Genomic DNA, 72089 nt, shown 5'->3' with positions numbered 1-72089 from the left:
GGAGCATTAATCCTACTTTTCTTGTGAATTAAAAAAATCAAACAAAACTCATGATTCCCTGAACCACATCTGATCTATTCAATCACAGTGTGCATTGGAAAGAAGACATCCTCCATTATATGGAATTCATCTGCACTGGAAGAGGCAGTTTATATAGCATAGTTTATACAGTTTTAGGAATCTCTCCATCAGGAGGTAAATTGCATGACTTTCTCTCATAGAAAGAGATATCTTTAGGAGTCTGAAGATCCAGATCAACTACTGTCCTGGGTTCAGCAGTAGTTAGTTCCTCCGGGAGCGGGGAAGGGGAGAGCCTGGGGGGCGCAGGGGGGGTGCCTCGATTGCTCTCAGCCTGGCACCACTCACTGGGAGTGAGTGAACAAGCTGTCTGGCTGGGTTTAAAACAAGACAACTACAAACATAGAAGATAAATGTTATAAATATTTTAAGCACATTTGAAAAAAAAAACAAAAAACAAAAAAAAATAACAATATCCCTCCCCCCCCCAAAAAAAACCAACCCAAACCAATAACAACCAAAACAAAAAAAAACAGCAAAATTAAGGCATAGCATTTGCCCAGAAAATGTGATGGAAAATTCTGCTACTAAATTGCTCATATGCTAACCCCAACCAGGCGTTTATAGATTTACTCCACTGAAGTTTCTCTAAATGTTTATCATTGGCCTTAAAATCTCAGCCCTGTTTTTCCTGGATGATTATTGAAATGTGAGATCGTTCACAGATATTTTCTCTTTCTGCCTTATAGCAAACAGACTGTGCCTTTGACCCAAATTATTCTCCTCTTTCTTACCTTACAGAAAAAGAAAAAAAAGGAAAAAAAATTGGCCTTCATATTAATAATAATAAAAAAGGGGGAATAGTTTTAAAGTGTTTGTAAACTGTGCAGCTGTTACAAATGATGTCAAAACATCTTGAAGAGTCTAAAACAAGTTTATATTCATTGAATTTTTCAGACTAAATAGGAAAAATATGTAAAAAAGTTTTGAGAGAAAAGTCATTCTTTCATATTTTATTTTCTCCAGTTTCTACTTATGAACTCTCCATACAAATTTAGCACTTTTTTTCCAGGAAAAGAATATAGAGAATGACTTTTCAGTCTTGTTTTATCCATTATTAAAGAACACAGTAAGAATGTTAACTTTCTAAGAATACCTACTTCTCTTTGACTGTAGTTCAACCCTAACAGTGTGTCAGGATCCACATGATTTCAGTCAGTATAAAGAGATAAGGAAGTACCGCTCAGGTAGCCTTACAATGCATCTTTCTACTCTGAATATTCTCTATTTCCCTTGGACTTTATAGCCAAAATAAATGGTCCTTTAATGGCTACAAAAGAGAACTAGATCAAGGCAATCATATTTATTTTTATCCACTACCAAACAGACCTGAATTCAGGCTTGGAAACGATGGGTTAATTCTTTTCACTTAATGAGATCTCAGACTCAATTTAGCAAAATAATCAAAAGGATACTTTTAAAGTACTTAAAATATTTCACTGGATTATTCTAATACAGAATAATGCCCCTCCCCTGTTTATTTTATGATATAAAGGATGTCAAAGCAGCCAAAGATTATACATACTTTATAGCATTAGAAGTACAGATGCTACCTCACTGGTGTTCAGATCTCCAGTTAATTTTTATTTTTTTTTACAGCAGCTGATGAAGTTGGCAATGATGTGAAGCAAATAAACAAGAACAAAAAAATATCACTAAAAATTCAGTCACTAACTAGCCAGCACACTGTAGCTACTTCTCTTCTATGCGGGAAAAGTCACTTGGCCCTTCCAGCAGTACATTGCAAAGTTTACAGACTTTGCCTGTAAACATCTCACGTGCTGAACCATATAATTTGCCCTGTCTTTTATGCACTGCATTGTGGAAGACAATGGGTCTTTCCTATGCCTATTGCTTCTGCTGTACTAAAGGACGTAAGTGGTTTTATTATACCATAAACATTGCCTGAATCTAATGATCTAATCTCACTCTTTTAGATTTGGCATCCCAGTGAGAAGTGTTGAGCTCCTGTGGATTTTATCTTTCTTCAGCTGTCTGAGTGGAGTCCCACATTTTTTCAGGAGCGCTTGACTTGTTTTGATTGCAGTTCTCATTTAATGGATATCATGTAACAAATCCTACAAATCTCAGCACCCGCTGGCCCAAAGTCATGCCAACATCACTGTGAAAACCTCCAAGCATCATCTCATAAAATAGTTCCTCATCACACTCTGCAGCTGTTGGCAGGGAGCCAAATGTAGCCTTAATTCTTCAGTTTCTACTCAAAATTAATTATTGCAATTCTATTTCCCTCTTGTACTTAGAGCAGATGCCACTGAATGGAGGTTCACAAGTTCCTGCTTATCCTGTACTACCCCAATATTTACAGAGAGGTACACCCTACACACCCTGCTGCCTTAAGCAGCGTCTTTGTCAGCTGTACTATTTGCTTGCTAGGGAAAGCTTTGGTGTGACTGAATGATAAGGCACAACTGGACTCTGGATGTGCTTTTGTCTGATTTTTCGTTGCTGTTCTGAAGCATCATTTTTATAACAAATAGAACATACCAGAAAACTTATTCTGTACCTGCATAATCAAAACATTTTGAAACAATTAGTCTTTTATTACAACCAAGTGATAATAACACACGGGAAGTGTTGGTGTACAGCTCTCAGGCAGTTTAAAGACTTGAGCCTTCAGTCATGCTCATGACCATCAAGACTCAGATACTACGAGTGCTATCACTGACGTGCTATTAAATGGCTTAAATGTCATTTCTTATTTCAGTAGCAAAACTCAGCAGAAAAAAAATGCAATCTATCAGTATTATAAATGAAACTCAATGCTTGCATAGGTTTACTTATGGTTGTTTGCTGTCCCAAACCCTTAAGCTGGTCTGGTTAAAATCTACTCAGTATATTTTCCTCCTCTCTTTCAACACACATTTAATTCCATTTTGACAGTACAGCAGAGAGATGAAGTTTGAATCATTAAAGAATTCTGAGTGGAAGGGGCAATTACAAAGCTGCATTCTCCATTCCTTCCTTTCATGATTTCTCCTTCAACCAAATGGACAAACATCCCCACTACTGGTAGCTTTCCTTCAGTTATTCTCCTAACTAAAATCTGCCACTTGTGAAATGATTTCACAACACCACTGCAACCCTACATCCTCTGCATTTCCTGGGGACTTCTCACCTGGGTTTCCAGAGCCAGCCCTAGGAGTCTCTGCGTAATCTTCCTGGTCAGATTCTGCCCCCCTGCCCCATACCAGCTAGGGCTCAAAAAGAGTTTTGAGAAACCTGTAGATAAGGGAAGCTGCCTTTAATACTCTGACCTTTCACACTAGCTGAAGGGCTACCCCTCAGATATTTATCTATAATTCAGATGCTGGTAAATTCCAGTCATCAGCCGCAGATTCAGGATTTCTTCTATTTACACGTTCAAACCTGTAACCAGTTCACTCAAGTATTTTCTAATGAAATGATACCAAAGTTCTGTGTTTTTTTCATTCAAGACTGCTATTCACAGGTAATGATACTGGCTACAACATCACTAGGATCTTTCTTTGTAATTTCAGCTGATGAAGTTCTGCATTCTCACAGTGTGACTTCAAGGCACAGTTCAGAAGTGACTGCTGTACTGTAAACTAGTTTGTGGTTCACCATGGAGACATAGATCCACAAGACAAAACTGTAAGCAAGTTGCAATACAGGCGTATTAAGAAAGCTCCATATCTGCTTAAATAGAAACAGTTGGATTCATTGTCTTAATACCAACATAAGGATTAAATTACCCACCTGCACTCAACCAGCTCTGAAGTGCTGGGTAGAGTAAATGGGTAAATAATCTTTTCCAATATTTCTGAGTTTCAAATTACAAGCTGATATTGCTACCACCTTTGTTCTGACAGCATCGCCTTGCTGAGATGTCCAGCACCGTAACCACACTGCCTAATAGGTTTCATCTTGAGAACAGCAATTGTAACAGGACTTTGTCTTCCATCTTCACTCAATGACACTTCCATAAATCTATTTATATTGTTCTCTCCTAGTCTGCTTTCTAACTTTAAAATTTATTTCCCCCAACTTATTTCACAAGGTTAAAGTGAGGACTCTTAACATGTACTGCCAGTACCTACCCCAGTTTACTCCAAACAGTACAAGACTTTTAGTTGCCCATTTCTATAGTCAGCCTCTTTTTTTTTGAAATCCATGGAAGAAATAACAGATGGATCAATTCTAAGAGAAGCCTATGTACTGAACTGCATGCTGGGGAAGCAGAAACAGTTCTGTACACAGCAGGATGACAAGAATTGGTCACAACCAAAACAGCCGTTTCAAAATTGAAGTCAGCACTAGGAATAACCATTATAGTAAGAAACAACCACACTGTGTTTCAAACAGGTAGGCAGTAGAACACTACTGCACTGTCTATTCCCATTCAGTGTCTCATCTAAGCCATACCCAAACCCCACACCTGTGGAGGTCCCAGGTAAGTTTAGGAACTCCCTGTGAACTGGAGCACGTCCTTTTACCAGAGGACCCTCTTGCTGCACTTGCTCTAAAGGGACAGGGTATCTGTCAACCTAACTGGACAAAAGGCAGCATTCAAGGAATGGAAAGCACAGGTCAACAAAGGACTGCAAATGACAGTTAAATTAGAAGGGGAATAACTAATTGAAGTGTGAAGGGAAGAGGCAAAGTGTTGGAGAGGCAAGTTAAGAGAGGAGATGAAAGGCGGCCCCATTTGTAGTCAAAAAGGAATAAATAAGGGGCAGGAGAAGACTTGGAGCAAACAGTACACAAGCACTGGGAAGGAAAAGTACTGAAGAAATACTCCTGACTCAGCAAGAGCCTGGCTTTGACTTCACCTGCAGTGCCTCCCAGTCACTGTGTAAAGGCAGCAATGGTGCTTCCAGTTTTCCAGTGCTTGCTTTTCAAGGAGCAGCTTGCAGGGAGAAGCAGTACGGGAAGGAGAGGGAAACATATATAAAAAATATACAGCAGTATATAATGTGGCAATAGTTTCAACCAAGGTAAGAAAATATGTAACATTATTTATTCTTTAAAATAAGAAGTAAGGAACATAACTTCATGAAAAGCATAACAAGCTTCCTATTTACTTGGCTATTATTGTTAACACATGTACCTTTTTAATGTAACCTTAGCTGCAGAAAGTCATACCCGTTGTTAATTTACAGAAACTAAGCAGAGGCTGTATAACAGGTTAATTTGGGTTTAAAATAAAAAGTCTCACTTAATCATATACTGCTGATTAAAGTGATTAAAACAAGCGTCTGGGACAAAGCCTAGCTTTTTCTGACAAATATTTCATGACTGGAGACAGCCCTTTGTAAACAGGGGTTATGCTTGTTCTAAGATCTGTCATCCAGTCATCTAGTGTCAGTAGGCTCCTGTGACACGTAAGAGGCACAAGGGCAACCTTTTGTGATTAATTTCAAAAACTCTATGTTGCAGTTGTCTGCCTTAAAAATGGCTCAATCCCAAGCTACTCACTGCCTAACTTTGCCATCTGGGACTGTAAATTTAAATTATCATAGAGTCCTAGAATGGTTTGGGTTGGAAGGAACCTTAAAGATCATCTATTTCCACTCCCCCTGCCATGGGCAGGGATGCCTCCCACTAGACCACGTTGCTCGAGGGCCCATCCAACATGACCTTGAATGCTGCCAGGGATAGGGCAGCCACAACTTCTCTGGGCAGTGTGTGCCAGTGCCTCACCACCCTCACAGTAAAGAATTTCTGCCTAATATCTGATCTATACCTACCCTCTGTCAGCTTAAAGCCATCTCCCCTTGTCTTATTAATATATGGCCCTCGTAAAAGTCCCTCTCCAGGTTTCTTGTAGGCCCACTTTAAGTACTGGAAGCTACTCCAAGGTCTCCCTGAAGCTTTCTCCTCTCCAGGCTGAATGAGCACATCTCTCTCTGCCTATCTTCACAGGAGACATGCTCCAGCCCCTGATCATCTTTCCGGCCCTCCTCTGGACTTGATCCAATAAGGCCATGTCCTTCATACGTTGGAGGCCCCAAAGGTGGATGCAGTACTCCAGGTGGGGTCTCACAAGAGCAGAGAGGGGTAATTACCTCCCTTGACCTTCTGGTAGCGCTCCTTTTGATGTAGCCTAGCGTACTGTTGGTTTTCTGAGCTGCAGATGCATATTGCTGGGTCCTGTTCAGTTTCTCAACTAACATGCCCCACGTCTTTCTCCCTAGGCTACTCTACCCATTCTCCAGGCCAAACCCAAGCACAGCTGGAATTGTAGCTGTACTTGGGATTGCCCCCGATTCGGGTGCAGGACCATGCCCTTGATCTTGTTGAACTTCATGATCACCTCCCAAACCCACCCATGTCCCTCTGGATGGCATCTCCTCCCTCTAGCATGTCAACTGCATCACACCTATTTCTTTTTTCATCTGGTTTTACATAGGACTTTACTTGTTACTCTGCTAAATGGAAAAATGTGTGAAGCATTTTGCGCACAGGGTGATTAAGAGTAATTAACCTAAATGTCACAGCATATAAAGCTAAACAAGAAAAAAAAAAAGTGATATGATAGTTTATACACCCATTGTTGGAAAAGGTGAAAGGCAATGAATCAGCTTTAATAGTGGTTTGCTGAACCCATTTCACCTGTTTCTTGTCATTTAATGAGAATTAGTATTATGTGAAATTGAGACAAGTTAACCCTAACCAAATCCTCTGCAATACTGAACTAAAGCTGAGTTCTCAAAGTAGAACGTTCTGGTTAACCCCTTGTTCGCCACTTTGGCCCAAATGGAAACTTTAATCATATTGTCAGATCTCTGTTGTTTTTTCTGTGAGATCCCATCTAACAGACCATTAGGGGAGTAATCATTCACACACATTCTAATGTGTCATGGGGACTTTACTTACTGTTAAACAAAAGGTACACCTCTAACACAATGATTCTGCTAACTTTGAAAGCCCAAGCACTGAAATGTAAAAACTACTGTCATATTTTGCTTTTTAACCTGAGAAAACAGACACAATTTCCTATCTTTCTTTAAGGAATGGAGCATGGAAGTGTTCTGTCCAAAATTAACTTCACACAAGTTTAGCACGAACTTCATTTCAGGGAAAGAGGGGCTGAATAATTCCAGTGAGGGAGAGAATTCTGAAGTATTTAGTGCCTTTCTTGTATTAATGGTAGAGACTGACATCAGGTGTCCTACATGGGTCTGTGCAATCTGCACAGTTCTCAGATGACTGCTGTATTCAGTGAGCAAAGTTAGGGATTCATGAGGAAGGCAGGTTTGCAAGGCAATGCTGTGAGTGACACTCACATAATGAGTACAATTACTTCAACAGCATCATTACAGCAGACTAAACTGTAAACCACAGAGCTGCAGTCAGTCACTATTATCCCAGAAGATGAAGCAAAACCAATTATCCTTATGCCTTTTAAAATATATTTAGATTATTAAATCCCCTTTGCTAATTCAGCTAATTATTTAACCCATGAGGAAGATTTTCTTCTATTCCTGGAGTACATCAGTGTTTCTTGTTCATTACAGTCCCTGTTACCAAAAAATAGTGCAAAAAAAAACAACCAACCAAAACCACCCCAACCAACCAACCATCACAACAAAAATAAAAAACCAACCAACCAACCAACAACAACAAAAACCCAAATCCCCACAGAGTTTACTTATAACAATGAAGAGATATCTGACAGAGCAGAACTCACAAATTAGCTAATCCTTCTTCTTCTGGGACTCAGCCCCTTTGGAGGGATAATATGGTCATACTGAAAATCCTTAACATTGGCTACAGTGTCGAGATTCATGTAGAGAGTTGTGTCATGGCTGAGGAGCATTAATAGTTCTATTAAAATATCTAGCTTCATGTAGTACAAAGCTCACTTTTAATAAAGAGATTCAGTAACTACCATAACAGATATTTCTTTAAAATTATAACCCTACCCAGATATCATAATGCTTAAATATGTGAAATTTCTATGGACCAGGGCATCTACATTCACAGCAATTATATCCATCCGCGTTTCGAAGTGAAGGAGAAAGCTGTAACTGAATGCAGCAGTGCTCAGCACCACTGATTACCATTAGTGAATAGAAATCCCTTACATACTTTCTGCATTCTGTATATCTGAATTGTATTTCCTCTACAAGTCATAATGGTGAGCATAACTAGATCTGCACACTGAAGTTGTTCCCTACCTCTCATCAGCTTTCCTGCCCTTTTCTGCATTTGCTTTCCACATATCCTTGTTCAAGGAGTGACCAGAACTACATATCGTATTCAATGTGCAAACAAAACCCAGATTTATAGATGGTATAAAGACATTTTCTACTTTGTTCTCCCTTTTCTCCCTAATAACTTTTTATGAATCTATTTGCCTTTTCACTGTGGCTGAGCACGCAGATGATACTTGCAGTGACCTTAAAGATCTCCCTTCTGAATGGAAATAGCTAATGTAAAACTTATCATGGGTTATGCATTAGAAGTTATTTTTTCCTGGGATCATTATTTTACATATATCAACTCTGAATTTCATCTGTTATTTTGTCTCCTAAATAAGGACTCCTCTTGTTCAGTACAGAAAAAAAGCCTGCAACTGTTCCTGAATAGCTTTACATAGGTCTATACTGACTTCTTCCCCCCCCCCCCCATTTTCATTTGTTTTTGATTTAACCTTTTAACTCAGTTATAAATGCAGTGAACAACATAATTTCCAGAATATATGTACCCATAGAGTGACTGTACCTCTTTTGTTAAAATGACCATTTGTCATGGGCTTCCCTCAACTTTTGTGTTTGGTTTGGTTTTGTTTTTTTTTAGATAAGACTTCATGAACAGTAACCAGAGAAGAAAAGAGGGGTGAAATAAATTAATTTCATGATGTCCATAGATTCACCTTGCTGGATTTAACTTTACTGCCTTACTATCTACCTGAAGCTACATAACAATTTATTAGGTTAATAATTCGGTATAAACAATTCCTGGGAATCAGAGTTAAGATGACCAGCTGCAAATACACCCGAGTGCTTTTAAACAAATAGATACCATGTTTCCTTCAGGAATTCATTAAATATTGGCCCATTATCACATTCTTAGGGTAAGCTTCTTGATCCTGATGTAATCATCACCATTCTTTACTATGTCAGATATTGACCTGAACTATCTCCTCATTAACCCCATTTTCGTTAAATATATAATCAGTATATGTTGTGATGACTTACCTGAAAACAGTATTGACTCTTTCAATCTTTTTGTCACTAGATTTCTTTATAATGCATACTTAGGTTTGTATTTGCCTTTGTTTTCCTTCTTACTTTATTATAGAGTCTCTGTAGTGTTGTTTTGGGTTTGCTGATTTTTTTTTTTGGTTGATTGCTTGCTTGCTTTTTTAAATTTTCTTTAGTTCTGGCCTTTCTGACTATCTCCCTGACAGCTTTTGCTAATCCTGAGTACTCTTAATTATGCATTCTTATTTGTACTGTTGCATGACTCTAATCCAGCTTTCATGTTTAGCACACCTCCACGACCACATGCACACGATGACTACTGTCCTGGTTTCAGCAGTAGCAGTCATTTTTCTCCTTCTTGGAAAAACTCCAGTTCTCCACCCTGCAACCCAGACAGACTGAACATAAGACATAGTATTAGTTTGACCCATGCATTTCACAGCAGACAGCAGAACATCTTGATTTCCACATTGGAGCTGACTTACTCTTTCTTAGTTAGGAGCATCAGCAGAAAGCTGACATACCAAAAGCAACTGACCACATCAACATTTCCTCTGAAAAGCATCTGGTATAGGCATATTGGTCTCTTACAGCAGTATCCTCTCTTTCCCTGTTTTTTGTGTTTTTTAAATGAACACTGATAATTTTTATATATTTTTTTTCCAGTAAAAACAGTATACTTTAAACATTGGGAAAAACATAGTATCAGCATGAAAGATGGAAAAGGTATTGCATTGGATTTAAAATAAAAGTGTGGAAATACAACTGGGACAGGGAAGGAATCTGAGGAGCTTCTTCAGCGCTATTTTTATGACACCTCATTACTTTCTCACTGTATATCATGCTATTCCTTACAAAGTGTTGACTGCAAATCTTATTATGAGGACCTGAAAACTTTCATTTTAAATAGAACAACAGGTAAACCTGCTTTTGAAATTGCATGGAGACACTAAGGATCTCCCAGTTACGATGAGGCTGTTGGGTGCTTGTGTGATCTGCTTTGGTATTAACAGTGACCCTTGTAATGGAAAAGTTTTACAGGGATACCATATGCAAGTTCATTAGTTATCGGTTGTTGTTTTTTTTTTGGGGGGTGGTGTTAAAAATAATTATACTTTACTATTTTCAGAGGTAAACCTCTTTTTTTTTTTTTTTTATAGGAAAAACAGATTGCAAACTCAGTCTTAATTATTTCCATTCTGTCAGACATTTGCCCATTTTTGGTATTTCATTCCAGGTCATGCTGATGCAAAATTCAGACATGCCAACTGTCCTGCATGAGAGCTGTCAGACAGATTAGCTCTACTGTACTGACAGAGCTGCTACTTTGTCAGGACTGGGAACCAGTGTGCTGAAAATGAAGCCTCAGCTGATGGGCCTATAGGAAAAAAGCAACTAACAATACATGGGGGTTTATCCTAATGAGTCTTGGTGTTTCAGACTGTGCTGACCAGGTGACATTCCCACTCTTTTTTCAAAGGAGAGGAACCAAGGTCTGGTAGCAGTATAAGTCTTCTGAATTATCTTCTGAGACCATCATTTATCCCCTCTTCTATTAAATAACAAACCTACACTTCACTTCCTTTTCTTCTTTCTTCTGATACTTATGAAGTCTCTTTTTGCTTGTTCAGTTGAAAATAATTTTGATCCTTTCTTTTTTCCAAATTCTCTCTCCCCTCGGAATTTAGACTATTCATTATAGCAGGCTTAATTACACATTGTTGTTTCACCTACTTTTTCTTAAATGTCCTTATGGTCACATGCTGACACAGTCAATGCTTTCTCTTACCTGAGCAGACATTTTATATATGTTATAGGATGCCCTCCAAGAATTCCTGCATTATGCCCTGTTGGATGCAGAGCAACTCAACTCTGTAGCTCTACCATAAAGCACAAGATCTTCTTAAAGTTCTTTAAATATGCCTTTAGAAAAGTAATTTTTTTCGGGACTGTTTTTCTATAAGCAAATGAAAAAAGTCACAGTTCAATGAGGCATGCTTTTTGGCTCTCACAGCTTCATTTTTCATTCTGGGTTACATTTCAACAGACTCTTAAATTCAGGCTAAGGAACTGCAACCCTTGTTTATCCTACTTCAAATCTGACTCAAAAAAATTCCAACAAAAAACAAAGAACCCTCAGAGGATATAGTTACAATGAGCCAGTTATATCTGATTGTTTATCAAACAGTATGCAGATACTATGACACAAAACATAGTCAAGGCCCATTGTTTTGAGAGACGCACCACCTGTAGAGCTTGTCATAGCACACCACTAATACCTCCTGTAGAATTCAGAAAGCAAAATAAACCCTTTTTACTAATAGTATTTGTATTCCTGTCCAAAAGTTATTTTAAACCATTAGCATTAATGCTTTGGAGCACTGAAAAAAGATCAAAGCAGAAATAGAAACTATAACTAATAAATAATCAAATTATGCTACCAACTGTATCCCTTTGCAAGTATTACTTGCCTTAAATATTGCATTGAGAAAACTTTCCCCAGAAAATATCAAGAATGTCATTTTATCACAGCAGGTATGCAACATTCTTGGATTAATAATGCTTTATAGCACAATTACTTAGATATAGTGTTTTTTCTGTTCAGACCATTGTTTCCATTTTGCTTAATGTAGGTATACTGTTACTAAAAGTTGTAAACAGTCTTTTAAGATGCTAGTGCTGCTGCTGTTATGAAACCTAAAGGGTTTCAGCATCAGATGGATTTTGCCAGGATAACCTCCTAGGCTATATGAATTGCTTTACATGGATTGCACTTTAAATCTCATTTGATTGCAAATGTTTCAGAAAAAAAGAAAAAGAGTGCTTTCTGGTTTAATCACAAACCACAACAAGTTAAGTGCACATAATAAGATTTGTCCACTTATCCAGTGTGAATAGCTAGAAAGAATTGTTGAGTTATGAGCTGGCAGCTTTAGAAGTGGTAAAGAAACAGAAAGGAAAAAATTACAGAAAATCATCCACACTTTTAATGTTCACCAGTTACTGTGAAAATAATAGCTTGTAGAGTTTCTGCTTAGCACCAGGGCATTTTGGTAAGTCTATTACTATTCTGTTTAAGGAGTTCTACCTTCCAGTTTTGCACGTTTAACTTACTCTTGTTAAAGAGCTGCCTGTTTTAAACGCAAGAGAAACACACAACTAAGAGTTCAGCATATACAGACTGAAATGTTCAGAAATTCTGTTATATTTTAACTGGAGATTTGTCACTGGTGGTCTGTGAATCAGGTTAAAAAAGGTATTATGTTAGAAGTCCAATCAGCCTCCTTGCTAAGCTTTCCAGTCTGCACTTGGCAGTCATGTGTGATGGTGGGAAGCGACAGAAGTATGATACAGTTTGTGTGGCAGATAAGAACTGGATATTCAACAGTGTTAACCACACCAGTAAGGGAAATGCAAAGCACATATATGAAGGTATAGCTCCTTGGAGCTTTCCACACACTGATGTTTCCAGATGCCATACTAGCTGGCCTGGTCCTACCAGGCCTTATTTGGATAAACAAGAAAAACAGCTGTTCTGGGTTTAGCAATAAAGGATGCTCATCCTTCCTGTAGTAGGCATGCTGTGGCTTTCTCTAGGAGCTTCAGTATGATTGATCACAAACAAATTTAGTGTAGATTTTAAGTGCTAACTGACCCCTCTTTAACTTCCATCTAAACTGAGTATTATTTCAAAATGAAATTGACCATAACCTTGGAAGATTATCATAAAGATTAACAAGGCAACCGTAAAAATCCTTAGACATGACTAATGATGACAAATCTTTATGTGGATCTACCCATCTTTTCAGACAGCCTACCGAATGAGAAGGCATCAGTTCTCTTACTGCCATAAGAAGTTATGCAGATACTCTGAGATCCTGCTTTGACTAATACTGAAAAATGTTGAGGCAGTTTGACAAAGTGATTCTACTAGAAGTATTCCTAATTTACATAACAAATGGAGTAATTTTTTTGTTCAGCAATTAAACATGATCAAACTACGTTGTTAACAATTGATACCTAGGGTTATTCCCTAATGCTCAATGCAGACATAAAAATTTGCAGAACCAATCCACTGCAACCAATGTCAAACAACTGTCATTGATGCTATTTGTAACCCATTTTTCAGACTGATCACTTGAGCTGTGTTATTGCTTCTGCTTCCTAACTGGCTTGGTGTAGTTCTCTAAAGAAAAAGACAGCATTAACAACATGCTGCAGACATTCAGACATTTTATTCCTTCCCCAAGCAGTCTCACAAGCACCTACTCTCACAGCTTTTAAAGACTTTCTGCTGCTGCGAGCATTCTTCGACATTCTTCCACACTTGAAATTTATGTATTTCTGTTCCTGGGTACCAAGTGAAAAAAAACAGGAACAAAGCTGAATAGAATTTGCTGGTATTATGCCAGTGAATTCCTAACTATATTTAATTGCAGAAGTCACCCAGTGCTATATGCTATACAGATTGCCTTGTCCCATCTCACTCCTGAAACTAAAAAATTTAAAGCCTTAACTACCTCAGATGAAACTCTGTGGAGTCTTGAAGAAAACATAGATATATAGGCCAAGTTCACATTGAGCAGAAAGTACACTACAAGGAAGAGTTAAAATACCTCTGAAACCCATGAAGTCCCATACATGCCCACATAATAAGGACCTGCACCACTCCAAGGCCTCGAACACAGGAAAATAATGCTCTCTACCCTTCTATCACCTTTTCATTTCTATCACAAGCCCACATAGATGCCCAGTATGCAGCAGACTCTGGAAGAGAGTTAACTCTTGCTACACCATCAGGTATTCTCTTGAATAATTTCCTTTAAGGCAGGTCCTTGTTCACCACAACAGCCTCAGTAATTAGGGCTGGATTTCCCATGTGTATATTTGTGTCAAATACCATTAGCTAATCTCATTCTTCTCTTCAATCCTATATCAAGAGCCAAAACCAGCCCAAAGGTAATGAACCACAGTTTATTGACAGTTCTGAAAGGCCATGCCACTGAATAAAGTGGTTAGTACATTCTGGAGACATTCAACAGCAGGTTTTAGTTCAGTGTAGCACAATATTAGATGATTATTCCCAAACGTGTTCACATTTTTCTATCCTGTTTTTCATAAACACAGCCCAGCATGATCACATATCTCTTCTCTCAGACTAAACTCATTCTCCTGCTAAGATGATTCTTTTATGAAGAACTGACTCTTTGAGTCAGGCTACCCTAATAAAACCCAAACCTGACTAAATAAAGTGCTGTTACTGGCACTTTTGGTACTCATGTCAACGGAATACAGAAGAAATGAACACACAATGAGGCAGAAGGAACATATTCCTGATGTAATAGTTTTAGTTCCCTCAAGACAGAAATGGGAGAAAGAAAGCACACACCCTATTCACAGGGCTGACACAAAATGAACACAATGGACTTCTTTGAAATTTATAAGGGTACTTGAGAATTAAATTTCCAATGTGCAAAAATAGTTGTTTATATTTGAATGCTGCAGACTCACTCAAAAGTTTGAACCGCCAGAGGTGTATCAGTTTATACCAACCAAACTCTATTCCAAATTTACAGATTAAGAGTGTTTGCTGATAGTTAACATTATCAGATAGTATCAATGAGCTCTGGAAGAGCACTCAAGAGGAGGACAGTTATTTCCATTCAAAAGAAGTCATAGAATTGTGAACAATGTTACTCATATACCTCAATGGGACCTTTACACTTAAGAGGAACTAAAACCAGAACCAAAACACCTGATAAGAACCAGAAATATTCATATATAAGCAAAGATCACAAAAAAAGTTAAATGTACCCCTTTTCTATATAATTTAATTATATACTGTCTGAATTCTTTGTAATATAGCTCTGATACTAGACGATCATTATGAAATTGTTACTAATATAAATCAGAAGTGAACACCTGGGCTTTACTTCATCTCTCAATTCTTTTTCTGACATAGTACTTGTGACTTTTCCATTATGTTGTGCTCACACATATCTATATGCAATAAAAGGGATAAATAATAAAGATTACTCAGTAGAGTAAAATTAATGTCAAATTACACCCAGAAAAAGTACAAGATAATGGCAGTTATAATAGATCATATTTAGGAAATGCAGCAGCGCATATGATGTACCTTTAGCAGCTTATAGTAAAACATCTTATTCTGTATCAAGATAAAGGCAATGTACTAATGACTATGACTAAATCCTGACAGCCAAATGATCTCTTCTCCTTGTAACATTTTGTGGTGTAATGAGTAATCAGAACAGCAGAGCAGTAATTATGTACATTCACTTACACTAAAAGCATTTCTAACTGACTGAAGTAGTAAAAAAAAAAAGTGATATAATTATTTTCCTTACATTTACATTGGACATGCAATTCCCATGTTTCCTTTCTGGAAACAGGAGTCGTAAGAGCTTTTATTTTTCATTAACTTAAGATGTTCTTTCTTACTTTTAATTAACATTTACTTGAGGGAAGACAGGCATTACATAACACCCCTCTCATGTATTTTTTAAGGAAGCCATGGAAGCATACAGAATGATGCAGGCTTTCATATAATCAAAATCTGATGTGGAGGAGCAACCAAGTGCCAGTACATGACTCCTACCTAGAAGCAGCCAAAGGCATTTGATTAAATTAAGCAAGACAAAGTGTGAGAACCCTTCATGTTGTTTTAACATATTCTCTCAAAATCTGTGGGAGGAGGAAAAGAAAAAAAAAAAATTCAAAGGTGGAACAGGAATTTGGACATTTATTCAAGCTGATAATGTTCTAAAGCTCTGATCAACAAGGTAATGGGCAGAAAAATATTCTTGAAGCATAGATAAATATTCAGCCTCCAGACTGATTGATCTTTCCAGGTCAATAAGTTCTTCTAGTGCTATTGATGTGCTGTTCTATTTATGACCACAAATCCCATTTTAAAGTCTGTTAAAAAAAGATAGTGTTTCAGTGTGAAGTAAGATGAAACTTTATATATGCAGGTAAATCTAAACCATGCTCAAAAATAAGAGAAGGCAGTTCATAAAGTTCTTTAAATTCCCTGCCTGAATGTTGGGTTTGTATATTTTTTTTTACCTTTTCTTTTTTTTTCTTTTTAGCAAATTTTTTTTTGGCCAGAATTCAGAAGTCTACCTGAGCAGTCTAACCTTCACTTGCCATCAGCAGACTACCAATCTTATTAAAAATATATATACCATATTCATATAGAAGACTTACAAATATACAGTAGTCCTTGGTACTAGTTTCTAAATTCCAATCATCAAAATCACAGCAGAATTCTAAACACTGAGTAAGGTGAACAGAGACATAATATCCTCTTTGAACTTAACTTCTTCCACTGGTTTTCTCTATCTATCTGCAGTGTGCTTCTCTGTCACATGGTTAATACAAGTTCTGTAATGGCTTGGGAAGACATTCTGGTATCATTCCAAAATGCAGTCTGCACTGCCCAGTATTGCCCCATATTACTTTATATCACTTGTTTCTCTTTCCATTCAGCATTCTCACTCCTGCAAGAATAATTCCCATCTTTTCTAATTATTGCTACTTATCTTACATCTTGCCTTACAAAAGATAGTGCTTCCATGAGCATTATAAATTTGGGAAGGTATGGTTTTTTCTTGGAATAAAGATAGTTTTTTTTCTATTTCAGTATATCCTTTTGTCAATAAATTTTCTGGTCTTCCAGTTCTTGAGGGAAGTGCTCATAAAAACCAAATGCCAGTATGCTAATTTTCATCAGAAGGGCATAGACCATGCACAGTAACATACAAAATTTATTAGTGATGTACATTTCAGTGTCTGTAATATTTTAATGTAATGAGACCTTATACAATCTGTGTATATATATAAGAATACAATTGCACATATTGCTCTATATTATTATTCTCTTCTGTCCTACAGAATTACATATATAATTTTTCTTTTTACAGAAATGATAATATATTCTGCAATAAGAAACAGCTCTGTGTCTGCACCAATTCTGGGACAACTTGACTGTGGTTCATTTTATATGGTTCCGCTTTTTCTTTCTTTACACTTGAAAAATCTCGTATCTGTTATGAAGGTTAAAAATGATGGTGGAAAAGATAAAGATGAGAGCCTTATCTGTAGCTTTCCATGGAAGAGCAGTTAATTATTCATTAAACAGTAAAACTCAAAGACGCTGTCAGGTTCCAATAGGAAAACTCATACTGGCCAGTAAGGATGCCTCCTTGTGTAAATATTCTTCAAAACCAAAGTTTTGGCAATTTCATCAAAACTATGCTCCTCTAATCAAGATAAGAAAGTGTTTTGTTTGGGTTTTTTTGATTGTTGTTAAACAGATGGGATCTTCTTATACGTAACATTTTCTACCACTACTACCCTACTGTACAATTAAAAAGTTATACAAATTGAAGACTAGTGACCCAAATTAATTAAACCCATTTCTCCAAAGCCAAAACACAAGTTTTATTGTTTTAATAAATTCAGATTACCTTACTTGAACTTCACCACCACACTTCCATATCTTAATGTGGGACATTGCTTAAAAAACAGACATTCAAGCACATTTCTGCATGTTTCAGGAGAACATGGAATGTTAATTAAGGTATAGCTAAAGCACTACTTAAATGATTTGATGAAATGAACCATCCATAGAATTAATTAGAGCCACCTTACTGATCTTTCCTCCATTAAATAAAGATTTTGACCCAAACAACTTACCTGCTAATTAAAGCAATCTCCTATATTTAGATTTCAATGTTATTAAAGTGAAGAGGATTGATAGTATTTTCCTTCATTATGATTAAGACATTTTTAATCTTTTCAAGAAACATAATCATTTGCAAACATTAAGAAGTGAAAAGGAAATTGAGAGATAGTGACAAGAAGGAGAGACAAATGGAAAAAGTACTGTGATCTGCATGGCACAAAGAGCTAAAGAAGATTTGATACTAATTATTAATGCTATATCCATAATCTACTTAGCTTCCCATCAGGGCAAGAAGCCAAACTAATTTGTTTTAATCTCTATTTCTGTACTTACCAAGGTGTTTACTATTTCTTCTGTGCTCCAAAATTAATAGTCTGTATTCCAGGAGAGATCCAAAAAAAGATAGAGGTTCCTATGCTATTGCAAACAGCAAAGGACCCAGGAGTACTTCCCAAAATGGTGTCTGAATCGTCAAAAGATACCTGTTGCCAAGGACATCTAATTTCCATTGGAAAACTTGGCCACACAAGCAAGGACAGAATATTGCCATGCTTCAAAAGGCCTCCAGTCAAAATGGTCAGGAGAGCAGGGCAAACAGTACTCCATGAACTGTATCTGACCACAACACAAGCATAGCTTTACTAAATCTTTCAAGGTCAAGGCATTTCCAAAGCTCTTAGAAAGGCAAAGCAGTCTAAGATAGAAGATAAAATAGGGTCTTAAGATTCGCCAGAGGCTGCCTAAGTTTTATTCCATGAACAGAGCAAAGACGGCAGAAAAGAAAGAATTTGCAGTTCTCTCTACTGTTTGTTTTGGGCAGAATTTTTTCAGCTCTTCCAATAAAGGTGAAGCAGACCAGCCTGGGGAAAAAAAAAAACAACCCACCCGCAAACCCCTAACAGATCATCAATCCAGCCAACTACACCAGTCAGCCAACTACTCCATTCAGCCTGCGGTGTCTTTTAATTCTGCAGGAGAGCACTTTGTAGTACTCTTACAAACTTTTCATGTCCTTCAATCATCATCCTTCCTTCTTTTGATTCACTGTGTCTTGCACTAATTAATTACATTAATTAAAAAGTGTTTTGAAAACTGATCCTGAGCTTGATCAATCCATTCAATAGTTCTTAACCACATCTGCACCTAACATGGGAATTTTCTAGTGTGTAGACTGTTGTTTTCATCATTTAAATGAGACCCTAACTGTAATCACAATGCACATATATAGCAATTAGTAGATTGGAGAATGTCATAGACAGAAATTTTAAGAAGACCCTCTCTTATATGTGAATGATAAAGAGGACTGATTCTCCATTCTTTTTTCTTTATCCCTCTCAAAATAGCAGTGTGCTTAAGTGATAGCCAGCAATAGGCAGAAAAATTGTCTGTATTCTTCAAAAATGTGATAAAGTGGAAAAAAATGAGTAAAAAAACATCCTAAAAGATAAACAGGAAATACTCATTGCTTTAAAAAAAAAAAAAATAAAAACCAGTGTGTCATCCTCCCTCTCCCCCTCCCCCCCGAGATTTGCTGATGTTTCTACAGTCTTAAAAAAAAAAATTTCCTTCTACAAATTGTCTTAATTTATAGCTTCACCATGTATGCACCACTTCAGTCAATCTGTGTCAACCATTCAGTTCACTGTACTGGCACTATGTATCCTTTCTTTTTTCTTTCACCCTCAGCTACAAAAATATACCCTGAAAAGGGACTGAAGATTCCCAGAGGAATGTCTTAGACCTCTCACTTGAGTTCAAACTTCTCCCAGATCAGCAATGTCAGGAAAAGTCCTTCTGCTAAAGGAGCTTCCATGACATAGGAAAGGACCCCATTATAAATGTCAAATGCAGCTGTCCAAGTGACAGTCCCAACAGAGGTGGTCAGGATGAAATTAATTGCCCTTTCATCACAGACGATACTCCTCCAGTTCAGTGTAGAAGTCTGTTAAGCAAACATATCTTAATGCTGCCAGGTGCAAACCTACTCTAAAAGAGAAACTCAGTCGTTTTTACCTCAAGATCTTGCAGCAGCACTAGGACACATTATTCAGTAGTTTGTTCTGCATGCACACACAATCTCCTGACTCTTGTTCAGCTGTCTGGTTAGTACATAAGGGCGGAAAAAAAGCTGTCAGCACTAGAGTCAAGCTAACACATTTCCTGAATGCTTTGAAACCCATGGCCTCATCATACTTTTGCAAGCATAGATGGTGTCCTGGCTCAGTGTAGGTGTCTGCTTACTTAACAGTAACAAAAGTTTCCTTCAGCGACTGTTGCGAAATATTACCATTCTGGAGCTCCTGCCTTCTTTTACAAGCCTTGTAATCATTGCTAGTAAGGCATTGTACTGGCCTGGAAACAGCAGGGAAGGAAAACCACAACTCTTAGCAGCACAAACCTGAGGATTTAGGAGACACTTGGAGAGCAGTAGTATTTCTGCAGGGAGATAAAGACACAAACATTCGTAAAGCACCATAAATCTGTACTTCTGATGGAAAACATGAATTAGAGGATCAGAATCGCATTTCTACTGACAGATGCCCAATGAACAATCAAAACATTTAATAGGAAGCATGAGCCTGATAGTCTATAGATCTTCTTGGGTGCATGTTGTGAGTAATAATTTATCCACTTAGTAGATACATGCTTTGTACTCCCACATACTTCACAGCATCCTCATGGCTATCAGAATCTTTAAATAAAAGAGTAAGTCTCCTGCACAAAATAACAACTACTTTCCCTCAGAGATAACAGTAAGCTCAGAAGCACCAAAGATTTTATTGCTGGTATTTTTCTGTTGGTGCTGTATAAGAATTACACAATGCATTTCTTATGAATGACAACATTTCTTTGTTCTTTTTTGTATTAATTTTTGTACTTAGTGCAATAGCTCCAAGGAACAGATGATTAATGCTAGGTTACTGAGAAGGACAGTTTACAGTATATAAGCCAACTTTGTAGTAGTAAGACTAGTCTCAAAAGGTGTTTATTGAAAATGGTATTTAATAATGCATATTCTTACCTGCTATCTCATCAGTTCCAACCAGGTTATAACTGGTATATCTCTCTTCCCCCCCTCCGCTTCTGGTCAACATTGCTCCATCACTAACATAGTCACTATCCTTATCAATGCTTTCAATGAAGCAGGTACAAACAGCTCTCTCACCTTCTGTTGTTTTTTCCTTTGTGTAATGCTCACATACCATGCGCAGTTAACAACTCATTACTGCAAACCTTTGTTGACAATTAGAATACAGGAAGGTTTGCAACAGTATTTTGTGTTACTTATCTGAACCACAAGAGCTAAGGCACTAAGTAGATGATCACAGGAAGAGGAAGCTGCCTTGATGCTTCCAGACTGAAGTTCAATACATCCCACTGTGACTCTGAAGGACATTTACTCTTGGGCTTGATCCTTTCATGGTTGCCTATTATAGATGGGTTTGCATCTTTCTCAGAAGTACCTAGCACCAAATGCAATCTTGCTTGCTCTGTCACCAGACTGCATATTCAATGTGTCATCCAAAATAAGTTTCCAGAATGTTCACCCTTTAGTTTTAAGAGGCATGCAAAAATATAAGAATTTAACAAAAATGTGATGTTTCTCTTAGATTGTCCCACTGTGTTACAACTTGGCAGTTCTAAGAAGAATTTGACAGAAAACAGAGATTCATCAAGGGATCCTGTGTTATGGCATCTAAGACCATGGTAGGGGGAGTACACCAGTTCTCCTCAAGCCAGCAGGGAGACTGTTGTGTATTTATTCACCACTGGCCTCGAAGGCAAGTGAAGCAAAGCAGAGATGGCTGATTCACTGTCACATTACCTAGCTCCAACTCATCCATAGTCACACCTTAGTCTGAGCTTTTATTTACCAAAACCAAGATAAGAGATTGGAAAGAAGTGCAATGCAGAGGTTCTCGTTTTTGTGCGGCCTCTGCTAATGTAGAGGAGCAAGGGAGTTGGAACTAGATGATCTTAAGGTCCTTTCCAACTATTCTATGATGTCAGAAGTAGGTTTAATTAGAAAAGTAAAATCTATGTAGGAGAAGCTGCAAAATTTAAGCACTGCAATTAAACAATATTCTACATACTTTCTGAAAACAATATAAGGGTTAACAAAAAAAATAAAAAAATGGAGAAAAACAACATTAAACCTGAAATTTTGCTGTGAATACTTAAAAAAATTAGCTGAATGGCTCCTACCTTTAAGACACCATATATACAGAAACTGAGATGGTCAATGCCTTTGGAGAAAAAGTATATTAGGGGATTAAAATTAACATCTCATTTTCCTTTTCCACTCTTTCTTTCCTCTGACAGATGCCCATCTGTGCCCAAGAGACCCTATCTTTGCCCTTAATTGAGCTGTGTCAGAGGCTGGTGTGCCCAGCAGCCCCTCTACCATATGTCTGGAGTGCCACTGCCTAGATGTCTTCTGCTACACACCCAATGCATGAAGATTTGATCCAGACATTGCACACACCAGCTGCAGAAAAGAATATCTCCTCTCCCCCACAGGCAAATTCACCAGACACACAGACCAATATAAGACAATTCAAAATTAGCAGAAAGGATGCTTATTTTTCAGAAAGAATTTGTGCAACAGGCATAACTAGTATCCAACTGTTTCAAAAAGAGAGGGTGTTGATGTAAAACTGACTTGCAAAACTGGTTAGCACAAAGCTACATTTTAAAACTTAGATATTAAAACTTAGATATGTTTCCATTTTGTATGGCTTGATACGATTTTTTACTATCACTGGAAGACTTTTTTTTTTTGCATAATGCTGCTAACACACTAGAGCCCATTCAGCTACATACTGCTCACAAGCAGACATGCAACATTTTCTTAAAGACTGTCTTCTAGCAGCTACTGAGTAAATGAGGGCTTCTTCCTTGTGTCGAAACTTCCTGGTAAATTTAGGTCATTCTCCTTTTTCACAGAAAGGGACTGAGGCTTTAGGAACAGAACAGTGAGTACAGCTAGCTAGAATACTATCCAGCCACGGAATAGTGATCCACTTTCAAAAAGTTTTTGAATGCCCACAATACTTACATCTGCTTCAGATTCATTGCTAGAGATCACAGTAATTCATAGCCTGCACTATAAGCTGGAACTCACCTTGCAGCACTCATTCTCAGTGTAAGCACACACAGCTCCACTCATACAAATTACTCAGCCCACAACCCAGGGCTGACATTGTTTTGCTGAAAATTAACATCGAAAGTGTTTGTCTTTGTTTAGGCACAGCAAAAATCAAACTTCCATAGTTAGCTAATGCACTAACAAGCCACAGTGATGAAGATTACAAAAGGCAGAAACAGTACTACTAAGCCAGATGCAAGGACTATGAATATAGGGGTTCCAAGAAATACAAAAAACTTAGAAAATCATACTGATCAAATAAATAGACTTTTTGTATAAACTTTTTTTAACTATGCCATGAAAGATATTGAGACATTGCACCAATTCTGCCTCTAACAATTTTCTTAGAAGGAGAGTCATGAAGGCAGCATTAATATTTTCTTTTTACAATAGGATATGCACCATTTAAATAATATTTCTGATTTTATACAATGCCCCATCACAACAGTGCTCTTATTTGATTAATAGAAAAATAGAGTGGAGAAATGACTTTTTCCTTCATTTCAATATTGTCTACATATTTAAATCCACATAATGTCAGGCACTTCCCACTGTATCTATTGAGCACCAAATATACACCAAAAATATCACATTCTAAGTTGAGAGTGATTCTGCAAATATCACTAGGGAATTTTTTTTCATAGCAATCCCACCGTGAAGCCTCATACATAACTTCTTTTAAATTATTTATACAAAACACTTTTAACTTTTAAAAGAAATAATAAAAAAGGAATATATTTATGACTTGACAGTCTAATGCTCGTTAGCAGCCAGTTATCCAGCTCAACATCTTCCTATTGTTAAGATTCAGGTGCCTCTGAACCTTATCACAAAATTAAAATAATCTGTTGTTTTTTTTTTAATACATGTCAGTGTTCAAGCAATTGCATATGCATCACTTATACTCCATTTCCACTGCATAATTAGAGTGCAATAAACCTGGATATTGCTTTGAAACAATAAACAATTACATGAAACACCTCCTACGTCTTTCTCACTGCGACCAGGTTTCAGAGGGAGAAGTTGGTGTCCACAAGGAAATCTCCAAATGCCTGACACAAGCTTTTAGATTACTTCTCTGCCCTTACCTAAAATAAAAAGCTGCCTCTATCAGTCACTTGGAGCTTCATTGCTCAGACTTTGACAAGATATTCAAATATGCTATTGAAATTAAATGTTTCATAATGAAACATTTTCTGGACATAACATTCCAGAAAAGAGATTAGTCACTTTAAGTTAAGACCATCAGTCTGAAGTGTTCTTGTGATAATTAATGAGCTGGATTGGGTTGTAGGAGTGATGCACAGCCATATGCCAGCTAGCCAAGGGGATAACTTAGGAAAATATTTGTACTAAGTTTTTGAAATGCCAGATTTTAAAGATAACCATAACAATGAGCACATATAGCCTCAGGCTCACATTATTTGTTTTGTTTCAGCAGATGCTATTGATGTGCATTCATAGCTGGTTGTAACATCTGTACTAGCTTGGAATTTTTATAAGCAGTTGTACTGCTCACTGACATGGCTACTTCAGCTGATGTGCAGGTTGCACTGCACAATTCAGTGACCACATTACTCAACATCATCCTCCACATACTGCCTGTGCTTTAATAGCAAAGACAGCTACTCAGTTGCATCATCTGCTATGACTGTGTGCCGCCTAAAAGACCACTGTTGTATGTTATATAGCATGTTTTTTAAAGGCAGAAAGCCCTCAGGCTGAGAGTTTGAACTAGCCGTGTCCCCTAACAGTTGCCTTCAGTCCAGAACTCCAATCTATCAGGCTCAGAACAGAGAATGGCAGGACAGAGAGGTAGTAAGTAAAGAGACACTAGGAGGGCAGAGATGAAGTTTAATGTGTGAACAAAATATGGAGAAATGCTCTTTTTCATCCCTTATCCTTCCTTGTGATCCTTAGTTTGACACTAAACATGAAAAGAAAAGGATTGAATGGAGCTAAATTTACCGTCAAAGGCACTAATCTGTCATCTAGTGCTGTCCCAAAGTCCACTGGGACATCAATATTTCACTGATCCTAAGAGAACGTAATAAAATGGAGACAGAGCAGATGGCATCACTGTCTCCATCACATTTTGTCAATCTTTAATCACTGTATGTTTTTCTTCTTTCAAGTGCCTACAAGGTAGTACCTTTCGTAATACTGTTGTAGACCTGTGACTAAAACTATAGACACAACAAATCTTTAGATACCTCACATGTTTGTACGGGTTTCCAATGTCTTGAAGTTTCTGATAAAGGCAATGAATTGTGCCTGTCTGTCTTTAGCAGTGAGAAGGCAGCTAAAAACAGAATTTTTAGACCCATTTCCACGTATCAGACCTTCCAAAATGGGAGGTGGAGTGCAGACTCACTGCAACAGCTTGAAAGAGCTACATACTCTAAAGCACAGAAAATATTTCAATTTTGCATTTTTCTACAGAGAAAGTCTTGCTAGAATGCAACATAAAATTCTGTGGCGTTACTTTTAATAAGAATGTGAAAAAACTGAAAAGATTTAGAAAGGAATAAAAAAGTCTATTTAGAAATTTTAATCAAAAATTCAAACAAGTTGTTTGTCTTAGAGATGTGGCTAAGGGACAATTTCGTCGTGATGCATAGGGACCTGCAGGCAGAGCAGAATGTGATGGCATAGAAAACTTTTCAATGTGGTAAGAAGAGAAAGAACAAGGCTGAAATTACTGAATCTGAAGCTAGGCATATTCACATACAAAATAAGATAGACATTTGTTACAATAAGAGGCAATTAATATCGTACCTGGGATTCGCATTAAGTTCAAGTTCAGGTAAATTGAAAGTTACGATTGGATAGGTTTAAACACAGTACTTTGTCTAATTCAAGCAAAAATGTTGGATTTAAAGCCAGCATGCAGGTGACCTCAGTGGATCACATTAAGACAGAAGGTCAGGCTAGATTAATTGCAGTAGTCGTTTTTGGCCTTAGTATATACAAATCTATTACTTATTTCCTACCTTATTCTAAGACAAGGTCAGAAAAGTTGGACTTAACTCTTTTATATTCAGTCACATTGTCGTATGTTTCTATGCTTTCCATGCCAAAAAAATGCAGTCATTTTCTTAAAAATCTGCTTTCAAACTGTACATACAAGCTAAATTACTCTGCTTGCTGTATGTGCTCATTCTAATTATCACTGTAGAACATGGTCCACACACACAAAAAAAATCCATGCATGACCTTTTGATATGAAAATAGATGAAGATAGGAAGAAAGTAACAAGTCTAGGAAAACTGCAGCATAATTCTGACCTAAAGAATTAAATGGTTTCATGCATCATGATCTGCCCACTTGTCATTCCAAAAGTATAAATTCAGAGATTAACTATTTATAAAAAGAAATTGGGAAAGACCATCGTAAATACATATACAGTGCAATTAATTACTCCTACCACTTTCAAGTGTGCATACACTCCAACATATATCTCATAAGGCTTTATTAATTTTAAATTGCATATTTTAAGCAGCCAGGTAGAAACACATGGAAGAAAAATCCACTTTGAGCTTCTGAATCCCAAATAACTATTTTGGAAGTTGTTGGAGTCTGGGTGACCATCCTTGGACACCACTGTTACAGATTTACTCTGTTTTTATACTCACTTGGCACTGGACATACTGGTTTCCTTTTGAGAAAAAGGACACTAAGTTAGCCAGACCTTTGGTTTGATGCTGTATATTCTTCTGTTCTTATGATCAAACATCTTAATAAACTAATTTATATAGGCATAGATATGTCTTACAGTGTTACTGCTTTTTCTTTCCTAAATTTTGCAACATTTTCTGCCACTATTTATGTCAAAAAGTTGTGCTGTTTTTTTTTGTTTGGTTTGTTTTTTTTCCCATGTTTCTTATAACCCATTTTTCCACTTATTTGGATAATTTTAGAGGGGCCATATAAAGACCTGCTAAAATATATACATATATACCTATGAGGAAGAAGCATATATCAAGATAAGAACAAACAAGGCTAAAATTAAAAAAAAAAAAAAAAAAAAAAAAGGCCAAAATAACTGAGAGACACAGCTTTTTTGAGACATGGACACATAAAGGAGTTTATCTTAATATTCTTTTTTGTAGTGAAGACTTAGGAGGTTTTGGCATTAAGAAAATATCTTCTAAAATGGGTGAATAATGGAATATATCCACTGATTTTTACTCTGGACTGTGTCTACAGATTTGCATCATAATTTCAGAAAAGACTGTAAAAGGAATATCAACCATGATTTTATATTTTCATTTTCAACTGACTACCATCACTGCTCGTGTTTTGAACACAACAGAAAATGAAATTAGTATCCACTCACGCTAAATTGCAGTCTTTCCATTGTCTTTATGGACAGTCATAGCCTCTAGGTTTGTAACAACAAACCTCTACTTCAAGTCAGTACTGTCCAAAACCAGGTGAAAAATACCAACATGACAAAAGGTGCAGACTTATTTGATTACTCATTTTTAGGTTAAAAGTATTGAAGAGTAAACTAATTTTAAACATTTGGAAGGCTGAATTAAGTCAGTAAGAGTATTTGGAGTACAAAAAGCTAAACCATGACTAAAATCTATGCAACTACTTAAAGCTCTGAGGATGAATACAGACAACGCCAAGAAGAGAGAATTTGTGTGCATGGTTAGCATATTTTAAAGGTTATCTTGTGTTTTTATCAAGCCATCAGCATTGTGTTTTGTGCTGTCATTCCCATGGGATTCTACCTTGGTACCTTTCAATTTAGCAATGTCAGTAAGACTCAAAAAAATATGCATTACAACAAATGATGCTCATTAGCATTTATATAGGTAAGGGTTTTAATTATGAATAAAGTTAAACTAATTCGATATAACATTAATAGAATTCTTCCTTTGAGAGAGACACTGTTTGTGACTCAAGTTCCTTTGGATTATGGTTATTCTGGAGCATTTTGATGTGCCTATCCCAACATGACAAAAACATATTTCATTGTTATCCTACACATGTTAGAACATTGATATTTGTATGAACATTTTGAATACTGTTCATTTTGGATATATTTGCAATGTGTATTTTTGTGTTCATTAGTAGAATATTTATTTTTAAGACACACATATTTAAAAATATGCATAAGCCTCACTGAATTCACTTAGAAAGAAGACACAATTTAAAAAAATTAAATACACAAAATCCAATAGCATATCAAAAAATGTAACAACGTGATTTACCTTCAGAAATTCTCCTATGACTTTAACTCATATAAGTCACAAAGTAGTACCTTCTTTGGGCTGAAGTCTAACAGTTTCTGGCTAACTCTTCCGTACATTGTTTTCTTCCTACACAATCTGGAAAAGAAAAAGAAAAGAAAAAAAAAAAAGAAAAAAGATTTTATTTTCACCCATATTATTTTGCATTGTTGAGAACACCAATATCTATACTTTAAAAGATGCAGATAAACCAAATGAAAAAGAAGCCTGGAAAAAAAAAAGTTACCTGGTGAGTAATTTCATTAAAACGAAAGATTAAAAAGCCTTGCACAATGCTTCTAAAAAAATACACACATGTATTGACATCTTTCTGTCCAAAAGAATTTAAGAATAGGGATATGCTGCAGTACCAGTTAGAGAACCAGAATTTCTTATTTGATTATAGCATTTTAATTGGGTTAACAAAAGCAGGAGCAAATCCAGGCAGATGTAGATCCTGAAACAAAATTATGTACTGTATGGTAGCAAGAGCACTTTAAAAATTAATCTAGTCTCTTCCAAAATTACTGCTGTCCCAAAAGGTCAATAAATAACTGCAAAATCCTCACTAACACACTCTAATCTGGTCAGAAAACCAAGCTCACGAAAGAACATTTTCTCATTTTCTCCTGTCCTGTGATGGATACTGCCAAAGAAATCTTTGACCCAAGAACTACTGTCTTATATGCAATGCAAATGCTTTTCAGTGAAAAGAAAAAGCCAGTCATAATTGAGATTTTTGTTTCTCAAATTTTACCAAGAATTCAAAAAATCTGCCCACTGAAGTAAGAGGAGGGGTTAGGGAATAATTATTTCTTCTTTGTGTGTGCCATTTTTCTCAGAAACAGACAAAGGATACAAGCCACCCATTACATGAACAGAGAATAACCCCTGGGACCACTGGCAAGAGGCCTCAAAAATAAACACTAGTATTGTGCGAGATCTTAAATCAGTAGCAGCCAGTGGCAAAATGTAGTTGTGGCAAACATAGTTGGGAGAGGGGAATTTCAATCCCCATGACACGAATAAAATTTTCCTTATGACCTTTCTGTAAGAGTTTACAAACTTTTCATTGTTCTCGTCAACTTGCAACTACTGCAGATACTATTCTGCTTGTTTGGGAAGAATACTCTGAGACCAGACAGCCCTTGTTTCACCAGAAGTGAAGACAAACTACTGTATTCCTTGTGGAGACCTCAATCCTCTCCATCTAACTCTCCTGTACATGTCCAGAGACCCGCTAATATGCCATTTTATCTGCTGGCACAACTAATAATTTTAGTGTAGCTTTAGAACACATCAGACATTTTCCTGAGATCAGAATTCTGTTATTAAGGAGTTAAGACATAGCTTCATACTTTTAATTTGAACAGACTGCCACAAACAAATACAAAATCCTATCACCATCAGAGCCCACAATGCTCAAGTTTAAAAGAAAAGAGTGACCTTGTAACAGGCAGCTTCTTTGAGACTGAGAATGAGATTGCATTCCGATTTTTATTGACAAAACATGATTACTAAGTTGTGGCCCTTAGCAGATTTAAAATATGTGGCTTTTAGAAATTTAAAACTATGTTGCATGAATTTATTCTCAATTTATTCTTATCAGTTGGATATAAGGTCTACCCTACAGACAAAAAGATGGCTTAAGAAGTACAAATAAAAGATAATATTAAATAAAAAACATAAGAGTTTTGGAGGCACCATTGTTAGTCCTATTTAATACTTCTAATAATGATCAGGAAGACAGTAAGCAGCATGGTAATGAAATCTCTGGATTATAAGGATTAGTAAAATGAACAAAAATTACCAGCAAAATGCAGTTTAAAAAGTCAGAGTCCAAGACATCTGGAACAAAATAATCTAAAAAGGTAGCCTACACATTTTCAGGAGTAGGGAAAACTGGAACTTGATAATGTAATAAAGCAGTATATATATATATATATGTATCTGTTCCTATATAAAGCCACATAATATTTATATTTTAATTAATATTTTGGGCTCAGCTAGAGGCAAAGATTCTCTTACGACAGCTGAAACGAAAATATGGACATTTTCAAGAATGCATTTGGAAATTTCTCAAAATTTATTTTGCTCCTTAAAAAGAAGTTATATAAAGTTTAGTTGGCCTTTAAGATTGAAGAAAAGTTAGAGTGCAATCAGCTTCATAATACAGACTAAATTCACCCATGACTTTATGCCAAGTAACACAATTTGTGTCTGAACTCAGTTATATTTCCTGACTCCAGCAATGAATCTACATGCTTATCAGTGATTAAATTTTTAGGAGTCTAACTGGAAAGACAGCTATGAATCAGAAAGAGTTCAGAGGAAAAAAATGAAAAGATAAAAAACAAAGCAATTTGCAAAAGAGGGTTAAAAGGAACTAGGCACATTTATGACAGCTACAGGATAACCCAAAGAAAAGGATGAACCGGCCACTGACTCTATGAAGGGAATCTTAGTACCAGTCATAAACCAAATGTCTTGGCTCTTTAGCCCTTCAAAACACATAATTGCTGTGTTAACACTCTGAAGTAACAAACAGCAGCAAACTCTAATTTATTTCTAATTGTAAAGACAGAAAGAGGTGTACAGAAGTTTTCCTCATATTATAACTAACATAAGAAGGATCTAAGATAAACACAGACCAATATTTCAAATATCGCAAGTATGCAGATACACTAATATAAAACTTGCACTGACTCAAGCATCTGAATACAAGCAGCTCTATTTTAACTGTTTCAGACTTCCTGCTTTTTTATTCACCTACTATAAATGACAGCTGAAGAGGTGAATGAAGTGGACCCATTAGCTATCAGAAATAGTAATCCCACAGACAAGTGCAGACTCCAAATTGGTGACACATTCGCTTGGTAATAAATACAAAGGAAAAGGAATTTAATTCCATAGTTTAAATAATGACATAGTAAAATCTCTAAAAATTTAGTCAAATAAGAAAGCAAATTTGAAACTAGAAATGCTACATGAGTCTGTTAGGTTTTGCAGCTAAATCAACATAGAAGTCACCTGGTGAGAAGGACACACCAAGAAAAAGCTAAATCACTTCAACTCATCTTTACATGTTGAAACAAAGCACCATTTACACCCAGACAAAATGCCACTCCTGAAAAGTTCTCGTCATCTTCCATTTCCTTACAGCTAGCAAACCTTTTGAAACAACCTGCTTCTCCCCTTATGGGTCTGCAAAGCTAAACCATGCAGCAGTTGGGTTATTATTCCAATGTGGTAAAAATGCAACCACAGAAAATAGCTATTTGTTATAATTTTACTACTTCAACTTTTATATTTTTCTGATTTATAAAACCCCCACAAGCAACATTATTAGAAAAGCACTTAAACTTTAAGAATTTTTTAAAATAAAAGGTGTAATTACACTAGCTTTTCAGCAAGTTTTCATCAAGCTGTAATTATTCCTTTCCTTTTCTGACTAACGTTGAAAAGCAATTAGAAGAAAAAAACAATAAAGCTTTGGAGCCCAAGCTGATTCATGCTCCATCAAGTATAGGCAAAGGCACACCGTGTCCTTCCTTCTGAAACATGACTTTGCCTGACTACATGGATATGCTCTAATTCACTTGCAGGGAACTTGCATATCAAATTCAATTGTTGGTTTAGCTGGGGAGTCAAGCCACTCAGCATTAGTCACTGCAGATGCTGACTATGTTTAACCCTCACCCTTAATTCCTATCTGCTGTTTTACTCAGTTATTTGTATTGTTTATCATCAGTTCACAATCAGTCTAAGCAATCACAAATTTCATAGAACAAGACCTTCAGCTGCTCTAAAGCAAATGAAAGCAGACTCTTCATGTGCCAAAAGGTACATGTGGAAAAAATACAGTTAATATTTTGAGAGGTAAAAACCCAGAGTTAACAGGTAACAGATCAGAGCTCTGTTTCAAACAGCACTTTAAACTAAAAAAAAGGAATAATCAGTGATTTATGTAGTTGTAAATGATGTGATTTAAACTGACAACAACAAAAAAAAATAAATCAAAGAAAAACTATGCTAAAGGAGAAGAAACTATCTGTAAGCAACATTCAGGTAATGAGGATCCTGTTTGGGGGTCACTTGATTTACTGTGGAATAACAACACAGCAGTTTGGGGAATAAATTGTAAAACCAGAACATGAATTCTAGAAGCCTGCTGTTTCTAGGGTGTTACAGATCTTTTAAGCGTGATACTTGATTTGATAAGGAAACCCAACTCTTAGTTGCATATATGGAAAAGTGCCAAGTCTGGAGAAGTAATGAAAGGCTGGCCAATCAGACTCAGATAATTTGGAGTAAACAGATACCTGTTTCCCATGTAAATTAAGAAAAAAGAACTTGCTTGAGATAATAGAGATTACTTTCAGATTAAAATAATCTCTACATTTACTGGGAACCTGTGCACCAGCAATAATCAACTCTTTTCTCTTTCCCTCTCTTTTTTCTGTACATTAGCTTATCAGTTACTACAGTGCCAAACGAAGTGTTTTAAATGCTTTGGCTTTTGTCATCTAGTGCTCACCAGCTATTGGACCTGAGGTTCCCAGATGGTCTCAGCCCAAATCCTCAAAGAGATCCATACCAGGAACTAAGCATTGAAATCATAGTGGGAGATAAACTTACAGAAATTCAATACACTCAAAGGATTTCCAAAGAAACAGAAATTAATTCCATTTACTGTGGCTTACTGTATTTTATCTCCTAAGATAAAAAAAAAAAAAAAATTAAAAAAAAAGGACTTCCCATGCATGTTCTTTGGTAAGTGAATTGTAAAGGGATTTGAATCAAGAGCTCACAATCATGGAGTAACATGTACTCAAGTACTAATTTCCCTATGTACATTCCAGTTCTAAAACTTGTTAGCTTATACATTGTAGTTTGCACACTTCATAAATGCATCTTTTATCCTACCTTAAATTACTTCCACATTCAATAACAAATCAAGGACACAGCATTGTCCTCATCACTTTGTAAGCATGATCTTTTTCCCTTTAAGAAAAGCGAGTATGTGTTAAAGCCACATGGCTTCTCACCTACTAGCAAGTGATTTATTTCCTCAAGAAAAATAAAGCAGATAAGAAAGGATGATCTATTGCAAGGTGCTTCAGCAAGCTGTTATAGCAGTGCCCCAAGTAGCACTGATCTGGACTTGGTCACACCAGGTTTGTTATCACTGCCCTCAGAGACAAGCTACATTTTTGCAAAGAACATGCCTGGAATACAGGAGGCACTCACACATGGTGCAGGAAGTGCACCTGGTACTTCTCCCATCTGCCATGCAGAGAACAGGACCAAGACCCACTGCTGAGATAAATCTGGCATTGCAAAGCAATGAGAAAAGCTTTTGATCTGAGATACGGCATGAGTGGGAGAAATGTTATCTGCTTGCTTTCCAGTAGTTTAGAATAATTTGGGGACTAATAATTTGACTAATTATTTCTTACCATTTCAAGACTAATAATTTGAAAGTGGTCTCTGAATTAAATGGAAACTGCCCTACAAGAGTTCAGACAACCAGAGGAGGTGTGAAGAGGCACCTAACAACTGAATGCAAGATACATGTTTACTTATAAGAGTGAACCTAATCCATGTGTGAGTTGTCCCTGTAAATCTGTTCCCTCTGTCATAACAGATGAGGTTCCACAGGAAAAAAAAAAAATAAAAAATAAAAAAATTACACATTGCTATCTGAATTTTTCAAGGAGCCCAGACTAAAGAAGCTGTTCTCTTAATTTTCTCAACAATTCCTCCCACTGCAATGATAGACTGATTTTTTCCCCCACCCCCTTTCATTTTACTCTATGAGAACTAATATAAAGACTAAATTGAATGAACATGGTTGGACAAAAAGTTGTGGCAGTGTGATGGGCAGGTGCATGTGTCTTACCTACTGAGAGCTCAGCACAAACAACTTGATAAAAGCTGTTCACCATAGCACTGATATTCTGTCAAATATCTCTACCACAGTAAGAAGTCAAAACTTTTAGGAATGAGACCTATTTATAAGACCCTGCACAGAGGTCACTATGTAGTTCTTCTCTGCACAGGGAGTTATGAGTGCACATCTGTGACTATAGATTCACTGTAAACTTTTGATCCCAGGCTGTGATCCCATAGCTCTCAGAAAGCAAGGACAATGAGGTCCCACTGCTGAGAGCAATCTCTCTCTACTGCAGATAAGTGTATTGGGATGACACTACAGATGGATAGGGTCTTGGGCCCAATGCTAAGCAAATAAATGAAAATGTTGCCATGGAGTAGATGCTGTATTTGCACACCTATAATCTGTATGCATTTTTGGAAAATGGCTATCTATCCTACTTCAATTTTAAAACAGAAATTCTGCCTCAAAAAACACATCCCTTTCAATACAAGAAATGTTTCTTGTTTATTGCTTTATCATGATGTGTTTCAGAATAAAGCTGAACACCTATTATGAATCAGTTTCATAATTCTCAGGCCATATTTGGACGGAATTACTAGGCAGGCGCATTACACTAGTTTGGGGTCAGAAAAGAATTGTAACTTAAACTATAAATGCTTATTTTGTGAAACTCCATTTAGCTACCTGAAAAATAAGTAGAGATCAAGCTGTGTTAAGAACTGATGAATGGTTACCTGATTAGGAGCAGGGTTCTAACCGTTCCCGTGCAAGGAAAATAAGTTCTGTATCATGAAGTGACTACAAGTCATTCAGAGACATCCTGCCTGAATCAATCATCAGCAGAAGATGACAAATTCTAGCCAGAAACTCATTGAAGTCCCTTCAGTTTTAAAGAATTGTTTCTTCAAAAAGCTTAGACCTCTGTCTGCAAAGTGACTTAGCATTTTTTCAGGATGAAAGGAGCAGTAGGAAGCTATTCGAAATCAATTCTGCAATTGCATCCACTCACAAGACACATCAGCTTTCTGTGACAAGAATGTCTTAACCTTGAGACACACCTGTTTTATCTGTGACATTAGAGCCATAGGAGCATTTCTGTTTTGCCACAGGAAGGAAGCAGGTCTGATGCATTCATCCTTGTATGCATTAGATTTTGAGCTACCCAAGAAAACAGCCAGAAGTCAACCAACTTCAACTCATGCAACTTCACCTACAGCATTACAGATATTCAGATACTGTCTATTGCAGTTTGTTCCATTTTCATTCTTCCATTCATTGTGTATTAGACACAATCCAGTTTTAAGACAGTATATAGCTGGTACTTTATATACAGGAACGCATTTTCAGTAAGTGTAAATAAGAATAGCACTCTTATTTGAGACTCACATGAACACACACAAGCTGGAAATCTAGCCTGTAGCCCCCAAAGCAGTATAAATACATGCGCATGCTCTGAGATGAAAAGTGGTTTCTAGAGAAAATGTATTGTTTCATTACATACTAGAGCAGAGAAAGCTCTAAACTAACGATGTGCATTACTTCCTGGGATTTAACAGCTCCTTGATTCAGCTTCTTTATAAGGTTTATAAGTATCTTCTTGGCCAGAATGAGTACTTGTGAGCATTAACAATGAAGCAGTGTAATGAACTACAGGGCAGCAAAAAGTGAGGTTGTGTTTGAATCTTGCAGTTCCATCTACTGTAACACTAAATCAAAAGAAACATTCTCTCTCCATTCAGTGATATTTGTCCATCTTTTATCCTTTGCCTATAAGCCATTAGTAAAATACCAATAGACTTATTTCTTTTCTTTTGAGTATTTTTTTTTTTTAAGACCAGTTTCTGTGGATTTTTTCCTCCATCTCTCAATCTAGCACCCCTAGCCCTCCATGAATTCTTAAAAAGGAGTGTCCATTCACAAGAAAATAAATCAGAAGGAGGAAAAAAATATTATAAATTTGATGTTCCCACAGACTTCCTCCTCCTTGGGCAGAACAAGATGGTAGAATTTCAAGGTCTCAATAACTTGGTGTCACCAAGATGGGTATAGAGGCCTAGAGCAGCTGAAGATAAAAAAACATAGGTAAAAAACATGAGAAATGTTTATTGAAGACTGCATAGTGACCTATGAATTTGTACAAGTATCATTCTCAGAAAAGCGCAACACAGGAATCAGCTACAGATCTCCAGCCCAAGATCGGAGAACCAAGCAGTTAAACATTAGCAAAAATAAGTTTCCTGCTGTGCAAGTTGCTCCTCACAGCTTTCTGCCAACCCTGTTAATTACTAGCTGAGAGCAGAGGCAAGACAATCCCAGCGTGTATGTACTTCAATTATTAGAGGCTGGGCTCCTACAAGTTTCCTATTAACAAGGACTCTGCTTTTATTTATTTTTTGCTACCTGACTACTCTGTTTTAATTTACAGCTTTGCAGTAGCAATACTGTACTTAAAATGGAAACGGCACTTCCACTCTAAACCTCCATTTTATTTCTTTCATTTGAATTCATTACTTCAGTTACCATAAAAATGTGCTTTCTGGCAATCCCTGTCCTCCATCTCCTCCTCCTCAACATCAACCTCAGCAAGAAATATTTGTCGTTCCTCAAGGACATCGGGTGGCTGATCCTCTGCTCTCTCTTTCATAGCCTGCAGATTTGTCTTCACTGACAGCTTCTGGAGGTAAAAGCCCAAAAGGATACTGCTATACTGTTTGCCTAAGAGAGAATTTGTGTTTTCAGAGATTGTAAAGGAACATATAGTTACTCTGTATGCATGATATGAAAAAGGGAGGGGGCTTTGACTTCTACCTTGAAAGCACTTCTCTGCTTCTATTTTGAGCTTTCTTAGATCCTTAAAGAACCTGTCCACAAATTTTGCAAGGGCTGTGCATGAAAAGTCAGCGTGTATGACAGTTACAATATAAGTCATACAGCCAACAGTCTTGAGCTGTATTTACTGTGCAGGCTCCTTAGAGAGTGAGAGGGTAGCTATTTTATTTATTATTTATTACCCTATTATTTATTGTATTTATTACCCTAAAGAAAAGCAAAGCAAGCCCACAAGTCTAAGATCTGTAGGTTCCTCAAGTTCATTCATCTACTTGATTAAAGATCATTGAATGAGAGAGATAAAGCAGAGCAAGTTTTGTTTCTGTAAAACCACACGGTCCATCAAGAGACTTATGGGAACAATGAGCAAGGGCTGTTGAAACTTCACAAAGGATAATTGCCCCATCTCAAATTACATGGTAGGAATTTGTCAGGTTCATCCACAGGTTTTTATTTTGCATAAGCATTCAAGCCTATTTCATAATTTCCCCAAAATCATTTTAGATACTAAACCCATATTTTCTTATTAACCTAATATTTCCAAAAGGAAACCTAGGCTTACTTTGATTCAATAATTCATAAAATTCTTTCACACATTTGTGTGCATATGTACATTAAATACTGCAAAATCTCCTGCCTAGTGGAGAAAAATGGTTGCACTAACCTTTCCCCTAAAAAGAAACACGTTCACACTTTGAAATTGCCGCTGTTTGTTGTTTATTTTTGAAAGTGCCAGTTCTTCAAATCTCTCTCCAAGGTTTTGTTTTGCTTTGTTTTGATGGCATGGTAGGTGTCATGGCAGAAAGGGGATATGAAGCAACACTGAGTGAAAATCTTGGGGTCAAATTCAAATGGTGAATAAATAGTACTCAGCCAGGGGTAATCTGTGTACCCCACAACCTAGTAGTTAAATCAACTCTTGTCTCTTTTCCAAGGCTGTACTTCACATTCAGCTGTGGGACTAAAAAAAAGTGCTGCTTCTCAGTGCTAGCTGCCTTTGAACAAGAGGAAAAGCTGCCTCAAACTGCTTATCTCCATTTCACAGATTTTGAATTGTCCTCTGATGCATCTGTGTGATGGCCATTCTGTGTGACAGGATATAAGATTAGATGGGCTATTGGGAAATTGGAGCAATTGTGAAGAAATAGAAATATTATGGAAGCTTTTTGGTAGGGTTTGGCTCACACATGCTTTTTCAGAGTGCAGGGGAAAACCACCACATTCTACCAATTATTTCTGCCAACTTTTCCTCTTTAATTTGTAACAATTCATAAGCTCATTGTTTTATACAACTGGCTTCTGATGATAAAAATAGGTCAGATAAGTTAATTTTAAAATTTGCTGACTACCACATCAGTTCAATGAATGCTGTGCCTAATGGTTATACTATATAAAAAACAGTAAATAATTACAGCATAATGGAGATGCCTATTAATGTCTTAAATTATAGGTGACGTTTTGTGACTCAAATGTTGTCTTCAGGGCACATTTTTTCTTCTTGTTTTGGGGATTTTGAAGGACAAAATCAAATATGAATGCAATGTTCACAAATTTTGCAATCAGAGCTTCCAAGACTATCCTTTGTCCATCACAGATGATGTAGCCTCTAGCACCTCCAAATTAAAAGGAGAGGCTGTTTTTCTTCAGCTTTAGCCAGGTCTACGCAAGGCAATTTTAATCAACTTGATGCCTTTTGACTTTAAGAATGAAAATGGGACCTTGATCTTTCCATCCTCTTTAGCAGAGGAAATAGTCTTAACACAGGGACTTAATAAAAACACATTTCCATCACAGAAGGGTCTGTGAACTGGAAAAAATATTTCAGAGCATGTTTTTAAGATGTTTGTAAAAATAGCCTCCTCCTTCTAATGAACTGAAAGAAAATAATTTCTTTCCATACACCCCAAGAAAAGTTTCTGAGGTGTCTAGCTTGGGTACCACACCACAGAAGCAGCAGCTAGTCTCACCGCTGCCTCTCCTGATGTTAGCTGTGACATTGCAGTGACAGTTAGGAACATTCTGCAGCCAGAACCTTCTGTAGTTCAAAGGCATCTAGTTTTTGTTTTGTTCTGAAACAGGCTGTAACAACTGGAAGCAAGAGGCAGAAACTCTTAGAAATCTGCAGACAAACATGCTTCAAATAAAAAGCCAAGTTTACATCCTTCAGTGAAACTTCCACAAAATGTCCCTAATTCTAGTGAGAATCTATTATTTCTGCTACTTGAACAGCTTTGTCACAGATTTCATCTATTCCTGATAGAAGCAAAACACATGACAGTAAAAACAGAATAGAAGAAATAACACCTCTGACTGGATTCCCTGCTAGAGGTATTTTTGCCGGGTAAGAATCAGTGTAAATGTCTAATTTACTGAATAAAACTGGCCTGCAATTTTCTGAATCATGAATGATTTTTCCATGGAAGACTTCAGTTCCAGGGTAATCTCAAGGCCTTTACTCCCTTAAGTGTCTGAACTAACTAGATCATCACCAGAGAGCAAATTAGTAATTTACTTGTGCTGCAAGACAGTGAGGAGGCATAAATAGTAAAGATCTAGTAAATAACTATGAAAGGAACCTAAGAGCGAGCCTGACACCTGAAGATTTACAGGTCCTTGTCCTCAATGTGACATAATAGGGAAACCCACTAAGGCAAACATTGGGCATCAGGTACCCAACCCAGCAACGCTGGGCACTTGTCCTGGGTTCAGCTATAGGAGTAATTTTTTTCCTTCTTATTAGCTGGTGCAGTGCTGTGTTTCTGACCTTCAGCTGAGAACAATACTGATAACACCGATGTTTTTAGTTGTTGCTCAGTAATGTTTACTCTGACCAAGGACTTCCTGAGTCTCATGCTCTGCCAGGGAGGAGGGGAAGCCACCAGGAAGCAGACCAGGACACCTGACCCAGACTAGCCAAAGGGTTATTTTCCATACCACAGCATGTCATGCCCACTATATAAACTGGAGGGAGTTATCCAGAAGGGTTAGGTCACTGCTTGGATCTGGCTGGGTATCGAGTGGTGAGCAGTTTAATTCTTTCCCCTTGTTATTTCCCTTATAATTATTATTACTGGTGATAGCAGTAGTGAACTGTGTTTTACCTTAGTTACTGGACTGTTCTTATCCCAGCCCGTGAGAGTCAATTCTTTCAATTCTCTTCCTCATCCCTCAGGGATTCTTCTGCAGTAGAGATGGCATTGTATAGGTGGGGAACTTCATGTACCGTGTCAGTCCTGGAGTTGTGCTGCCATTATTGTTTATTAATGGTTTTCTTAACAGAGACTGTAAGGCTCCCCTGGGGTACACCACATTTATGGACAGCCCTCCCTTGCTTCAGATTTGCCTTGACCTGCTCATATGTACAAGCTACTTTTATTCCCATCTCTTCACTGCAGTTTACTGTTGCTAAATTACCAAGGTAACAAGATTCTTTAATATTCACAATTTGTTTTCACCAGTTGTTACAGTCAGTTTTTCATTCCTGTTGTCAGTCTCTTGGCCTTCTCACCAACACTCATATTTCTATTTTCTGTCCTGTACCAAGTAATATTTTTTTACACATATTAAGCAGGGGAAAAAAAAAGAAAAAAACACAAAACAAAACACTGCAAGAAAAATTACATCATCCACCTAGCAGACGTCTCCAATGTTTTATAGTGTTAATATAAGAATCCCATACCTTTACCCCAGAGAGTTTTTTCATAGCTAGTCTCTGTCCAGCTCCAAAAGCAGAGTTAATAATGTCCATACAGCTTGATCACTAAACCCCAGTAAAAACCCCTGTAAACATGTTACAGTAAGAAAATGTTGTCCTCCAGTCTCCTGAAGAACAAGCCTCACAGACTGTTGCAGCCAAACAAAATTCTTCCCTGCCCCAACAGTCTGATGGAGCAGCACCAGGTGAGAAGCATTAGCTCAACACCGAGCTATCACCAGTCTCCGTGCAACTTCTGTGTCAGCTGGATCACTGCTTTGGGGATTTACTGACTGGGACTCATGCCACCTGTGTTGAATTTTACATAAAAAGTTTGCAAGCATCTTTCAAGCTGCAAAAGAGAAAAAGAAAACAAAACTATATCTTCCAGACTTAACATAAGGAAAATTTATGCTTTGACTTCAGTATACAATCATATTTAAAATGACTGGTTTTCTGTTATGTGTGCAGGACAAAAGGGCTTTGCCTGCCACCTTCTGGCTCGGGATATCCCTGCTTTGCCTTTGAGTTGGAGCAAAGGAAAGGAAGCTTTTGTTCAGAGAAATAACCTTAATTGCTTGTAAGGCAACAATCCTGCAGGTTTGGAGGAACCTCTCACCTTGGGATTGGTTTTGTTAACGTAACTTCATTAAGCCTGGATGATCCCCTGACAAGCCCTGCTACCAAAGCTCTCAAAGGAGCTTTCCAGACACCCTTTTCTGATCCTCTGGTCAAAAGATCAAAGACCTTGCACTCTTCATCTGCAAGCCCCTGGTAAAACACCGCCAAATATCAAGAAAAAAACAAACAAACCACCCCGCAAAAAAAAAAGAAAAAAACAACAAAACCTCCCAACACTCATCTACAGCTTTTCATTAAGTAAAAATTTAAAAAATCAATTACTCTACCTCTTTTACTTCCTTGCCAATATTATTTCTAATACCAACGTGTCCCTGTTTACTGACTGACTTTAAGAAAATAAAACAAGGAATGTACATATTTAAGTAGTAAGATGCCTTTGTCAGTTCACTCAAAATGTGCATTTCTATTAAACAGCAAGGCCCTTTCTGCCACTGGAATGCCTGGTTTTACTCAAACTGCAACTGTCTATACACACACACAAACAAGTGATAATTCCCCTTCCTTTTGACGACTGTGCCTACCCACTGGCACACAACAGACTTTGTTGCATAGCAAAAGCAGCAGTGCAAGAATACTCTAATGTATGCCAAGTCATTATTCAAAATGTTACAGATAATTTCCCCATCGTTTCCATATTCCTATGGAAGCATGCACAGCCTTTCTCCTCCCACAGAAGGCTGTAAAACAAGAAATGATTCCTGTGACCCTTTTCTTCCTACCTCACAAAAACATTGTAATTTCCTTGCTATGTTGGAAGCAAAGTTTTACCTTTAAATATCAATTCTAACCTAAGAATAAGTTGCAGCAGACTTCTCTGTATTGGTAAATAATTACATGAGCTTCTAATGTTTTAACCCCAGCCAGCAACTGAGTATCTCACTCCCTATCCTACACCCTCCCTCAATCCTATCCTACACCCCACCAGTGGGAGGAGGAGGCGAATTGGAAAAAAGTAAAATCCCCAGATTGAGATAAGAACAATTTAGTAATTGAAATAAAGTATTATAATAACAGTACTAATAGGAAAGAGACAGAGAGGGGAATAAAACCAAATAAGCACAAGTGATGCACGATACAACTCCCCACCACCCGCTGACCGATACCCAGGATGACTCAAGCAGCGGTTGGCAGCTCCTGGCCAACTTCCCCCAGTTTATATACTGGGCATGATGTGCTGTGGTATGGAATACCTCTTTGGCTAGTTTGGGTCAGGGGTCCTGTCTCTGCTTCGTCCCAGCGTCTTGTATCCCTCCTCACTGGCAGAGCATGAGAGACTAAGAAAGACTTGATCAGGGTAAGTGCTATTGAACAACTAAAACATCAGTGTGTTATCAGCATTGTTCTAAGACTAAAGCCAAAACACAACATCACACCAGCTACTAGGAAGCATATTAACTCTATCCCAGCCAAAACCAGGATTGTATCCACCCTTTTTTCCATACCATCTACATCATACACATTCCAATGCATCATCTTTCCTGTCTTTTGATACATACACACAGATACCATTCCTTTAGTCTGATTATTGCAGGATTATTGACTATTCCTCCCAGGTACCGTCAACCTACAGCACAAGGGAATACTGACTTAATTGAACCAAAATACTAACATGAGACTAGCAAAATGAAAGTAATTGTTTCCCATTTTCTATTTTGACATTGTTTCATATTTGTCTTGTATTATTAAAAATATCTGCTTTTACAAATAGCTATCAAAGTCACAAAGAAGTTGGTAATTAGACTGTCAGAACAGAAGCTTAGCAGTTGTGTTGGGTTTGAGTAGATACCTGTATCCTGAATCATTTGTGTCCAAGAGCTACATTTGCAAAGTACTCATGTTGTACTGAGTATTATTAGAAGATGCAAATCTGCAGAGAGCCTTCATCTTTCTCTAGACTTCCACTCCATCATGACTGATCTTGAAGAAATATTAATAATATACATCTTAGGACATTTTGTAATCAAAATGTTTCAATGGAAATTTTACAGCCCAAGTGCACTTCTCACATCAGACTGAATTGGAGGCAGAAAATCAAGGGAAGACGCGGTATCAGGGGAATGGAGGACAGCTTCTAAAAAAAAAAAAAAACAAAACAGAAAAACAAACCCACCTCCCAAAATGCCTATTAATAATATAGTATTAATACATTTACATATAAGCTCCATTTCTTGCCAATCTTTGCAGACTCGATACTACCACTTTAGTCTTCAACAGACATGAGAATTGTCCACGTAACACCCCACTTCCACAATAAATACTATGTTGGACTCTAGAAGAAAAAACACCCCAGAGAACAACTTGTAACTTTAACAAGGGATAACAACTGTCTTGTAAGAACTGCTGAAAGAATGATGGACTGTCTGTACCCAAAGGCATGACAGGTTAAATATTTTCATAACATATAGGATGAAGAGGAATAAAGTACAGGAAACATTTGGATCCCAGAAGGTAGTGCTAAATCCAGTGAATAACCATCTGGCATGTGGAATACAAGGTCTACTAGCAAAAAAGGCACAGAAGAGGGGACCACACTTTCCCTGAAATGGGGCTGCTACAGAGAATTCTTTGACACTGGACAAATTTTCAGCTAGCATTACAGTCTGAAATGCCATCTGGTGTCATTAAAATGCAGAATAAGCTGGCAATGGAACATGACCATACCCCATACAAAGACAAAACCTGGGTGTGCACAAGCTTTCTCTTTCCCCTGAACAACCTATACCCTGGATCCCAAAGGGAGACCTAGCAGTGTGGCCACACAGAAGCCATAAGGTGTTTTAAGTGGGTCCCCATGCTGCAACATGCATTGTCAAATCAACTAAATACAACAAACTTAGATGACTCATTGTTCATTAGAAAAATTAATACTTCAGAAATCTCTATTGGTACTACTCAAATAAATGTACTGGGGATCCATTTTTTGTGGATGTTTCTGGAGTGAGATTTCTGCAGCTGTTTTTTATAAGCTGAGGTTTTAGTTTCTTCAGGCAGTCCTTGCTTACATTTATGAAAGGTGCAGTACATGTACTTCACTTCCCAGGGAAAAGGTAAGGAAGTGCAAACAGTATTTCAGGGTTTCAGGGTGCTTATGGTACAGAGTCTCTTAGATGAGAGATTCAATACACAAATATATAATCAGTGAATTAAAACAGAGCATGGAGAAGAACAGTGAGCTCATATTCTGTCTTGCAGCTTTGTTTGTTTTTATGGAAGGTTATCTATTTTTTACTAGTTTGTTTTCAGGCATTGATTCTAATTCATTGGTTCTATTTATAAGCTTATCTTCAAATACTTAAACCTGAAAAGATACCCTTTATACAATTCAACACCTTTACTCTCAGTTTAAGGGCATATTTATTTAGAAAGGCTGCTACTTACTGGGTTTGAAACAAAGGATTAAAAAAAGGATCATTCATTATTTAGATAGACTTCTCAGATGGCAAGTCTTTCAATCCTTTCCTCAGGTTTTGTACAGCCATTTGCACATTTCATACATTCCATTCCTCTGCTGGAACACATGCTGCAAAGAGTGCAGGACAAGAAAATATTAGACCTGGACTATTTTTTTCTTGGAAAAGAGAACAGAACTAAATTGTGTTGAAGAGGAGAGGCTTCTTACATACTTACCAGTATGCAATTGTGTTAAACAGATCTTAACACCTAATTCCACTCAACCTCAGTAAAATTAAGTGCAATTTTGGAAGTGCAGTTTTGTTTGCTCTGCTGTAAAATGACACAGAGCTGTCCTAACATCCTGGACAGTTTCAACAAACTTTGCTTTTTGGGCAGCAGTTTTTCAGGATTTTAGTGGGCTTCCCTCACCCCCCCACCCCACTCCCCCTGTTCTCAGGTAAAAGAATCCTGTCTAGCTCTTAACCAAAATGTTTTTATCTTCCCTTCTGGCAGATCTGTTCAGTGTGTTTAGGGTATTACTCCATACTATTCAAACAAATCCCAGGGAAGTGAATGGTACTTTCATCTTTATTTTTATGATCCAGAGAAGATTAATGGGCCTAGCTGACTTCTTGTTCCCACACTCTCTGCCCTCATCCAAGTTTAAGAAGCTTGTATAAGATTTTTTTCTGATAGGTAAATTTCAGTACCTCAACATACTAAATTTAATTTGGATTTTATAATAAGCATTCTTTATTGCAACAGATCATTCAACTACTGAGAGCAGGAATATAAGCTTACCATGTTTCTCAAAGTACAAGCTGAGAAACTAGGGATTTTTAATGTGATCACATCATTCCCACCTCCATGCTTTACATTAGTTAAGTAGGACAATAGTGTTCTTCTAAGGCAGCATATCCCAAGTAACCAATTTACAGCGCAGCTAGAGCAGAGCATATACGTCTAGATGATAACACTGCTGGCAGGATATGATCTCAAAAAGTGCCTTCTGGTAAACAAAAAGATCAGCAGCTAAACTACTGAAGACAAGATTTTGCTCTTTCCCCACACCAAAATAACTCAGTGATTTTGAGAATCACATTACTGTTTCATTGTCCTGTATCCTGTATTATAAGAAAAAGAGCTAACTAAAAACAAAAATAAGCTCACTGGTAAATTGCGTGTAAGTGAAAGTTCCCATGGAAAGAAAGTGTTGCAGAAAAATTGAAACAACAAAGCAAAGATCCCAACAGCATCCAGATCCACTCATCTCTTAACATAATGAAAAACAGATCCTTTCTTAAGGTGGACCAGGATGTGGCAGGTTACGAAGAATGACAAAGTGGAAAGCTCTTAAAATCCCTGCTCTTGTCATCTTCATCCAAATCGGAAACAAAAAGTGTGTTAACAAAGTACTGTACCGTATGACTGCCTCATCTTGTAGGCAGCAAAGCTATTTGAAATGGCACTTGCTTCTGTCACCTCACCTTCAGTTTCTGTAGGGCTACAGTTGTGTCAGTTACGCACTTGCACCAAGCATGAGGCAAATGGATGCAGAATTTCACCTTTTCACACCATTTCTACTCTCCAGTTGAAGAACTATTACCCTAGTTAGCCTTTTCATTACTTCCAGCAGATCATTATGGGATTTGTCCCCCTTCAACAATTCCTACTGAGCCACAAGCAGAACTTGAGATTCTCTGCTAGACACAGAAGTTACCCCAACAATACAAGCATGATGCTGATTACTCAAAGTTACAGTAATATCAAGGAACATTAGCTAATTAACTGAAGAAACAATGTACTTGCTGCAAACAGAAGAGTTTCTCCAAAGTTTCCCAAGGGGAAGGTTTTTTTCTTAGTGAAGAGTCAGGGACAGGCTCTGACACTTTTACTCCACTTTGGATGACTCCTTGCTCAAAAGAGCTCAGTGACATCTTTCAAGTATGTGGGAAACTCACCATGAGAAACAGGAGTATGAAATCTAGTCTGCTAGAGGTCTAGGGGGAAAAATGAAGGACTAGACAATTTCTAACACACTGTAATGCAGTAAATCAACACTTCTGTGGCTCTCACACTATATTTAGCTGCAAGATTAACAGCAATTATGTATTTATTTTAAATATGTTTAACCGGTTTTGATACAATAAGGCACACAGAGCACAGTTAAAGCAATGCAGAAAGCAGCAGTTAGGCAACAGAAGCTTTTTAACTCAAATCTCTTGCTTCATGTAATATAGGAAAAAACTAAAGCTTAAACATTTTGAAGACAAATTGTAGGTGGGAAGGCAAGGAGGGATTATTTGTTTTCATTTTTGATTAATCAAAACATTTCTGCAGGAAAACTGAAAAGCCTTATTTTGATTTTTACTTCTCCAGTCTATATCAATATATCTAAAGACAAAACATTCAAATCACAGCCAAAAAAATAAAACACCATTTGGGAAACATTTAAATAGAATGTTGCATCATCAGATTGTTTTTATTTCTTCTCTTCTGAAGTGATATACCAATGAACCAATGTAATTTCACAAAGCATTTCACTGTAGACAGAGCTGCACAAGCTGATCCTGGACTCTATGCAAGTTTCTCTGTTGAAAAACTAAGTCAAAATTCCTGCCTGCCTGGACTTCAGCCCCCCCACTTTGAAAACCACCAAAAAACCCAACCCAAAACATAAACCAAAAAACCCACCCACCCCCCCCCCCCAAAAAAAAAAAAAAAAACAAAAAAAACCACACCCAAAACTCAACCAACCACCCCCCCCCCAAAAAAAAACAAACCCCAAACAAACCACACAAAACCCCACAGCATCCCCGTCCAACTTTTTTGTGTTCCATGTTGGAAATTTCTCTAACCAAAAAGCAGCTTTCTACCCAGAAGAGCTGGAAGATTATGTACTTAGCATTAGAAACACAGGAAATGAACAACCTGTTCAATATTATAACTAACAGCAAGATAGCTGTTGGCTTTAGTAGCACTTGAAATAGTTTATACAAAGTGATCAGTGGCTCAATGACAACTTCTTAAAAATCAAAAACCAAAACCTCTACACTTATTCAAAGCTACAATTCTAACCATCCTCCCAGCCATAGGACTACTCCTCTAGCAAGATTCGTTTAAAAAAAAATGGCAATAACCCAGCTATGCAAACAATAGCTGAAAACTAGCTGCTAGGTTGTACACATTGCAGAACATAATAGTCTATCATCCTTCTGTGGAAAACATAACAGTGATTCCATAGTACTCACTGAAGGTATTTGAATTACAAAGAGATGTTACCCAAACTAATCAAAGGCAGTTTTGGTAACAAAGTTGACACAGAACGGAACTTTTCCCAAAGAAACATTTTGTTTGCATATAATAAAGATATTTTAAGTTAATTTTGACATGACATCATGACAACACTTGTCGACATTTACAGTATTTCACTGACAAACCTTCTTGCATTTTGATGGATTCATCATTTTTTATATATAAGCAATAAATATAATTTCATAAAGAAAAATGCTAACCACAGCTATTCTCATTGCTATATGCAAAATGAATCAGCTGTCTGAGCAAATATGTCATAGGGACACAACCTTCAGGAGCTTGAGAAGTTAATAAGAGGTCTGCTGCACGTACACGGAAACCGTGAATTCAGACAAATATCACCATCATCTGTTATTTGACAGAAATGCTTCCTTTGTTTCATGTGAGTTACTCAGAAATGTTATTATGAGCCATGTGTATTCTTTACTACCGATGCGGAGGACAAAAGTCCAGAACAATTGCAGGCTAGCAAACATGAAGGGAGAAAGGCACACCAAATGCGCAATCAGCTGTCTTAAGAAAATCAAGGCTGTAAGAATGAGCTCTGGTCAGAGAAAAGGGGAAACTGGTCACTGTGTATCGCTAGCACTTCCTCTCATCCTGGCAACCACCTTCTGGCTCAACACAGAGGAAAGGCTGCCAAGTGTCAATTACAGGACTGAGAGCGTTTTCCTTTGTATTCAGGAAGCATAATGGTATAGGAGATCTAGAAGAATCTATGCTAGAACTTGGGCAGAAAGAGTATTCCCAGTCTTTTCCCTTTGGAATTCCATTTGAAATAAGTCTAATTATGCATATGTAAACATAACTGCAAAAAGGTAAAGACAGCAAGATTTTCTGTTAAGTTTTCCAAGAACACACATCCCTTACCTTTCTGTGCTACAGCCTGAAAGAATAAGTTGTCCAATTAAGCCTTGGGCTGAAACATTTTGATGAGGTGTCTTATCAAGGTACAGGCACATAGATCTCTTCCTCCTTCCCTCAGAAATTTCCTTCCCTAATGCTCATTAATTATTATTAAACTCTCATCACAGTTACAACATCCATCAAGTGGTTTCAAGTTTGAAAAATTCTTATTCTACAGAGCATGTGGGAAAATAACATACTGCTTGCATTGCAGCAATAGAAAATTACATTCTTACATCTGAGCCTTTCAGCTGCACTGTCTTAAGGCACTAGCTAATTTAATTATGGTAGTAATCTTAATTTACATGAAGAAATGTAAATCAATGTGTTGGCAGATATGCATATGGATGTACATAGATTAAATGAGGACCAGGAAACAGCTCTCAGATAGGAAGTCTGCTGGCAAAATTGAACAAGAAGATCTTGTGAATTATCTGGCTTTAGTGTGTTTAATCAAATGAGTAAATATTAATAGCTCCATTTTACCAAATTAATTTGCTAGTGAAGAAAAGCATAACTCTTGAGAAGCTGAATATTTGGTTATCCAAAGTTTCAATACTGAAGACAGACCCAGTTGAGAGAAAAGTTCCAGAAACACAGCCAGAAGCCCCCATGTTTACAGATCACTTAACAAGCTGCCAAATATGTTAGTGATTTTCTAATGATTTATAATTCCCTCCAGGAGATATTTAGTCATTTAATTGACATTAAAAAAAAAAAAAAGCTATCAGTTACCACCCTTATCAAATGTCAGTTCCTACTTTGTTGTAATTGATATCTAATCAACATTCAATTACATGTTGTTTGATATCAATTAAATGTCTATAAACAGTGCTTTCAACATTATTAGGGTAATAAGATGGTAATTTTGTGCTCAACATTTCAGTAATATTTGAGATAACACCCTGCAGACCATTTCTAGCTCCTTTATACTTGTAGAAGCCCAGGATTCTGTTAGACATCAATATTTAATTACTAATAACTGCTTTATTACATCTAAGAAAGCCACTTATGAAATGAATGTTATAAATAATGAATGAGTTTGCTTTAAAAGTTTGTAATTTACACTTAAGAAAGGGAACTTGCATGAAATATACATGATGATTGGCTTTGACAATTTCCTTCCCAAGAAAGAGTTGGGTCAGTAGCTCATATACCTAGAAGTAGTTGCAGAAACGCTGTTGTATATATAAAAAAAGTTGTGCAAGTCTACAACACCTGCTTTCCACTTAAAAGATGAAGGAATCATCATGAAGGGAGGGGAAAAAAAATAAAGATTCAGAGAGGAGAAAAGGAAAGGCTCCTTGTGAATCCCAGCAGTCCTTGTTTCAAGCACTACTGTTATATTGAGAAAGAACAACCTGTGCAAGTACTGTAAGGAAGCACTGTCTCTCCACTAGCTCAAACAAAATACCTGCAGAGCTATTTACTATTTTTTACTATCTTATCTACATCTCGCTTCCAACCTCCCATATTTTTCAGCACATAACATTTTGCATATACCTCAATGAAGCTACTGAATGCGATTTTATTTTATTTAAACAAGCCCCAGTAATTCCTACCCCGTCACACAGCTCTACAGCCTTGAATATGAGATATGAAGTAAAATCATTAGAAATTAGACAAACTCTTCAGGCCCACAATCTCCCAAGTCAGACTACCCAGCTCCCTGCTTTGTTACCTGGCTAATATTCAACAGTAATTTGTACTGGGATAACAGCAGGGCTAATTATGCATCACAGGAAAGATCTTTTCAGCAGAGTGCGATAGTACATCAGGAAAGAAGCCAAGTATTGATCTAATTTAACAGCAAGTCCAATCACACAGTGTAAGAAAGGGTCTGTGAATATCCGCACTGAAAATGCCTTAGGTGCAATTCTTGATCCATTCCCTACATTAAAGCTTAAAATACAGCCTTTCCATAAACCTCTGTCCTCCAGCAGAAAAGCCTGCTTTGTAGCGCATGCCACATCTTTTGGAGGGGATCGTTCAGATGAATGGAAGAAGTTTTCTAGCAGGGGAAAGGTTTAGCAAGTCTAAACTTTGAAGGAGCCTTCCTGCAGCTTCAAGACAATACTGTCCAAATAGCAGCCTAGAGTAACCTCTCCCACTTCATAACTAAAATGGCCTGAAAAATCCACCATCAAAAAAGGCCTTAGGCAGAAATGGATCAAAATCAGAATGGCTTTGGATTAAAACCAAATTCATTATTTTTCCAAGGGAAAAAAAAGTGGAATAGATGCACATTTATAGAACGTATTTTTACACCTTCTTGCAGGGCTGAATAATCCTGTTGCAAAGGTTTTATACAGAGAAGAGAACTTATGGCAAAACGTCTTGCTAAAGAATGCATTCCCTCTCCATTCCTGAAACAAAACAAAGCAAAAATTTAAAAAAATATTTCTTCATACCCTTTTCCATTTTGGTCATTAATAACCCCAGGTAGATGCAGGATGAATTGCCACTTTAGTAGAGTGCTATAGGTCAGATCCTTGACTAAGTAGGTGATCAATGTACCATCTGTTTGAAAGAGGACAAATGACTGATTTATCCTTTCCCCAGATGGCCACCAATTTCCTTTAGCAATCATGAAATTACTACAGCCATGAAGTCAGTAGCCACTATTTCTTCTCCAAGATGGAGTTTTCTCAGTCTTTGGGAGTCTCAAAGGAAAACAGTGAGCACCAGAGGCCAGCTTGATAAATGACTCTACAAGTCACTTGAAACTGTTGGAACAGTGAACAGTTCCCTCACCAATCACAGCTTACCTGAATCTACTTAAAGCCCTAAATGGTGCTTGTAGGAATGACAAAGAAAAGAGAATCCAGGAAACAGGGATGGGAAAAGTGCAACTGGCTTTTTGGCTTTCAGCCATGACAAAAAAAAAAAACACAGCCTCTACACCATTCCTTAAAAGGGGCTGAAATAGCTCTGATACCGGTGAAGAGTTTCTGCCTGGAAAGTCACACAAAAACATTTTTAACAATGTATTTTGGCATATGGTTGCTACAAATATGATTATTGAACATGTGTTTACTGGCATCAAATGTTCATGCTCAAGTTTGTCTAGTACAAAATCTAGTGGAAAACAAATCTTAACCTCAGATTCCAGGAACACTCCTATTTCAAACCTACTTTCCAGAAGAAGTTAGAAATTCAGGCCATAATGCTGTGACTGCCTCTTAATGGTTTAACACTGCTACAAAAATTCATGACCAATTCTAAAAACCTAGATGCAACACTGACATAACATCCCCAGTGGAGGGCAAGCAGGCAAGCATGAACTATGTCACCTCTATTTATACTTTAGTCTCCATAGCTGCTAGAATATCCCATTTGGAAAAAGGAGACCTTGATTCAGTTCTCTACCCTGGCTGAAGTACTGCAGACCTACATCTCACAGCATGCTTTGTGTTAATCCCAGGATATGCTTTTGAAAGTGTGAAGTTAGAGCAACTGGGTAGGCTCTCTTTTTGTTGAACCCATTCTAGGAACAATTTTGGTAATGTCGTGGTTTAAACCCAGTCAGGTAACTCGTTCGCTCACTTCCCCCCCTTTTCTTGCCCTCCCCCTGCTCTCGGAGGGACGGAGAGGAGAATCGAAAAGAATGCAACTCCCACGGGTTGAGATAAGAACAGTTTAGTAACTAAGGTATAACACAGATCACTACTGCTACCACCAATGATAATAATGATAAAGGAAATAACAAGGGAAGAGAATACATCATCTCACCACCAGCCGACCGATAACTCGCCCCCCCAGCTTTCCTCCAACCCTGCAGTCCCCCAGCCCTTCCGGCTAACCCCAGTCACATCCTGGGCATGACGTGCTGTGGTATGGAATACTTCTTTGGTCAGTTTGGGTCAGGTGTCCTGTCTCTGCTTCCTCCTGGCTCCCCCTCCTCCCTGGCAGAGCATGAGGCTCACAAAGTCCTTGGCCAAACCAAAACATCGCTTGTTATCAGCTCTGTTCCCGAGCTGAAAGTCAAAACACTGCACTGCACCAGCTACCAAGAAGGGGAAAAATGACTGCTACTGCTGAACCCAGGACATCTTTCCTACAGACTTGGGATATGCTAAAAACTTACAGCAGCAGTTAGGAAAGGAAGTGATCCATTTTCATTATTATCAGCAAATAGTTAAAATAAGCACAAGACCTCTGGAATGGGACAATTTCAGTAACGCCCTCCCCACCAATACTTCCTACCTGTTAGTGGCAGGTTCTTATTTCTCAGCAAGCCTGTGCATGCTCAGATCCCTGTGTTGGCCTGCAGAAGCACATACTGAGGAACCCAGTTCTTCCTAGGCCCTGTTGCAGAAGCCACAGATAGCACAGGAAATTGCCTCTCCTCTGAAGGCAAAATGCTTAAAGTCAAGATGTGCAAGTCCCTAGTTAAACGTGTTGCATGATTTGTCTGAAACAATAAAAGCAATTCAAGATTAATTTTTTAAATGCTAGATTGAAATAAAAGGTAAGCATATTATAAGAAGTGCTTTTTGTTTCAGCAAGCTTTTCAGGGTTAATAAGAAATGCCCAGGTTATGAAAACACACCTTTCTTTTTAAAAGAAGTAGTCATTATAGATGCAAGTCCTACCATCTACTGTGTCTATAATCAGGATAACTGAGATCTTGTTCCTTTTGTTTATTAAATGTACTGGTGAACATGTGGTCCTGGAGGTGGCTTAAACATGGTTATGAAATGCATGGATATGATATTAAATGTTTCATACACACAAAATTACCATGCTATTAAAAATATATAGGGCTTCTTTTCTTCTCTCTTTTCAAAGATATACTGACAGCTGCTCAGCCCCATCATATGGCAGGAAGAACCTCAACACCAAGTTAGGCACCGAGTACCTTACTTTTTTTCCAGTTCCTGGTCCATCAAAACTTCAGCATATCTTTAACCAGCAAATAATCCCCCAAAATACTTAACATTAAGCAAATACTTGTTTACTAAATCAGGACCTAGGTCTCAAGTTGTACTGCTATCTCAAATCTCCCCTTTCAGACCCTCACCCTTACTTAGCATAAAGGTTTTTCATTTAGATAGTTTTGAATGTGCTTGTATAGAATCAGATTTTCTTTTCATCATATTCTCAATAGAAAGCCACGGTTTGGTGGCACAAAATAGAAAGCCCATGAGGTACAGCACACATAAATCACAAAATGTTTTGGGTTGAAAGAGACCTTAAAGATTGTCTGTTTCCAACCCCCTGCCATGGGCAGGGACACTTATACTCTAGACCAGGTGTCCCCATCCACCTGGCCTTGAACACTTCCCGAGATGGGGCATCCAAAGCTTCTCTGGGCAGCCTGTGGTCTTCAGATTCAGGACTGGACAAATTGCTGTGGCTCAGCAAAGCAGTCCTCTGAAGTGCAAATCATGTTTGTATTCACATTCAGCTAAGCAGCACGCATAGATTTTGTGCAACCCATTAACTTCATCCAATGTGTCACTCACTTCTCACAATACTATGGGTATATGGAACCGCCAGAAGAAATTGGTCCTGCAAATAGCTGAAGGTTATGAGTTTGTTGTTGGGTCTTGTGGTTTGGTTTCTTGTAAAAAAAAAAAAAAAAACAAACCAAAAACCCCCTAAAAAACACCACCACCACAAAAAAACCAAACACCACCCCCCCCCCAAAAAAAAACAAAACTAACAAACAAACCAAAACTAAACAACCCTCCCATCCCCAAACCACAAAACACAGCCACAGAAAAAAAACAAACCAACTTCTGCATTCTCCCCCACCTCCCATGACATGTCAACAGCAGCCACCTTTGCAGAACAGAATATATGCACCTCGCTGTAAGAGATTCAGGTTGCACTTTGAAAGGACTTGGCTGCTTTTACAATAGTAGCTTTTATGGTCAGAGAAGCAGGTTGCAGACTGGAATGGCCTTCCCAGACAGGAACAATCACAATGCAGCTGACTGCTCTATCTCTGTCACTGCAGCACTTCATCCAACATTTCATTATTCTTAAATGTGACAAGTGACATTGTACAGCTGCCATTCTCTGGGATCTTCACAAAACCAGAAAGCACCTCAACAAGCTCTTCCAGAAGACAAAATTGGAAATTGTCAAATTGCACCAGAATGATAACAGCTTGTAGGATTTTGTTAGGAACAATAACTTACACCCTACTATGCATTCCCCTCCGCATGCAGGTTTGGTAGAGGTCATGGGTACTGATAATTCTGGTTACAATGGAGCATGTTTTCTTGGCACCTTAAGTTACTTGCTGCAGGATAGTGCTATGAATGTACTATATGTATTTACCTAGCCATTAAAAGAAGAAAATGAGGGAGGAAAAAAAAAAAAAAAAGAAACAAAGTGCTTTCAGCCCCTCCAGAGCAAGACCAAAAAGTACAATGCTACACTGAAACTGCAGGTAGCACCCCACTTATACCAGGGTGAAACTCACAGGGCGAGCCTTGTCCTACTCAAGGGAGCACACTAGGCCCTACCTGGCTATGCAGACTCTCTCCAAGCAGCTCTGTTGCCCTGTAGTTTGGGAACAGTTTGGGGCCTGGTTTCCTGTGGGAGCAAGGCATACACTGAGCATGAAAGTATACCGGTCAGTCAGTGCGTTTTAATAATTTTGAATACAATGTCCAATTTCAGTTAAATGTGACTAAACAAGAAAATTCACAAAGGTTAAATACTTATACATTCCATACAACTGTGACTAGCAAAGGGGGTAATTCCTACCAATTACCTCCTGAAAGGATGCAGTGTGAGCACAGTTTATGATAGGCAGATCCTGGAGTTCATGCAATGTACAGCCACTACTGATATTCCAAACACAAAAAGCTTTAGTTGCGGAGCTCCATATGGAAATCTACCTTAATTAGTTCTGCTGATTGTAGAGTTGTTTTATCAGCTGTGTCTATAGCACACTGATTCACCCTTTCACATTTATCTCCTGTATTTCACAGACCATTCCAGGCAAAAATGTTTCTTTGAAATTCAATTTTTGTATTTTTTTCCAGCTCCTTTCTTCAACAGAAGCATCATGTTGAAGTGAGATGTCAAGATTTAATAGGGTTTGTAGTCAACCTTCACTTTCAAGTGCTCATTAATAGTTGTAGGATCAAATAAGGAACTGAAAAAAGCCTCCTTATCCCTTTTCACAGCACCTTTGCTCATGTTTGCTGGAATGAACAAACAAACTTGTAGCTGCCCAAATTGTAAACTACTGCTGGATGAAGGGTTTGCATTGGGAAGTTACCTTAAAGACCATGTAGTTCCAAACCCCCTGCCATGGTCAGGGACACCTTCTGCTATACCCATCCAGGCTGGCCTTGAACACTGCCTGAGATGGGACATCCACAGCTTCTCTGGGCAAGCCGTTCTAGTGTCTCACCACTCTTGCAGTAAAAAACTTCTTCCTTATATCTAACCTAAATCTTCTCTCTTGCAGTTCAAAGTCATAACCCCTTGTCATATCACCACGTCTTTTAAAAAGTCCCTCTCCAGCTTTCTTGTAGGCCCCTTTAGGTACAGAAAGGCTGCTCTTAAAGTATCCCTGGAGCCTTCTGTTCTCCACACTGCATACAGTTTTCTCCATAGAAAAGATTCTGAAGCCCTCTGATCATCTTTGATACTCTCTAGACACGCTCCAACAGGTGTTGAGGGCCCCAGAGCTGAACAAAGTACTCCAAGTGGAGTCTCATGAGAGGGGAGTAGAAAGAGAGAATCACCTCTTTAGTCTTGAGTCTGGATGTAGCTGATTCAACTCCTCCTGTAGTTGACTAGAAAGCTTGCTGAATGGTGGCATAAAGAGTTCATAGCCTCTGTCAGCTATGAGAGCAAGCATCTGAATCAGTATGGGCTTAGTTTTGTTTGTTTGGCATTTTTTTAGTAACAGCTAACAAAAGCTGTGTCCAAACTATCAGTCATCTGCATTACTGTATTGTGCTTGTAAACATGCAATTTACAGCAAGGAAAATAGCTTCCTTTATTGCTAGGTACAACAGTAATATAACCACTATAAAGTGATTTTACGTACTATGTCAGTATACTGGAATATAATGGCATTTCCAGGTTTCCAACAGAAGCCATTATTAGTTATGATTTCCTTTTTAGAAATGACATTCAGAAATCATGATACATTGACTCTTCTTTTTATTTTTAAAATTTTACAGCTGTTACAAACTTTCAGGGCAAAAGATTAAAGACCAAAGTGAATTCTGTGGTTCCCTGACAATGGTATTGTCCAGTCTTTGGACTACTGTAATTGCAAAAGAAAGACTTTCCAATTAAAAACTAAATAATAATAAAAGGAGTAACAAGGAGGAATGAGACATTACAGGTATCAGCAATAACCTATCAAAACTAAATTGGGAAGCTTAGATTATATCTAGTGTTCAAACCCTAGTATTCCAACAGCCATGCATCCTCCTTTCTCAGAGAGGTCCCCAGGCAAGTTGGCTCCATAACTTGTTCATATTTTTGGTCATTTCTTTTAGTTGAATAAATCAACTGGCACCCTGTCTCAACAATCCCCCCAAGTCATCTTCACTGTTAAATTCTAGCACCTGCTTGATTATTTTCTCATCTCTACACAGTACTAAAACCAAGAGAACAAAGATCCAGACCAACACGTTCAATTCCAGCTTTTTCAAAATTAGTTTGTCAAATTTGCACCTTAAATGATCCATCACACCACAGTTTGAAAACAACACTGATAATGAATTTTTCTTGCATTTGTAGAATTGTCAAGGATTAGTGTTTTCTCCAAATATCTGTTAATTTAACTTCTGAAGTCTCACTATTAGGGTCTCTGCCTCTTTTCATGCAACATTGCTTCCCATGTATGAAATATTTCTTGGCATATTTCTTCTTGCATTCATCTTTCCACACAGAGCTTTCCCTTGCAGAATCTGTTTCTCCCTCTTGCATATTAATCAATCAGACTCAAGTACTCATTCTGTAAGTGCTGGACTATGTGTGCCAAACTATTCTATTGTCTCTGAAGCACTCGTGTACAAAAGGAAGGAGCTGAAAACATTTGCAAGACAGTGACCTTATTTTACACATTGATGAAAAATCATTGCACAGAATAACACAGCATTAATAACAGCAACACCATTATGTCCCTGATGATCTTAACACTAAGATGCAGGACTTTGTTCTGAGGGGCATGGGGAAGAGTGGGGAAATCTGCAAAGGACTGCTGTAGAATTTTGTATGATTTTCAGTCCTTTCAGGCTCTCAAAATACTTGTGACCCTTTGAAACAACTGCAGCTTAACAATCATCCAGCAAAACAGACTTATCCCTGTCCTTGCATCTTCTATCCCCAGTGAATTTTAAAACATTAGACTGAGCACAACATTGTGTACCTGTTGCACACATGCTTTTACTGTCCAAAATGAGCAAACAAAGATGAAAGGACAGTTCTGGTCCTACCTTATAACAGTACACATAGGTTAGCTTGTATGGAAGAGGTTTAACACTATAGAGACCACTTTCCTTCTAGTCACAAACTCGTAAATTATTGAGGGGAAGAAGTATCACTTGCAATAGGCTGTATCACTGGGACAAATTCCAGACCTGTGTGTTTTGATGAATGATACAAGAGAAACATGACCTAAACAGCAAAAGCTCATTTAAAAAGCCCCTACTTTTTCCAAAATGGAATTTTACCTTTTCACCTTAGATTCCTAGAACCCACAGTACTGCTGATCATCTTCCCACAGTTTGACAAGAGGTCACTCACTGATTGTCATTTGCTAGATGCAAGCTGAAGTGTCTGTTCTGTTTCTCCAACAACAACCTCTTAATCCTTAACTAAAACTTCACTTAATGTAAAACTCTATAGTCATGAGGGAAAAGAGAAACATCAAACGCATTCTGTGACTAACCTTGATGTCTTAAGCAGCTCTGAGGCAGTCTTGAGATGCATGTAATTGTCATGCGTCAGAACGCAAACACATCAAACATCAAAATTCTGAGACAAGTATGACACTGGTATCAACAGTACTGAGAATAACTGTTTATGATTCTAAACAGCTTGAACTTTAGGAGTTTCTGAGGCTGTAAAGCTTAGAGAAGTATTAATGCTGACACTTGATGCCATTTTAAAAACTCAAATGCCTTCTTTTCACCCAAACTGAAGCCACCTTTCCCTTTCACATTTTCAGTGCTTTATGTCTCCTTTCTGTCACAGAAACTGGTATTTCCTGGTGTTTAGTATTGTTTCTACATCTTTAAACACTTTATCATGACCAACTTCCTCAGCAGCATCTGAGGAAGCCTGTAAGTAAATGTTAACTAAGGTAAATAATAAAAGGCACCGTCTGAATCAGTTCAGGCTCAAAAGCTGCAGGCCCCAGCCCACCTGCCCATAGCCCTGCTCTTCTGGTAGCACCTCCCACTGCACCCCAGGGAGCGATGCCCCAGCCAGCACCAGGACTAGATGGCTGCCACCACTTCTCTCAGGACAGCTCTCGACACCACAGGTGGGGGCAGTCCTGGCTCCAGGACCCTGCCTGTCACCCACTCCTTTTCCACGCTGCTCACAGTGACCCCAGTGCAGACTTGGCACATCACTTCCGCCAATGCCATAAACCCTGCACAGCTTCTCCCACAGCCCCATGGTGACAGCACCTACCCCTACCACAGCCATGCCAGGTTCAGGCATGGCCTGTGCTCTCTGGCTTTCACTGCCAAAGGCAGAACCATCTCCAGCAACTAAATGTTTAATTTGTGAAATTTATTGCCAGCGAGCTCACACCTTTGATCACCCTGTTAGCTACTGACAAAAGAGTAAACAAACACACACTTACCTCTTCCCTGTTTCAGAGGCACTGCTTACTTCGCTTGCCCACAGGTTTCCCCCCATCCCTCACAGTTCCCGCAGAGAGGTGATGGACTGTCTGGAACTGGCAGGGTCACAGCCACAGCCCCACTGCCAACACCACCACCCCATTCCTTGTTGGGGCAGGAGATGACCTTCACAAGGAGCACATAGCCACACAGGGACAGACACCGGGCAAGGAGATGGCCCTGGCCACACACATGAACTGACCAAAGCAGCAAATTCAGCATCCAAGCAAAGGACTGTAGTATGCAACACAAAAATTGTTTTTCTTTTCACTGTTTCTAGGCCCACAAGGGGCTGACCTCCCCACACAGGTGTACCTGCCTTTCTTTCTTCCCCTGACAGGCAACAGAAAGTTTAAAAACAAAAATTCCCCATGGTTCATTTTTATCAGGATCTCCAAAGAGTAATGCTGTTGGAGAGTCTACCATTGGAAAGTACGCTCACTGGAAACCTAATTATACAAATCAAATATATACAGGCAGTGATGAAAAATGTCCAGATACCACACCACTCAGCTACAGAGCTCTGTATGTATGTGGTCTGATTAAAATCACCTTCAACCCACTTTGCTGAGAACCTCCTTGACTAAAGAGGGCTAGAAAGCTGTATTTGATTTAATTTCAGGGCTTTAGCATATTCTGCCTTTCTTGGTCCTCTCACGCTCCCTTAGCAATATAAATAGCCTGTACATAACAAAGTAAATCATCCAAATCAGCATTCTTGCAGGTACCCACTAATACTCCATCACAAAACTGGACAATTTAAGGTATGATAAACCCAAGCTGATGTAAAACCTTCCACAGAAGAAAACGGATATAAGCTGTCACATCACAACTCTATTTAAATGCAGATTTTATGTATATGTTGTTCGTAACTATCCTTATGCTTTCAAAGCGGACCCTTTGAAGCAAATGTTTTGCCTTGGCTGCACCCAATCTCACTTTTTACTCTTGTTACGGAGAATCACACCCTAAGGTTGGGCTTAAATCACAAGCTTTATATTTTTTAGTACAAGAAAAAAATAAAATAAGTGCTATTGTTTAAATCTCATAGAAAATTGTGTGTATGAACACTTGAAAAAAGGAAACAGAAAACAGGCAATAAGTGATATGCTTTTCTTTCTAGAAAAAAAGAGCTTGACTTATTTTAAGATAAGATTTTAATAAAAACTGCACCCTCAGTACTACAACTGGGCTTCAACAACTTGGGCTTTTACCTAGAAATATTGTAGCTTAAGTGTTTAAGTTTGACCAAGTACATTTCCCCTTCCACACACACAGACATCCAAGGTCACTGGAACTAGAAGTGTGCTCAGTTATGTGACAATCTGTCAAGATAGTAACAGAGATCCTGACAGCATGATGACCCAGAAGACATCAGAAGCCCCTAAGAATCACTTCAGCCCAAATATCTTAGCACCAAGGAACTGAAAACAGTCCCAAGACATCTGCATGATTTCCAGAGCACTTTATACAAGAATTTCACCCTTTCTGAACTTTAGTGCATTTTTCTCCTTAATAATTCCTAGCATTAGTAATAACAAAGTCACTTTAACAATGGCCACAGTGTTGCTTGCTGGGATGTATTAAACTCATAACAGTTCTTGTTAGGGAATATATTCTCAGTGATAGATTATCAGTGAGGTATAAGAATTGAATGCTGACAAAATAACTTTTTCTGCTACCATTTATCTGTTACTTGAACCACATCTTCCAGTATTAAGACCATGTCCATTTATAGAAATAAATGGGTGCACAACAGCATTTAGCTCTGAACAAGCCATAGAATCATAGAATAGTTAGAGTTGGAAAGAACCTTAAGATCAGCTATAACAGTTGATGGAAAAAGTATGGGCCAGATTAACCTACAGAGAGCCACTGAACTTCCAGGCATTTCCATTTATAATACATGACTGAAGAAAATTATCCTAGAAGCTGTATTTTCCTGACTTTTGTCCAATGGCTGCTTATCATCATCTCTGCAGTAATACAGAATTAGATGGGAAAAACAGGCCTCACCAAACAAAGTGTTTGCATAGGTTTTTGGAGATGTTTTATATCAAAGGAGAAGAATATGCTCAGACTGAAGTCATACCCATTTCACCACACACCTCACTATCAACTACCCCCTCTGCATCACAGATTCTAGATCAAGTACTTAAAGACTCCCATTGTTCAGCTAATAACCAGCTGCAAGGTAAAAGGTGAACCTTCAAATGCAATTTAAAAATCTCAGAACTGCTTTCCTATCTTCTACAGTATGAGAAATGCTTCAAAGAAAGAAAACAGTCTTCCTTAGGTTTTTGCAAATCATTAGTATCCACTGCTAACTAGAGGAATAAAAAGCTTTAATAGCATAAGACACTTCTCCAAAAAAAACAAACCAAAACTTTATCCCTTCACTGCATGCTGAAAATTAAATTCTTTCTTTTAATACTTGTTTAAAAAGCCTTCTGAACATCCTGACAAAACGTCATTAGATCACACAGCAAAATAACATGCAAGTCCCATTTTATGCTTTCTAATTCTTTCCTTGAAGGTTGGTATACCCCATCCTTACCTTGAGAAATGCCACTTCCCAGTACATGCTTTTAGGTAACTTAAAAATGTGGGAAACTTTAAATCACTGGACCTCGGTCACCTATGTACATCTTGAGCTAATTAAACACCTGTACTGAAAGCAACAGCCCCACCGGCATTTTATGTGAACTAGGTACAAGAGGACAAAGGACTTCAACTTGCAAGTTACATTTCTAGAGCCTTTCACACATATTACACATATCAGGAGCTGTGACGCCAGAAAATGCAGAAAGCTGCTAAAATTTAACGTTGGTAATAATGTTTGGTCTTACAGTCGAGCAATTTGTAGAGAATTATGGATAGAAGCATTAATTTAGGTAGCTGCAAAAACCAGAATGCAAGCAAAAGTGACAAACTTGCAGTTTAAGTTCTGCCTAAGGCCACCTGGAGTCTATTTCTGGTACTTCTTGATGCTGCTGTTAGCACAGAACTGAAGAACCAATGCTATTTTCACATTTCATTCCCCAATTTCTTTGCAGATGCAAAGAAAAAAAAAATAAATTTTCATATGTATTAGTAGTTATGTGTAGGAAGTTACCATTGCCTATGGGAGAAGAGAAAATGACCTGAGAGCAATTCAGATCTTCTAATTGTGTATATTATCAGTTTTGTTTAGTAATTCACTCATTTTGGGTGCACAGAAGATGCCTTGATATTTCTACTCAAAACGTAAGGATATGTCTCGACTCTGCCATGGAATCATGACTAACATCGTATTGTTTCCACCACTCACACAAAAGTCACTTCATTATCATCCAACCTTTGTGTGACAGCCATGATTTTTGCTTCATTTAAATTTTGTAGCTATTTATGCCATTACTTAACTACCAGCATTTAAAATGTTTCTTTGTATTGCTTTAATTGCACTACCTAGTATCTTTCCTGAAAGGCAGATCTGACTTCAACTTCTTTTGGTTGGTAGCACCTGTAAGGCACGTGTTTTGTAGAGTCACAGGAAAGGTGGTGGGCTGATTTTTAAGGAGGAGGAAAACAGCAGTTAGAAAAGATATTCTGACTGCCAAGAACACACACCATGTCCCATGCTCTTTTTCAGAATGCTTGCACCTTCCCAAATATTTGTCCATAAGCATTAGTCTATAGGCTTTTGAAAACTCAATTTAGTGTGGTAACGCTGACAATGTTCTCCCTGGAAGCTTTATTGTTGGACAAAAGGTAACAAATTTCACAAGGTTTTTGGTGACCCTTTCTTGTCCTCATGCCTTCCCTAACCTATATCCACACCACCTAAAAGAAAGAGCTACAACAGAACCAGGATGGTGCACATCAAGCTGATAGTTCCTCGTTCTTTTTCTCTCAACAAACCCATGATCGATGTTGATCTGTTAGTGATTACCCTCAGCATTCAGAGAGCAGCTGTGACTCCCCCATACCTCTGTCCTGGAAGGCCCCATGATTGCTCACGAAGCTCCGGGAGCCCTCAGTCTGCTAACACAGGCTCTCACATGGATAGACTGTCTGGTTCATAGGGCTCTGTCCTTAAACACAGTGCTGTCCCTTGTTTCAAACCAGGCACCCCTTCAGATTTTCTTGCCAGGTCAGTTCTCATGATGGGAGAATTACTGTGCAAGTACCTGCCTTCTGCATTAGAGACCTTCCTGTGGCTGAACCAGAAATTTGTAATGATTTTTCATCCCTACTTTTAGGCTTAAGTTTACTAACCTAACACCATTAGATTCAGCTATTACCTGCCTGAGTTAGACTATTTCACACAGTAGTTGCCTAAATGCTGTTAGGCACTCTACCAATATAAATATCACCGTTTTAAGAGTCACAAAAAGGGCCCACATTCAAAACTCCACCTCTAATTGTTTCACATTAGTAGGTATTTGTTTTTCCTGCTCCCACTGCTAAAAGTCCCTGCTCTTAAATTTTCATGCACTCACATACAAAAAGCCACCTGTCTCTGAAGCTCTTCATTGTGTTTTCTCCACTTGAATCCATGCACAATACAACTGCTTCACTACTAAGAGAGCAACTAAAAAAAGCAAAATCAAATTTCACAACATAAAAATAGGTTTTTTTTTTAAATAAACTATTAAATAATACAAGCAGCAAGGTGATTCAGTGGCTTCAGAGACTAGATATTTCTTTCAGCTTTTGCTACACTACCTGCTCAAACGTTTCTATTGTGATTTGTAACAAGGGAACCTTTAATAGACCTGCACATGGATGGATATAGGTTTCCATTTACCTTCAAGGTTATTTTGATTAAAGCATTACATTTTTTGCCTTTTACCTCAAAGCTGCCAGGGTACTTCAAGGACTTAATCTGCAAATTATGAGTTACAATTCAATTGACAATGCAGGAAATGATAGACCATCTTTAGTTGGGAACGTCATATGCCCCTTACGCTGGGAGAATATTACAAATGAATCATTATAGAAAATACTCAGCAAGCCAAGTAGTGCACTATACAAAATCTGGGATCTTATTTTCCTCTCTGAGGATAATAAATTGGAGATAGGCTATGCATCTCCAGTTTAATCTGAAGAGCTGTATTTCTATTAGAGGAAATGCCAGTTTCCTTGTATCTTGCTTCTTCACCTCTTATCTCCCACAACATACCTCCCAAATCTCCACACAAGAAAGCTACACTAATACGACATATAGCAGTTAGCATACTAGCATCTAAGCCTACAACTGTCCTTACCCACATCAGAAGGAACTGTTAGGGGAGGCACTTGAGGAGCACCAGTCGCAGTCTGCACAGGGAGGCTGTGATGCAGAGCTCAAAACAGGCTTTATTCTCCACACAGCTAGCGCTGTGTCTGTTTTCCCTCATCCCACTAACCCTGGAAATGGCAGCTTGTGGCTGAGAGGCCTAGCATAGTCTCTATAGTTACACTGTTGTTAGCAAAACAGAGACTCCCAGACCTTCCTGAAAGCATGAAAGCTCCCTTCTTGCAGACTCACTTACAGATTCCAGCAAGGCAGCCCAGCAGCACTTAGCATCAGCATTTAGCCCCTCTTATTGTTTAAGCAGTGTCCTCCTCAGAAAGATAGGCTCTAGACACCCAACTCCCTCCTAATGATACTTTACACTTGGTAAATATCTCTAGCATTTTGCTTAGACAACATAAAAAAAAAACCAACAATCAAAACCACCCACATCAATAGTCACCCCTTCACAGCCACCTCCCAGCAAGAGGTCTCTAGCTCTCAGGAAGCTCTACTGGCCTTTAATCTCTGCCCCTAATCACCACCTAATAATTCCTTCACCTGAATAGTAACTATTTCCACTCCACCCCACATTTCACCTAACAGAGCCAGCCAAATTGTATCAGCCAGTTCATAAACAAATAAAATGTGGGAAGATTGGCTGCACCTGTTGCATTAATGCTACACACTGCTGAAAGGTACCTTAACGCTTGTGCCTGTAGCCAGTCATGCAGTGTGGCAAAGACATCTTTCTTAAAAATACACTAATAAACCCAGTGTAGTGCTCTAGGCTGTAATTGCACAGCTCCTTAGGAGCAGAGTAAGAAAATCACTGTAAACTCAGTCTTGTTTCGAGGCAGCTATAAAGGATCTCCACTGACTAGTAAGACAAATCTTGAAGTGTAACCAGTTTCCCCCCTCCTCACTTTCTGGTTTACTAGTCAATTTGTTTACTCAGTCAGTGTGGGAAACTATGTGTTTATTGCCTTTTTTAATCCTGTATTCCAATTAATTTCTTAAAGCATTGTTAATTCAAGTCTGTTATTTTATCTGTACCTACTTTGTGGGTTGCTTAAGGCCCTAAGCATGTTTTACCTTTCCTCATATTTGATAGGTCCTGACTTTTAGGTCTCTTGAGAAATTCTTCTGGGGGCACTTCTTTAGGTAATGCTTTTCTGGGCACACTAGGTAGAATGTGAAGCCTTTCTCAAAGCTCTGCAGTGAGAAGATGTTAGATATATTACAGAGCTTGGAGCACCCCAGCATTCAGGTGCAACCAGTTCTCAAACCCATACATAAGCAGCTCCATCTAAGGACTTTTTCTGTGGATCTGTATTTAAATGGCAGTGTTCAGCAAAAGACTGAGAACTGCATCTCTGTTTTCAATTTAGACTTATTCTGTTCAGTACAGGGCTTGATCCAGGATTCTGTGGTTTGTTGCATTCATGTTCTAAGCCATCTTTCTCTTAAACAGAGAGTGAGCTCAGAAACCCCATTTTCTCTTCAGCATTCCATTTGGCACTTTTCTGTTGTTCATACCCACTGGGGTAAATAGTATTTACACTGTATTATTTTGAATAGAACCTCACAAATTCAACATCCCAACTAGTGTATACGTTATAGCTCTTCTGGTCATTGGTAGCTCAGCCAAAAAGTTATTGCTGTCACTCATGATAATTACGCATAAGACCTTGAAAAGGAAACAATTATTGCTGTACTAAACCACTCAGTGGATCCCAGATTTTAAATTCCACTGCAGTTACATTATTTTGACATATGACAAGTGACACACCAGAACAAAAAAAAAGCACATTTAAACCTGAAAAGAACCTTTCCATTCTTCCTACCTAATTTCTGTGTTCCTGAAGAAAATTAAAGCTTTACTCTTGATCTCTAGCTGTATATTTTAGCAGTCACACTAAAATAATCAGTGGAATCTAATTTTCTTTCCACTTTCTCAATTGTAACTACCTGTAGGATTGAGTCATAAGATAAATTAAATCAAAAAGACAAAACAATTTGTTGCAAGATATGCCACTAATCAGCATCTATAATAATGCGATGCTCATTCTTGCAAAGATTTTTGCAAAGAAATTAGCAGTTAAATAAATAACTTGAAATTAATATGTGGGTGTGCGATAGTGTCCAAAAAATGTGTAGAACAAATGGTAAATCAATGAATAACAATTAATATCTGCTTATTATAAGGCTTTGGTTTGGTTGGTTGTGTTAGTTGGATTGGTTTTAGTTGAGGTATTTCTTTAAATTGCCTTCTGGAGGAAGACAGCATTATTGTCTGATTTTGTATGCATGAACTGTGTCCTAGATTGATACCTGTGACTTATCCCTGCTCATCCATAAGACAGAGCTGAAAATACATAGAAGTCTGCTTCTAGAGAAAAATCTCTTCATCATTATGTGCAGGACTGGGGCAGACACTTTCATTTACAAGCAGCTCAACCTCAGGTTCAGTTGAATGAGCATGTGCAGTCCTGAATTTACTCTGCCTTATCTGGTTCCTTCCATCAATTCATCCTTAACATAACTTAATCTAACTGGGATAAAGTATAACTGAGGTCTTGACTAAGACTGAAAAGAAGTGAATTGTAATGGAAAGCCCCCAGGTTGCCTTGCAAAAGGATGCCATTTTATGAGACTCAGGGCACTTTTTAGTATTTTTTAGTATTTTTTGCAGTCATTCAAAAATTAAAATGTGTGAAGCAAATTTCAACATACCATATATTTAGGTTTACTGTAAAGGTGATACTTACCATCTACATTGTTTAGCAAAGAAATACCTAAGAAAAAGAACGGGTCTCAACAATAGTGGAAAGTAAACAACAGGAAAACTGCTCTGACATTCAAAACTACCATGTTGGGAATAAGGTACCAAAGCTGTTAAGTTTTGCCCACGCTAATGAAAATCAGTAGCTGGGTAAACAATCCATTTAAGTAATGCTCAAATGACTCCAAAGAAATAAAAAGTACATTTAATGATTTCTGTGGAAATAAATTCCTTTAATGGTACATTAACCAATCTGAACCCTAGAAATTATTTAAAATAAAAAGATACAAGTAGGCAATTATCAAGAAAAAGCCACCGGAATAACACAAAACATTTCAGCTTCTCTGTAATACATAAGGAATTTATCCTGACAGGATACCTGTATAATTTTTCAAACCCTTCAAAATAGGCTTATTCATATCTTAAGTTTTAATTTGCTTAAAATTAAACCCAACTATTTCTTCTTAAGAAGCCTGTATCCATTCTGCCTAGAGTAAAACGCAAAGAGGAAGAAAGGTAATGCCTTAGGACTGAGATTGAATTTAGGTCCTTGCAGCTAACTAAAAGTCAATACAATTTAGATACCTAAATCTCCTTGCAAAAATCTCAGCCTGGTTTTTGAGGCTTTGTAGTACCACCTAATCTCAGTGTTCACACAGTTAAGGAAAATGCACAGAATTTGACTAACATTATCTGTATATTAACATATAACAGCTTAACATAGTCATTTAAAGCTAAACATGCCCCAGGCAATGCTCATCTTCTGCTCTATTAGATTATTTCACAGATTATTTATGGCTCTTTCATCAAGTTAGTAATTTGAAGGTGAATGAATCCAAGGAAACTAGGAGCATGCATAGGGAATTCACACAGGGAAGTCAAATCCAGAATGAACTTGGACACAGCATGCAGATCTGAATGAATTCTTGAAGGATCTCTGGAGTTTCTCTGCTTTTCCTGCTTATCAGGAATCTCTCTGGTGCCTGATGAAACTTTGAAACTAGTAGCAACAATGAGGTGAAAAGAGAGAGGCCGCTACAACTTTCTGTTGGACTCCAGAATCTCCATCCTGCAGGCACCTGGGGAACAGGCACATGGAATCAGTTGGGAGCTGGCTATGAGCTGTTTCATCTCAGCCACATGAATATCCACCAGCTTGCATACCCATACACCCCCTTCACATTGTTCATACAGCAGATTTTTGCAGATTACAAACAGCCAAAAAATTCAGCATCAGATTCAGTTGTTGACACCAAAACATTGTAAGAACACAAATCCACTGACGTTAGCTGAACCTGGTGAAAGTTGTTTGCTAAGCAATCTCTTGATTATCATCTCAGTATTTCCAGCTGTGGAAAGTCAGCTTAAAAAAAAGGTTGTAGAGTAAAGTTATGTTGTAATTGCTCTCTTTCTCTTTTTTTTCTTTTTCTTTCTCCTTTTTAACTCAAAGGGCTTTCTGGATCTCTGGAGATATTTGCTACTCACTCAATCAACAAACATGCATCTGGAGCTTCGTTTTAAAATTCACAAATTTTCCTTGTGCTGAGATTGTCTATGATTTTTCTATCATTTCTCTTTTGTATCAGTATTTCTATTTACTTCTCCTTACCACCTCTAGGAAAGCAGAAACCAAATATATTGATTTTCACCTGGAAGAAGGTGGGCTATTAAAGCTTTTGGCACTGTGAAGGAGAAAGTATTTACGTGAAAACTCTTTGCCTCAGAATGCTGTCTTTATCAAGTAATCAGCAAGTAATCAAATTCTGGCAAATGTTGAAACTTACTCTTCTTTGAAGTTCAGTCTGAATAATTTATTTTCTGTCTGAGCTTCTTCCTGGAATGAAGCATTTGTAACACTGATGGGGTTAGGGTGCTACACAGAACACATGAAAGCTATGGTTTCATAGAATCATAGAATGTTTTGGGTTGGAAGGGACCTTAAAGATCATCTAGTTTCAACCCCCAGTGGTTTGATGATTCAGTCTTCAAAATATTAAATCTCAGGATAAATTTTCGCTTGTAAGACATACTGAACAGCAAGGTAACCCTATGGAGGTGACATCTAGAGAAATAGTACATCAGCAGAGAGTAAACCTGAGTCACACAGGAAAACAAGCAAGTTGCTTGAATAAAGAAATCGAAAGGAGTGAATTTAGTTTGTTCTGATTAAAATAAAACCAAACAAACCCTTGGATAATTCTTTACCTATGTTTTAAGCTCCACATGTTGAAGAGGATCAATGTAATTGACCCACCTCTGTTGTTGCTTGAATTGAAGATAGAGACTGAATGATAAATATTATGTCATTTAAGGTTTTCTTCAAATGAAAAAAAAAAAACAAACCAAAACAAACAAACACAAAACCAACCAACTAAACAAAGAAGAACACTTTCAAAGCCCGGAGTACTGGAACCTGACCAACAATTCTGGAGGATGATCTCTGAGCACAACAGAAAGGACTATGCTCTAAGATGTCCCTGCTTGCCTTTTATACCAAGTTTCCCAGACTTTCACTTGAGCCATCTCTTTCCTTAGCTGTCAAGAATAGTAAAAACCAAAGGCAGCATACAGCATTGTTTGCTGAGTTCTGTCAGCCCCCAGTGGTGTGTTGCTAAAGGTCTCTTGGCCCCAGTCAAGATGTTGAACAATTTTACAGTTTGTCAAAGCCCCTATCTGCCTTCAGGCTGCATTTTAGCTAATCATCTCCCTTGCCTTATGTCTTGGTAGTCTGGTGTACCACCAACTCTCTGCCAGACATGGATTTCAACGGGTACTTTCCATGAAAGGCAGGGGAAGAGAGAGAAAAAGAAAGAAACAGTGCATCTCTGCCAGCTGCTTGCCCACAGGGCTCTGCCAGAGTTGGTACATGAGCTCTCTCATGTTTGTTTGCTGCTATTCTGTGTTTCTGATGCAAGATAATGGGAACCCATGGGAAGAGAATGCACAGAAATGCAAGACTTCAGAAAGCAAAAGGAGCTAATCCCTTTATCTCTCTGATCTGATTCTCAGAAAAGGAAACTACTTAAGCCTCTCATTTCAGGGCAGGAATCTGACAAAAAAGCTTCAATTCAAAGTACATTTTCTCTGTAAGATATGTGTTTCTAATCATGCTAAGATGCCAAATACCAGGAAGTCCTCCAAAGATCTCTTTACTAGGAAGTAAATATATTGAGATGTAAGGAAAGCAATCTACCTGGAAAACCTTAGAATCAGAAGACTGCCTTTCACAGTATATATTTAATGTACGATTAAAAGCAAACTATCAAGCCTCTCCTATGATGCAAGAAGCAAGCAGGTGAGGCACTTGACTTACTGGTTGAGGGTAATCCTGAAGCATGCCCATTGCTCTGAACAGAGCTGCTGAGGCACTGAAAATCTGTCAGTTGACCAGAAACATGCATACGTAGGCCTGGGACTTAGCCGGTAAGGTGCAGAGGATTTGACACTGTGATTTTGTTTTCCTTTGGAACATGCAGCCTCTGACATGAGTATTTGTTGAGGCACAGCTCTCTCACAGGTGAAAAACAGTACTTGCCCTTGCCATTTCACAGTGTGTTGACCAGTGATTAAATGAGGAATGGTCATATGGAAGGAGGTGGCAGCAGAGCTGTTCTCTTACTTGTAGAAAACTTGCTCCTACATTAGCCAGGATTAATGTAGAAGGAAAACATGAGAGGTCTATAACCCTCCAAAGCATCCCACTTTGCTTAAGTTACTTCATCTAATCTGACCTATGTATCTTTCAGTCTCTTGGAGGACAACATGGTTGTGACCCTTCTCCCTGCCAATTTGTGAATGTTTCTGAACTTGTCTACTAAGAAGTTTCTAAAGCACATAACTCATGCATTACACAAAGCAGTCTTGATGCCCTCAAGGTCTAAAACACTGGACAAAAGGATGATGAAAATAAGACTTCCAACACAAAAACTTATAATGGAATCCACTGATTTTTTTAAGAAATGATGTTGTGGGGAAAAAAAAAAATAAAAAAAAGATCCTCAAGAATAAAGGATAAAAGGGGAAACTGCACTGAGATACCCATGATTAATTGCTATCAATATTTGCATTATTTCTGTAATCACATATTCTAATCGTGGACAAGGACCTCTTAGGCTAACCACCGATATATCAGCTCTGAGTGCAGTGTTTGA

The 72089-nt window shown here is 37.9% G+C and overlaps 1 long non-coding RNA gene across 1 annotated transcript; it reads right to left on the bottom strand.

The window, feature by feature from the left end:
- Positions 1-16015: 16015 nt before the first annotated feature.
- LOC134171589 (uncharacterized) lies at positions 16016-65649 on the bottom strand. Its single transcript, XR_009967673.1, has 3 exons — positions 65617-65649; positions 28407-28473; positions 16016-16211 (listed from the first exon to the last, which is right to left on the bottom strand). It is a non-coding gene; the product is annotated as an uncharacterized LOC134171589 (long non-coding RNA).
- Positions 65650-72089: the final 6440 nt, after the last annotated feature.

The sequence above is a fragment of the Pezoporus occidentalis genome, unplaced genomic scaffold (assembly GCF_034315485.1).
Source record: "Pezoporus occidentalis ecotype Australia unplaced genomic scaffold, CSIRO_AGI_Poc_V1 ctg41, whole genome shotgun sequence".
Lineage (NCBI taxonomy): Eukaryota > Metazoa > Chordata > Aves > Psittaciformes > Psittacidae > Pezoporus > Pezoporus occidentalis.
This window is presented reverse-complemented; position numbering and strand designations above follow the sequence as displayed.